Raw genomic sequence first — 72,089 nt, forward strand, 5'->3', positions numbered from 1 at the left:
GTTTTCCCGTGATCCAACAGTAACAAACTCCTAAAGTGATGGATATTTATTCACATGCCCTGTGTAAAACTCTGAGCCCACTGTGAACGCACACTGATGGTGAATATTAACTACTGGCATTATTGTGAAACCCATGTCTTGCATACACTTGTGCTTTTATTTCTCCTGTGTGATTCCCTAAAGGAGGATTTCTGAGTCCAAGAGCATTAACACATTTTCATTTATGTGCCCAATTATTATTAAAAGTTTGCAATGATTTAGTCTTCCTGTTAATGAATAAACATAGTTATCTTCCTCAAACTTTACCAACATAAGAAATTAGGCATCATCTCAGTTTATGCCAAAGGAATGGGTAGAAGTGGCTTCTTGTCATTTTAATTGGCCTTTTTCTGGTGTCTAAGATGATTGCATGTATACATGGATTATTGGCCATTTTCAGATTCTCTTCTTCTACATCTGACGAAGCCATACTAGTTAATACTACTTTAAATATTTTAATCTCTCAAGAGATTTCTGGGAATTGAGGAATATAATTTACATTCTCTCATTCTATTATTTGTCTTCTTTTGCTTTTATGATTTTTGGCTATACTGATATGTGCATTTCTCATGCAGTCCAACCTAGCCATTTTCCCTTTACATTTCCTCATGCCCTGTTACTTATCAAACACTTTAAGGGCCAAGAAGCTAGAAGCTGTGCTGGAGACTGTGCTAGGGCATGACCTGGATCTCGTTCCATCACAGCAGCGCCTCTCAAGTTTCCCATGAGACCAGAATCTCTTGTGAAACTTTTCAAAACTATGTTCACTTGGGTGCAACTGTCCAGTGTATATGCTTGTAACAGGAGGACCTCGTTTAGAAGAAGAGGCTTCTCGTGGGAGAAAGCTCTTCACTTGGCAACACATTGATAGCTGTTGAGGATAGGTGACAGATCATGAGGCTTTTCTATACTGTTGCTCCATACTTTCGGATATGTTTGAGAATGTCCATAAGCATCTCTAAACAAATTTCCTGATGGCATGGGAATCGAGTTAAGATTGCAGCCATAAGCAGAGCTGAAGAAGAAGCAAAAGTGTATGTTTAGTCCATGTGAGAGGTTAAGGAAGAAGGGATCTACTGCGGTGTTGAGCAATCAGGCAGGTTGCCCAGCACAAAATCTGGACCAGAGCCTGAACAGCCAATGGGACTGGAAGACACTGAACAACAGGACCAGTTCTCATTCTTATGGCTCCACAGACATTCTGAAGGTACCCAAATTTCTGTTCCTTCAAGGAACAAGTCCCAAAAAAGGTCAACCTTCAAGTTTCTTTCCAGCAGATGGCGGTAGTGGTGGGTTCTTTGATGGTCGAAAAATGAGAAGTGATTTCATTTTCCATATTGGCATATCTATCTCTCGTTAAAAATCTCTTATCACCTGGACTCTGATAGCTCACACCTATAATTCTAGCTACTCAGGAGAGGATCTGAGATCTGAGGATTGTGGTTCCAACCAGCCGAGTAAGGAAAGTCCATAGGACACTTACTTGTAATAAACTAGTGAAAAAAGCAGGAAGTGGAGCTGTGGCTCAAGTGGTAGAGCACTCGCCTTGAGCAAAACAAACTTAGAGACAGCATCAGGTTATGAGCTCAAAGCTCAGGACCTCCCCTCCCAAATATTTTATCAATCATTTTTGTAAACTTAGCTCAATATTTTCAAGCTCCTTTCTCCCTAGAAAGAAATAAAAATGGCATTCCCTTCCTCTAGTCATAGTAACTACACATGTAATTTGCATATTTCTGCTTCCATGCTTAACACAAATTACTAGAGTCAACCTAGGAATATTTATCAAGGCTTTTCTGATCTCTTGATCTCACCTTCCAAAGTACTACACAAGCTGCTACCTAGAACAAACTGAGCCCCTGATTGTAGATATGAAAGCATAAAGATAATCAAGCAATTAAGGACACTCATTAATGCAAAAAAGAAGTCAAACCATGATTGAGCAAAATAACCCACTCCTGGAAGAAACAGATACTACCAGGAGGTAGTTGTCTTCAGCACCCTTGTCATTATATCATTGACAGTATGTCAAGAGGACATAATGTCTTTAAGTCAAAATCAAGTTATCATTGAAAAGAATAATCAGAGATTTAATTTTTTGAGCTTTAAGTATACGTTAGGTATGAGGCCTTTGATACATAACTAGTAAAATTCTTCTCTCAGTCTGTGAACTTTCTACTTATTTTTAATTTTTTAAAGATTTCATTGTCAGGGTGATGCATCTAGGGGTTACAGTTTCATTCATCAGGCAGTGAGTACATTACTTCTTGAACATTGTTATCCTTCCCATGTTTTTCTCCCACTTTTCCTCCTTTACCCCTGCTTTCTCTTCAGTTTGATATAATTCCATTTATCTAGTCTTTCTTTGATTTATTGTGATTCTGGATCTTTAACTTAGGAAGTTTTGACCCAGGCCTAGTGTTTTCCCTTCCCCTTCCTTGTAACATTTTCATGCTATCTAGCCTTACATTGAAGTCTTTGATCCATTTAGAATTGATTCTGTTGCAGATAGATATATGAGTAGTTTCAGCATTCTGCATGTAGATAGTCCATTTTGCCAGCACTATTTGTTGAAAAGGCTGTCTTTCTCCCAACCTGTGTTTTCAGTTACCTTATCAAATATTAGGTGGCTATATGTTTGTGGCCCTATTTCTGTGTCTTCTATTCTGTTTCATTGGTCCTCAGAAGTATTCTTGTGCCAGTACCAAGCTGGCACATAGGTTTGTAATAAAGCTTGAAGTTTGGTGTTAATATTCAAAGACTTAAAGAGACTTCTCAGAGGAAAACAGAAGAATGGCTAATATGAATGGCTAATGAAGAAAATGTTCAACATTTCTGGCTGTGAAAGTAATATAAACCAAAATGACACTGAAATTCCACCTTACCCTAGTTAAAATGGTCATTATCAAGAAAACAATAACAAATGCTGGCAGAGATGTAATAGAATGCTATTACACTGTTGGCGGGAATGTAAACTTGTTCAGCACTCTCGAAAGCAGTATAGAGATTCCTCAAAAGACTAAACATAACAAGATGATAAAACGAAGGACAAAGGGTGAACCAGTGTAACTGATATTCACAAGACAATATGTTGGAAATGAATTTTACATCTTGGGAGCGGGTAGAGGAAAGAAGATAGGAGAAAAACATGGGAAGGGGTAACAGTGTTCAAGAAGTTATGTACTCACTACCTGATGAATATATGTCACTCTGATGATTAAAAAACAAACAAACAAGCAAACAAACACTAAACATAGAGCTCCCCTATGACCCAGCAATCCCCCTCCTGGGCATTTATCCAATAGAATACAAACAATGCCACAGTACATTACCAGTATCATTACAGCATTGCTTACCACCACCAAGATATGAAATCAACCCAGATGCCCCTCTGTGGACAAACAGATCAAGAAAATGTGGTATATATGCACAATGGAATTCTACTCATCTGTCAAAAAGAACAATATTGTACCATTTGTAAGGAAATGGAAAGACTTGGAAAAATTATATTAAGCAAAGTAATTCAGGTTGCATGGTTTCCCTTATTTGTGGTAACTAGAATGTGCCTATAATGTACACTGAATGATACACACATATACACTCACAGTGGGACATGATAAATTATATAGGAGTATGGACATTCATGCACTTTGAACAAAGGAGGATATGTATGAGAGTCGTTGACAAAGGCTCAATAGCTGTGAGCATATGATCATATAAAATGATATTTTATGAAATGAAATTCACAAAAAGGAAATCAGATTTTTTTAAGTTGCTGTTGTTGTTTTTGTTTTCTTCTCCTTTTGTCTTGTTAGTTTGTAACTGGGAGGGGAAGAGGGGGCACAAAAAACACGGAATAATGAGTGAACAGAATAATAGTGGTACTCACTAGATACTATATAGGAAATGACCTGTCCATCTTGTGGGATGAGAGGGAAACACTGGGAGAGAGTGAGGGAAGTGGAGGCATGGTTCAGAAAGAATTGTACTCATTACCGGATTCATGTAATTCTAACCTCTCTTTATATCAATCCTACAATAACAATAAAGGGAAATTTTGAAAAAGTATAATCAGGAAATTCTAATTCCTAGAAATAAAATCTTGACACTATAATTTTAACTTTATTTATAACTTTATTTATTTATAACTTTATTTATGTATAAATTTTATAACTTTAAAATCCCATGGAGGCCTACAATTAAGAAAGACACATGTGAGGATAGAGCTACTAATATGAAAGATAAAATTTTAAAAAAATAAGATGAAAAGACATGATAAAAAGAGAGAAGAAAAAAATGAGACAGTTCATCCACCATTAGGTGGCTGGGAAGGACAGAACACTTACTGAAAGAGGACAGAATTTCCAAATAGAGAAATGACTAAGCCTTCAGAATGAAAGGGCAAAATGTAGATAATGTTGGTGAAATTTCTGCACTGTTAGGACAAAAAGTACACATTCTAAAAGCCTTTAGAAAGAAAACATAACATCACTTATGAAAGAGCCCAGGTTGAACTTTTTTCAGACTCTCTTTAGCAACCTGATCTTAGATATTGTGTGTGTGTGTGTGTGTGTGTGTGTGTGTGTGTGTGTGTGTGTGTGTGTGTAGCTTAGTACTGGGAGTGTGAAGCCTTGGGTAAAAATGTTTCTGACACAGCAAATAATCTAAAGATTGTTTGCTGTATTCTTTTTCTAGGCATGCAGCTAAGTAATTCAAGAAGGAGAATTAAGATATCCAAGACAACAGTTGCTCTGAATGTGTCCACAACATTGAGTCCAAATTAGAACAAAATCAGAAGTCAGAAGGCACCATGGAAACACTCATCAGAGGAAAGGTGGACAGTGGCTCATCAGTCAGGAGACTGGATGTACTTACAGACTGCTGCCAGCAAGGTCGTGGCATCATGGTTCTTTTTGTTGTTGTTTTCAACAGGAAAAGTGTAACTGCTGTATATTTGGGGAACAAAATAATATATCTTCTTAAAATGTTAGGCCTAAATTTAAAGCAAGCTAGATTTTGAGCAGTTAATGTATAAGGAATATGGATGGAGCCAAGTGGTAGTATCTTATGCACATGATGCCAACTTTGAAAGAGGTGAGGTTGGAGGGTCTCAAGACTCATATAGCCACTTAACCAGAAAAAATAGCTGGAAGTGGAATCATAGCTCAATTGACACAATGCCAAGCAAGAAAATGATGAATAAGATCTCAGAGCCCTAGTACCAGCGCATGTGTGTATATGTGTGCACAGGCACACACACATGCACCAGAAATAGTGATGGATCTTCTGAATAGTCTGTTTGAATTTCTAATACACATTTCTCCTTTGCCGACTATGATTTTTAATTCCCAAAAACTGTTTGTCATTTTTCTTTTTGTCAGTCCTGAGGCTTGAACTCAGGGTTTAAGCACTATCCTTGGGCTTTCTCAAAGCTATCGATCTACCACTAGAGCCACAGCATCACTTCCAACTTTTACTGTGTATGTGTACTGAGGAATTGAAACCAGTGCTTCGTGCATGCTAGGCAAGCCCTCTACAGCTGAGAGCCAGAGTGTGGAGCCAGGCTGTCCCTTGAATCTGCACATCTGAGTAAGATAACCACACTAAGAAGTGAGCTGGTGCCATGCCTAGGAACTTCTGAGCTACATTGTCTGTATCGTGAACTTTCTGATCTCTTTGATTTATTGATTTATTGCTTTATTGTTTTATGGCCTTGTCCTACTTAACTGATCTGAGATTTACCATATGAATGTAACCCCTGGCAGTTCCCTGGTTTAGAGAAAGTACATAAGCCTTGATTTGGAAATAAAAGAGGCTGCAGTCTTGAGCTCACAGCCTTCTTGGGCTGCTGACTTGGGCTGTAGTCCTCCTGAACCCCATCTGTTTGTCTCTCTTCTGTTTTTTCCTAGTCCCTGCCCCCTATTTCAGGAATCCAGGTTCGCTGCCGGCTGGCCCCGGCACTCTACCACTAACCATGCTCCCAGCCCCCTGTTTGCCATTTTTATAGTGTATTTTTCTTTAAAGGTAAGCTCTCTCCAAATAATTGTTTGATTACCTTAGGTAAAATGCTTTGATCCCATTGTATTTTCTCAAAGAAGAAGAAGAAGAAAATTGTTTTTATTGTTACTTAATATTGTGACTTTTAATTTTGATTTGACAATTATCTAAATCCTAGTATGAGGGAAGGTTAGACTTGTGACCACTAAAAAAATGTCATTGACCACCCCAGCTTCAAAGCTCTCTATCTTTGGATTCTACTTGGAGTTTCTTGGAAACAACTGCTTCCTATTTTTAAGAAATATATTTGAAAATTCCAGCAACTCCTTCAGTTTCATTTCATTTTTTTTCTCCCTGTTAGATTCAAGAAGAAGGCGCTCGGGTGGTAGTCTTCAGCTCATTGTGGTTGCACCCTACGGGGATTGTGAGACATATTAATCTTTTTCTTTTCCAGACCTGGGGGTTGAACTCAGGGCCTGGGTACTGTCTTTAGACACTTTTTGCTCAAGACTAGCGTCCTGCCACTCGAGCCACAGCACCACTTCTGGCTTTTTCTGAGTATGTGGTCAACGTTAGCCTTTTCTCTTATAAGTTAGTAATCTTGCATATTTCATCATAGTGATGGGGAAAAAAGCTAACACACATTGGAAAAGAAAAGGAGAAAAATAGGACCAGGGAGAACCTACCTGGTCCTTGAAGAACCCGAGAATGAAACCTGAGAGGAAACAAATGTTTCCCATTGTGCTGTCGGTGGTGCAAAGAGGATTAGGACTATGCTAGGGCTCCTTCCTGTGCTCTGGGCGCCACCCATCCATGTTCTGTTTCTAGCCTCTTCCTTCAAGAGAAGCAAGGCTGTTTCAAATCTCTTCATGCTTGCTGTGTGCAAAGTAAAAACCATGATTAGCATCCACCCGCATCCCCAACTAAACAGACCTTCTTGGTTAGTATTGTAGATGAGATGTTATGTTGAATCGTGAAATTGCCATTTCTGAAGGTCAGAAATGGCCAGGTATTAGCAGTTGCATACCATTCTGCAGAATGCCTTTGCTTTCAAAATTACTTGCATTTCACAATTTGCAATGATTTCTCAGCAATCATTATGAAATTTACCTGGAATGAGAACTTATCTACAGATGTGAAGGTAGAATTGGCACTAGAAAGGAATTCAAGAGTACTACATTTAACAGTTAATGCTGTTGTAATGTGACACCTGTAGGTATTCAAGAAACATCCTGAGAAAGTCTGAATTGTCTTAGGCTGGAATCTGGGGGCATAGCTTCTGAAAGAGATTAGCATGCAGGGAGTTTCTGGGGAGCACCTGGGTTAGTATTAGGAGAGGGGAAGGTGGTCACAATGTGGGGGGGGAGGCACTGTGCTGTGGGAGGTCACCAATGCCTTCTGCAGCTCCAAGGAGAGCCGAGGGAGCCATGGCTCTTCGTTTCTCACGGGCTTTGCCTATTTCCTTATGTATACAACGTACACAATGATGTAAGACCTATAGGCCTATTGGAAGAATGAAACAAGGCATTTGTGTAGTCTTCTTTCCCCTCAGCATTTACCACATATGTTTCCTTCCTCATCCTAAAATTAAAAGATTACAGATACAATATGTTGTGGAACACAGAACCTGCGTTGAATAGGAATAAAGTAACAAAAAGATAAGGATAAAATTTTAAAAACTATGGGGAGAGTTTTTGAATAGTAATTTCTGGCAGACTACAAACAGCAAGAACTCTAACTTGCTGGAAGAGACTTAAAAATGTTTCCTATCCATAGAGCACTGGCCTTAGTCTAGCTATAATCAAGAATCCTCCAATTTATGGCTCAAACAAGACCTAAGTTGATTTTTCTCTACTCAGTGCTTTAAGAAGTATACTGCCTACAGCTTGCAAGGTGGTTCTGCTATTTCCATCTTTGGGTCCAGAGCAATTGCTTTTGATCTTAATGTCACATCCATAAGAGGAAGGGGAAAGGGGCTAGGGTCCTATGCACATTTCTTTTAAGGGCATAACTCAGAAAGGATACACCACCCACAGTCCACTGGCCAGACTCATGCTCTAAAGGAAGCTGGCAGAAATAAGCTACAGCTTAATGCAAGCATATGCTTAGCTACAACCCAGAAGCTCTGATCAAAAGACGAGAGAGATGGATGCTCTTGATAACTAGCCCTCTCAGACACAGCCTGAATTCTCTTTTCTGTAGTCTACAATCAGGGGCTTTCAAGAAGAGTGTAGCTGACATCATCTCACAAATGGAAGCTCAATTTCTTGCTTATTAATTTTTTAAATAAATGATTATAGACTACTTGTTATGTGTTAGGCACCTCTCAAAACATTGCGAATACATCAGCCTGCAAAGTAAATGAGGTTCTTGACAGCATGAAGCTACATTCAGGACAGGGAGAAGTAACGAATCACACATCAGGGAAATCATGTGGAGATGAACATGAGGTGACAGAGGAATAGGGGACTAGGTGGCTCCTTTGTATGGTTGTGATGGCTTTCATTGAGAAAATGATGTGACCATGAGATTTGAATGATTAAGCCCCTATTTTCTTCTTCTCTTCCTTCTCCCCCTCCTCCTCCAGCTTCTTCTTCTTTTTGGTCCCAGACTGGAACTCAGACTAGGTACCGGATGCTTTGACTCATTGGCTAGCACTCTATCAACTGAGCCACACCTCCAACCACTAAAAGGGGTGTTCCTTCCTCCTTCCCTCCCTCCCTCCTTCCCTTTTCCTAAAAATTTATTTATTTATTTATTTATTTATTTATTTATTTATTTATTTATTTGTCAGTGCTGGGCTTGAGCTCTGGGCCTGAGCACTGTCCTTGGACTTTCTCAAGGCTAGAGCTCTACCACTTGAGCCTCAGCACCACCCTTCTTTATTTTTTAATCATTAAGCATCTAGACATTTGAAGAGCAGGGAGCATAAAAACCAGGCAGGGAGAACCTACTGGTCTTAAGGTCTGAAGGATGATGGTTAAGGATTGTGGAGTGGGAGAGCCAGCGTGGCAGGTCTTGGTGGGAAGCAGAGAGCACCCAGACTAGAAGGGCAAGATGAGAAGGCTCACAGGTCTTTGGAAAGTAGAGCCGTTTGCTCTGTGGCATTTTCTGGCATGGAACATGTCATACACAAGGCAGGCACTCAATGAGGATTTAATGAATGAATTCAAGACCTACTAGTGTTAATGGTCATGGATATTATCTGGTTCACTTACTCTCTACTCGTCCTACACTCACGTCTCATTCTTGTTTCTCAGAACCCCAGAACCCCTTTTTCCTCGCAAGATTGCTCCCAGTGTCTTCTACAACCCAGTGCCTCTTTGTTAAAAGACGCCACTGGGGATGGAATGTATGATGTCAACAGATGCCTCAATATAATGATCATATCTCCTTTTTGGCTTTCTCTACTGTTAAACAATTTTCTCTCTCTTAATTCCCCCACTGTGGTTTTCCAGATCTGGACCTGGCCAGTCACTGTCAATTAGGGTCAGGCTTGAAGAGCCAATATAACACTGAGTGGCAGGGTGGGATGCTAGGTACAGCAGTCAGTGGCTTCACAGCCAGTCTGTTTGGATTGTAATATGTCACAAAGGATTGTAATATGTCACAAAAATGAGGTCACAGAATTCTTTGGTCCAGGGGAAGCATGGAGCATGAGACTGCAGTTACCTAGGCCATCTTGACCTAGGCTGTCTTGACAGCAAGTTTCCATGGACTCAGCACCATGAATGCCAAATAATCTCAGGCTATTAACCCTTAAGTGGATTACTAAAACTCAAACCTGTCTAAAAAGCAAGTTGAGGCAAGTTGAGCCTGTCCTGAGCAGATCTGAAGCTATTTGGCAGGAAAACTTGACACAAAACTATAATTTTACTCTTCTTGATTTTTGATTATTATGTTGTTGCAGAAATAGTAATGTGTTTGATTAGGGAATAGTCCAGACTTTGCTAGGGGAGTTAGGAAATTTGTAATACATGGGCCATACCTCCTTTTCCTCTTCCTGTCCTTTCTCTTTTTCTTTCTTACTTTTCTTTTGTGTTGTGGTCCTGGTGATTGAAAACACAGCCTGATGGCCTTGCTAGGTAGGGCTCTACCACATAAGCCACTTCACCAGCCTCTTTTTGTGTCGGTTATTTTTGAGATAGGGTCTCAATTTAGGCCTGGGCTGGCCTTGACTTCAATATTCCTGTTTGTACTTCCCTTTATTGCTAGGATGAGAAGCATGCACCGCCTTACATAACCATTGGTTGAAATGGAGTCTTTTACGTTTTTCTTTTCTTTTCTTTTTTTTGCCACAGTTCCTCCTCCCCACTCCCCATCTCTGCCTCCCAAGTAGCGAGGTGTACAGACTTGACCTACTGTCTGCCTTGGATCATAGACCAATTCAGAATAATTCTGAATTACAAAAACATTAGGCCTCAAAGTTTTCCCATATTGGATGAACAGTAAATTAGTACTGTTCTTAAAACATGGCAGAAAGAATGAATGCAAGAGTTTGGTTGTGGTTGGGTGCACAGTGCAAATTATAAAGGGGGTGAGGAAGGTATCTGAATGTCACAGACTCACCCCCCAAATTCACACTTCCCCTCATGGATGAGAAATGTCTATTTGGTATATCTGCAAGGGAAGCACACACACAGGTGTACTCCTGGGTGGGGATGGGGGTGGGAGGGAGGGAAATGCATCTCTGGCCTTCCTCGTTCCCCAGCTAATGGTTTCAGAGACCATTTCTGATAAGCAAGGATTCTTTCAGTTGCAAGAAACAGAAGTCTGTATGAGCTTGCTGAAGCCAAGGAATTCACAAGCCACCCAAAGTTTAGGAGGGAGTGGGGCTGTAGGGATGTTCTGCAATTAGTAATAAAAGCATCATGTAAATTTCAGAACTCATGAAACTCTGTCTCTCTTTTCCACTCAGATGCATCCATTTGGCTACAGAGAAGGTTTTTGTTTTTTTGTTTTGTTTTGTTTTGTAATTCACTTGTTAGAAAATGACCACGATCAGTAGGCCCCAAAACATATCCTTTATGTGTGAGCATAGCCTGAATGGGGCTGGACTTGCGAGTTCTAATTCCAAACTTCCAGGAGGGGGACACTGGCTGGTCCAAGGAGGCCAAAGGGCTATGATGGTTCTCAGAGGAAAGGTCACATTGTCCAACCATAGCTGTTACCTCAGAAACTTTGTGGATGGAGAAGAGATGGGCAGTTTTTGGCAGAATGTTTTAGGGCTAAAGAGTGTGACGGTTGGAGAATGAAAGAAAACGTGTATGTGTGTGTGTGTGTGTGTGTGTGTGTGTGTGTGTGTGTGTGAAGACATGGGTAATTATTGCTATAGTTTGGATGTTTAATGTCTCCCAAAGGCCCACGTGGTAACCAGGTCTACTAGAGATGGTGGAAACGTGAAGAGGCAGGGGGAGGAAGCTAGGGTAGTACACACAGAGAAGACTTCCTTGCTCCCTCTCTATACCCGCTGTGCCTGCTTTCCTTTCAAGGCCCTGAGTCTGAACATCTGAAGAAGGGTCTCCCCTGGTGCCCTTGCTACAGGTGGACCAAGACCCTTCCTTGCCTAGTCCAAGCTTGGGGCCATGGGTCATTTGAACAGTGAGTTGGCATTTCCTCATGCACAGAAACGTCAACAACAGTCTAGCCCATAGCTCTTTCTCTCAAAGCCTGGCCTTAACAAAACTATAAAGGTAGCCCTTCAGTAACTCCACACTTAATGCTGGCATCTCAAGTGTGAGACTTTGGCCTAGTACTACTGCAGACCCTTGTGTGTGCAGGAATGTGGTTCCCAGGAGATGGCTGTTGAGGAAAACCCACGCATGCTCAGGACGCAGAGCATACAACAGTACTTTAGATGTTTGATTTATCTTCTGCTGAAGATAAATCACCTTTCAACACATCTAGAATTTTCACTACCACTTCAATAAAGCAAAATAACTTTTACCTTGTTTTTTGGGCACCATTTGCTTTTGAGAAAGGAAATTTTTAACAAAATTAAGGGCAAGGAAACAACAGCTCAGAGAGATTTAAATACAACCGATCATAATGTGGGACGAGGGCTGTGCAATGTATGGGTATTCACAAATTTGCTTTGTGAAATGTCTTGAAAATTATAATTATTTTTTCCCTTTTTAAGGGAATTCAGAAATTTTGGTACTGGAAGGAACCTGAGATTTTTTTGGTACTGGGACTTAAACCCAGGACCTGGGTGCTATTTCTGAGATGTTTTGTGCTCAAGGCTAGCACTCTACCACTTGAGCCACAGAGCCATTTCTAGTATTTTCTGAGTAGTTTTTTGGAGATAAGAGTCTCCCAGATTTTTCTGCCCAGGCTGGTTTGGACTGTGATCTTCAGATCTCAACCTACTGAGTCACCAGCTCCTGGTTCCTCATATGTTTTCTAAGCCTGCAAATGATTTGGAGCTTCTACACAATTGTGTGCCACATGCTTGGGCCTCTCTGTATGAAGTCTCTCCTCTTCTTAGGTATGTGATGGAGACTGTAAGCACTAGCTGTATCAGTTTAGGTTGAAATCCATTTCCCTGTTTTGTTACCATGATCTCTCTGGAGCCAGGCCATTCCATCTTCATGGAAAGACCTGGAAACACCATAACAATCTACTCAGGCTCAGACTCCTGATAATATTCAAGACAGACTACAGTGATTTCACTAGTTACCGAGGCAGCTTTGGGGTTTGAAGCCACAGTGGTTGAGCAAACTTGGGAGGAAGATATACCCTCATTATATCCCAGACACTACACTATTATTATTATTATTATTATTATTATTATTATTATTATTATTGTCAGTCCTGGGGCTTGAACTCAGGGCCTGGGAATTGACCCCGAGCTTCATTTGCTCAAGGTAGTACTTTATCACTTGAGTCATAGCACCATTTCTGGCTTTTACTGTTTGTGTGTACTGAGGAATCAAACTCAGGGCTTCATGCATGTTAGGCAAGCACTCTACCACTAAGCCACCTTCCCAGCCCTACACATTACATTCTTGAGTTGAGCCATAAAAGAGTTTGGTCTCTGAATTACTCGTTTCATTTTGCTAGCCTATTAATACATAGAATAAAGATGATACCTATTCATATCTCTCTGTCTCATCAGGTTTGATTCTCTGATTCCCCCCACACACACTCCTTGCTAGTTTCCCCTATTCTTTTCTTTTCAGAGTCTCCTTCATTCCTTGTAGAATTGCCCTGAATGCAGATGGGATGGTATTAGTAAAAAGTGGTCACAGTGTCACCACTGTAACTGCTAATATAATTAAGAGACCTAGCAGGGTTGTCTTTCCAGACTTGCTTAAGACAAGAAGTGCCTTCCAACATAAAACTATCCAGCTACAACTCACCAGGAATGACTTAATAATTTCAGAAATAGTTGGGATTAGAACATAGGGAGAAACTGGGAAGGGTTATTCAAAGACTTGTCTTCCTTATCTATGACCTAAATCCTAATTTTTAGCAGCTTCTGGAGCTGCCTGGGAAGCAGCCAAGTTCAGTTCTTAGAAGATCAAATCAGGAAGAAGTGCACGTACTGTTTTAGAATAAATGAAGCGAAACCTATGGTGATGGCCATGCTTTTGACCCCCTCCCTTATTCAAACAAATCAAGGACTAGTTCAATTCTGATTTTAGAGACTAAATAACAAAGTGGACAAGCCAGGTGCCAATGTCTTACGCCTGTAATCCTAACTACACAGGAGACTGAGATCTAAGGATGGCAGCTCAAAGACAGTTCAGGCAGGAAAGTCCATGAGGATCTTACCTCCAATAAACTACTCAGAAAAAGCAGAAGTGGTACTCAAGTGGTAGAGTGGTAACCTTGAGCAAAAGAAGCTCAAGGTCAGAGCTCAGGCCCAGAGTTCAAGCCTCAGGACTGGCAAAACAACAACCTCTGAACAAACAAACAAACTGGAAGGAGTTATTTTGAATCAAATCACAGGAAAATAGAATGTTCGGGCTTATTCCTTCCTCTCAGAGGTCTCTCTCCAAGCCTTAAGTAGAACAACAGGTCAGTGTGGGTAATTTGCAGGTGAAATCACTGCAAGAGATGGGAGGGGTGGGGGTCTTCCCGGATGTGGACCTGAGGCACAAGGATCCCCAGTGCAGGTGACTAGTCAGGCTTCTTCCACGGGGCCTTCCGTCCCTCCTATCCACTTGTCCCCTGACTGACTGACAAGGTGAGTTTCTGCCCTTCCTGGGCCTGCTGTTGTCCTGGACTGGTCTAAGAGAGAGCTTGGCAGCTTGAATTCAGCCACTGCTGTGAAGGGAGAAAGCCATGTCTTTCTGGAGCCCTAGGTTCTGGCATCTGTATTTATACATGAGTGGTTTTAGTATCCAGAGATTTTCATCAGGAGCCAACCTTAAATTATCTGGGTCAGATTTCTGTTCACTCTCTTACTCAAGATAAACACAGTACAGTTCCTCTGATAATATCATTAAGCATCTTAATGAATCTCAAGATGTTTGGCTTCTTGTTTGTAATGCTAATTTTTGTTTTTGGCTCTGACCTTACTATAAAAGACCTCATACTTTCTTCCCCGGTTCTTGCTACCACCAGCTTTGTTCACCTTTAAAAGTACTTTATAGTACTGGTAAAAAAAAAAAAAAATCTGGTAGTGAAGGTATTGTCATAAAGAATAGAACAAGAGCTGTGAGGGAATTTTTTAAATTAAAAAAAAATGCCCCCAAATAAGCAAAATATAAAGTACATATAATTGGAATTTTTTGTTTGTTTTTCAGATAGTCTCACTATATAGCTTAGGCTGGTCTCCAACTTTCCTCCTGCCTCAGCCTTCTGAGTGCTGGGATTACAGGTATACACAACCACATTCAAACTTCTATGCTAGAGGAGTTGTTCTCAAGCTCTTGCTATTTGCCAGTCACCACAGGATGCCCTTGTTGTGTCCATTCAAACTCTGATTTTAATAAAGCTCCACAGGTGATTTTGATAGGCTTCCCTCCAACAGTAATTTACACTTTTCTAATTAAAACTCTACCAGCTGGGGCCCTAGCCCATCAAAATGCTACAATACTATTTGCTCTCATTAGTACTATAACTTGCCTTCATTTTACTTAGAAACCACATGCTGAACTTAATTTTGTGTGTACTTTTCCCCTCTCCTAATGGAATTTCTTTTTCAATGCATGCTTTCTATATATTCAGACTAATGAACAAAATTTTAGCTAAAATATTTTCTAATAATTTTTCTCATATCCCTTGTTCAGCTATTTTTCCTTAATCCTCAATCTCCCTAGAGTTAAAAATAACCTTCCTAGGGAATTTTTTTTTGTCTTTCACCGGCAATGTCTTCTTGTTAGTCTGAGTTCTGGAGGTTGTATTGTCAGAACCTACCTCAAACCAACTCATGCAGAAAACAAATTTATTGGTCCACATAAAGTCCACCGACACAGATTTCATTAATCATCCCAATTTTCTTTGTAACCAGAGTCCCCTTTCACCCACTGTGAATCAACTTCATCCAAAAGACTAAAAGAAATGGCTCTTCTAGGGTTGCTTCACAAACTCATAGCTAAGCAACCCCCAGAAAAAGCCTCTGCTCTAATTTTGGTGTGTCGTAGGCAAGGCTTAGCCTGTTGTCCCTGGCTAGGGTCCCTGGTTGATGTTGTACTAGGAGATTGCTGCCACCACCTAGATTAGATGGAGTAAGGAGAGCCTCTTCAGGGAAAGGTGGAATTGCCCCTTGAACAGGGTTGGTGACCTCTCCTGGAACTAGCCATCTCTGTTGCATATTCTTAGGGCTGCACTCAGGAAAAAGTGCTCAGAGTGAATGCAAAATTGTGCAGAAAAAAGACAAAAAGGTCAGAGGAAGGAGGCCATGAAGAAAGTAGGGAGGGTCCAGGGGTACATGTTTCAGGAAAGTCATATTTCTTTTTCTTTTGCCAGTCCTGGGGCTTGAACTCAGGGCCTGAGCACTGTCCTTGGGCTTTCTCAAGACTAGAACTCTACCATTTGAGCCATAGTATACCACTTCTGTGTATGTGGTACTGAGGAATTGAATTGGCTCTTCATGCATGGTAGGCAAGCACTCTACCACTAGGCCAAACTCCTGGCCCTAATCTCAGTCTTTTTGAAGTTGTTAAGACTTGTTTTGCAGGGCACATTTAGAGACACCACCAATGGGAAAAGGTGCATCCCTTAGCGGTTGAATGTTCTGTAAATGTTTGCTAGATTCACTTGATCTACAGTGTACTTTAACTGTGTTAGTGCTTTCGGTCTGTATGAACTGTCAATCTGTGTTAGTGGGGCAGTCAAGTCCTAAACCATTATTATACTGGAACCTATCTCTCTATATGGGTTTAATAAAATCTGTTTTCATCATACTGGATTCTCCACTATTACTGCATGATTTATAATTGTATATTTTCTTTATTAATTGGCCTTTCAATCAGTATATAGTAACTTACTGTGTCTTCTTACTCTTTTTTTGTCTTCTAAGTCTATTTTTGTCAGATATGACAACTCCTTCTTTTCAGAGCCCATTTGCTTAGAATATCATTTTCCATCCTTTCACTTTGTGTGTGTGTACGTGTGCATGGGGTTTGAACTCAGGACTTGGGCATTCTCCCAGAGGTTTTTTTTTTTTTTGCTTTGTCACTTGAGTCACAGCTCCAATTTTGTCTCTCCCCCCCCCCAGGTATTTAATTGCAGATAAGAGTCTTGCTCTTGTCCATGCCGTCTTTAAATGGTTATCTTCTGATTTTAGACTCCAGAGTATCTAGGATTATAGCTGTGAACCACTGGTGCCTGACCATCCTCTCCCTTGTTGGTGTGTGTCTGTCCTTATGAAGTGACTTTAGTAGAGGTAACATATTCTTGGTTCTAAATATGAAACCCATTAAACCAGTTTGTAACTGAAGTATAAAGATTGTTTATATACAGAGCTAATGAAAGGTGTGGGTTTGTGCTTGTTATTTTGTTGATACGTTTCTAGTTTTCAGTATTGTTTGTTTCTCAAAATTTGTGGTTTGATGGCTTACTATGGAGATAATACTTAGTAGTTTGATTTTTTCCCCCTGTGTATATTCTTTTCTAGTGGGAATTTGCTTTTATATGCTGTCTTGCTTATAGTTAATTTTCTTTTTTGTCTAGGAGTAGGACTCCTTGAAACATCTTTTATAAGGCTGGCCTCATGGTCTTAAGTTTTCTTACTTTTTGCTTATCTTGGGTGGTTTTTAATTTTACCTTTGTTTCTGGAAGATAGCTTTGCTGGGTATAGTCATCTTAGTTGGCAGTTAGTTTCAAAACCTGAAGAACACACACTTTCATATACGGGGTTTCTGCTGAAAAAAAATCTTTTAGTCTAGTGGGGTGCAGTGGCTCACACCTGTAATCCTAGCTACTCAGGAGGCTGAGATCTGAGGACTGGGGTTCAAAGCCAGCTTGGGCACAAAAGGACCAGAGACTATCTCCATTTAACCCCTAGGGTAGGGCTGAAGGGTAGGCTAGTAGGCTAGCTGTAGAGCTCAGGGACAACACCCAGGCCCAGGGTAGGATGGTAGCCTTAAGCTGAAGAACTCAGGGACATCGCCCAGGCCGAGTTTCAAGCCCCATGACCCACCAAAAAAAAAAAAAGAATCTTTTAGTCTAATGGAGCTGCTCTTAAATGGACTTGGTGCCAGGGACTGATTTGGGTGCTAGGTGTGTGTAGAAGCAGGGAAGGTTTTGTCATTCTCTGTGGCTCCTGTGGTTTCCTAAGAGTAGGCCTCAGCTCCCTAGATATCCATGCTTGAGGATGGTGGGAGGCTTTTCCTTCCTTGTCAGGGTGGAATAGGAGTGGTGAGTCATGGCTAGAGCCAAGTGAAATTCCTCTCAGCTGAGGTATCCCAGGAAAAAAATGTGGCTGGTGCTGGGGGAAAACACGAAACATTCTTAGACTATGTGCCCCAGGGACCTTGCTCCTATTTCGTTCACTTCTAGTGCCCACCAGGGACCAAGTGAGAAGGAGACCCAGCAGATGTGGGTAAAATTCCTGACAGCTGAGATGCTGTCTGGACTAGGGGAGAGGGAACATGACCATCCCTGGACAGAGTGCCCTGGAGTCCAGTCAGGAGAAGGGGTCACAGTGGCCTTGGCCAGTCTGCTCCAGCAGGCCTGTGTGTGTAGCAGGGCAGTAGAACTCTGAGGTCGTGGTCTGCCTTGTTAGTACACACTCCTGGGCCCTGTGCTGAGAGAGATGAAAGACACTGCTGGGGCAATCCCTTCAGTGCTCACCCCCACAGAACCCCATCAGTCAGCTCTGATCCTGTGTCCTGTGGACAGACCCTCTTTCCTTCCTCATTCACTACCTTGTTTCCCTCCCAGGATAACATCTCAGCACGGGGAAGAAGAAAAAGGCAGAGAGGCTAGTTTCTTTCTATTTCCTTGAACAGAGAAGAAAATGCTGGTTCAAAAGATTGGTGAAATCATGATTTGTTTCTGCTTTTGGTTTTTGTGCCCGTTATGGGACTTGAACACTGTCCCTGAGCATTTTTGCTCAAGGCTAGCACTGTATACTAGAACCACAGCTCCACTTCAGCTTTTTTTGGTGATTAATTGGAGATAGGCATCTCCTGGATTTCCCTGCTGGGATTGGCTTCGAACTTTGAGTCTCGAATATTAGCCTCCTGAGTAGCTAGGATTACAGACATAAACCACTGGTGCCTGGCTCCATGCTTTGTTATTTCTGACTAGTATTCCTTTGAGTAAACAGGTGCATTCATACAACTAGAAGAACTATAAAAGTCAACTGTCTTTAAAGCCTTCACAATGTGAGCTTCTTAGACTGAAGCTCTAATTACTACCTTCTTCCCCCATCTCAAAAATGGATTTATTCCATGGCACAGGCCTGCCGTGGGAAGACAGCGCTCGGACATTTTCATAGATGGGGTGGGGTTGGGTGGGCTGTGGTATACATAATGATTAGACCCAGTGAACATTATCTCAGTGGGTAGAGGGAGAGGTTCCAGAGAAGTTTCTTATTGCTTCATTACTTGGGGGTCAGAGTGGACCAAACCAGTTACTATTGTCTCATGAGTTGTCTGTCCTGAGCTTTTGACCATTCTCTCCTTGGCAGTCTCTCATTTTGACACAAGATGATCGTAAAGCATTGTCTGCCGGGAAGTTTTCCTTTTGCTTCAAGATTCTTATCCTGTTCTTCCTGTACCCAAGGTGGTTTCAGTATAACGTTAGGAGAGAATGGTTCAGACCCAAGGACGCACATATGAAGTATGTGTGTTTGGGAGTGAGGGAGGGGAACATTTATCCTATTCCCAGTTAATATGTGGCTCAAACAAAAGAAATGTTTAGGTGCCTCTTACATAACCAGTGGACTTTACTACCTCTACCTCCTCCTCACTCACTTCAACCAAAATCCACTTAGCAACCAGCTATCACCTGATGATGGATGAGGGTTTGCCTCAGCTTCTCAGTCTCTGCAAAATCACACGTCCCACCATGTCCTTGAGATCTAGGCACAGCAAGAATGCCAGGGTGTCTCACAAGAGGAGACTCTTGCAAGGTGAAAGTTTTAGCAAGGATTTATTTGGTCTAACAGGGTAAAGTAAGGAGAAATCGAGAAAAGAAGGAAATACGTCCCACTTCTGACGTAGGAAATAGGAGGTAAAAGATGCCTTGTTCACTCTATTCCCTGTATCCACAGATATTGTCTGTTTGCCTACATTCCCCGCTTCCCCCATGTATCCTGAAACTAATCCATGTTTCAAAACTTTTAAAGATGAGAGTGGGTCAGGCTATACTTGATTGGTAGCTGGTTGACCTGGAGTATTTGGTGCTGAAGATCACATTCCAACTGGGCGGTCTGCTTCCCCAAGACAATGAGTAGCATATATCCCCAGATGCATAGCACTGAATGGGACAGACACCCCAGATTCATGGTCTAAGCAAGCTTTTCCCTGTTTCATGAGGCATAAGCACACCAGAAAGCCTCCCAGAGGAAGGCCAAGGAGAAAAAGCATCTCTGGTTCTTCTCATGCCTGCAGGATATGGTTGGAAAAGTAAAAAGAACAATTATGGTCTAGAGCACTGAGGTTTTGTTTTAGTAGTTTTGACTACACTGGAGAAAAGCTATGTATTAGTTTTGGAGGCCTTAGAGGGGATGATGGAGTGTCACCTTTTCTGGTGTAGATGGAGATGACTACACTGGGATTCTCCACAAGGGTCCCTTCTTGGATGCTTTGCCAGTTGCCACTCACTGATGGTCAATGTTTACCTTAAAAAGCACCACATTGCCACGCACCCACCCATGGGTCACACCTGTAATCCTAGCTACTCAGGAGACTGAGATTTGAGGATCACAGTTTGAAGCCAGCCTGGGCAGGATCTCTAGTCAAAGAAAAATCCAGAAGAGGTGCTGGTGCTATGGCTCAAGTGGTACAGTGTGAAGACTTCTTGGAAGGGAGGCACTGTGGCCAAGGTGTCAAGAATATGCTAAGGCAGAGCAGAGCAATGGAGGAAATGGTACATTGTGAGCAAAGTATGCAAAAGTGAGGTCAGCAATGGTGGCATACAAAGCCAAGGCTAAGCAAGACAGTTATCTAGTGAGTGTGGCCAAAAATTGAAGATTGTGGGCTAGGCTGCATTCTGAGCAGCATTCTGTAAGCTGAAGGGCTTTACTAAGGAGACACTCTGTTAGACTGCTGTGGTGGAGCAGGCTTCTCCTCAGTGGAGGAGGCTGGGTTGAAAACAGGGAGACCAGGTGACGCTTGTATTTCATATTAGAAATTGTTACTTATGGTTTGATCCTAGGTCCTTTATGGCAGGCTGCCATGTTTTCTCTGTGAAAGTCCAGACTGTACATTAACTTAGGCTTCACAGGCCATACTTCATATTCTAACTACTCAATCCTGCCACAGAGGCATGAGAGCAGCCACTGACCACAACTAAATGATTAGACAAGGCTATGTTGTAATAACACTACTTATAAAGGAGGCAGATGATGATAGGCGGGACTTGGCCTATGGCTTTGGGCATGCCAACTCGTGTTTCTACCATTTCCAGTCATATCACCTCTACTGTGCTTCCAAATGAGGGGCCATACACATCGACTTATGTGTAAGGACCTGCACAGATCTTGCACCCAAGCTTCCATCACCAAACCTGTATCTCCACTGCCTACTTGTTACCAGCATGTGACATGCCAAGCTTTAGCACAGAATTGTGCTTGTCCTTTGAATCTGGTACCTTCCAGCACTCTTAGTAAGAGGTGTTACAATGCAGTGGACAGCTAACTAAAGCAGAGAATGAGTCATTCTGACACTTCTCATCGTCTCCTAATTCTTTAGAGGAAAATCTAAAACAAGGTAGATCTAGAAAAGGGCATTATTTGAAGGACACAAATTTAACATTTCACTAATAGAACTAAACTTTATTTCCATGTTTATTACATGTTTATCATTGATGCTGAATACATATTAGAACTGACAATATACAACTTGGGAGAAAAGTTTACATTCTCCATTGCATGAGTTAAAAAGGAATGTAAAACTACAAAATACTTGTTTAAGTGTGAATTCTAAATTATGGTAAGCAGAACAATAAATACTTTGCTATTTTTCTTTTTAATTTTCCAAGATGGATTTCACTATAAAAATTTTCATAACAATGTATTTCAAGGAAGGCAATAAGGGGTGATCATAAAAACCATTTTACTTTATAGTAAGTACAGGATACAAATAACTTAAATCTTAACACAGAATTCCCACCCCTATTTAAATATGAACTGAGGAGGATTAATTCACTAATGTCAACTACAAATTCAATGTTTTAAACCCATATCTGTCATTTGATTTTCTAGTCAGGAAGAGTTAGGCTGATGAAAGGTTGACACACAGCACATTTTTTATTTGCCAATCACAGTAATCATTTGGTGCTGGGAATAGGGATGGCCAAATACCAATGGCTTGGTGACAGAAATTCAGAATGAATTCATTCCAAGTGGTTCAGAGCTAACAAGTAACCATCCTACCTTTTGGTCTATGTTCAGGTACAAATGTACAGATGTTATCATTCTCTGAAAGCTGGCTGCTGAAATCCAGAGAACACAAAAAATACTGCCCGTAGTATAATTCCAATGTTTACACATGGAAAAAAAATTATTGTGGCTACTATTAATATACTTTCAATTCTCTATAAATCCCTTAATATACTTTGTGAAGGTCTTTTTAATGTTACCTTTACATAAGTACATTAAACGTCAATTCAAATCATCTTTAATTATGGATTATAGCAGGAAGATGCTTACTAAATGTGAATATTGCATATTGTTCTAAGTGTCTATACTATTTAGAATTAACTGGAAAAACCTATATTCTTTTTAATGCCACTTACAACACACTGACCAGAAAAGGCTCACCTCATTAAATCCTCATGACAGAATAATTAGATAAAAACTTGTTTCTCAGCTGGGCATGGTGGCTCATGCCTATAAACTTGGCGCTACTCAGGACACTGAGATCTGAGGACTGCAGTTCAAAGCCAGCCTAAGGGGTACTAAAGTCCATGAGACTCTTCCAATTAACCACCAGAAATCCAGAAGTGGCGTGGCACTGAGGCTCAAGGGGTAGGGCAGTAGCTTTGAGCTGAAGAGCTCAGGGACAGTGCCTAGGCCCAACAAAAAAATCCAAAACATGTTTCTCGCGTAACTTCTCAGATAACTTAGGGCCTTAAAACCTCACGTCTGTCATGTTGTTAAAGCTTTTAATTATTAACTAGCCTTCTAATTCAAGACTCTTAAACCAACATTATTCTGGCCCCTGGCAAATTTTGCTGTGATTTTGTGAAAAGGTAATATAATATACATTTCAGACTTTTGCATTAAATTTAGTCTCTGTCACAACTTCTGCCACTGTAGTGGGAAAGCATCCATAGATATGTATTTACAAATAAAGTAGCAGTCTGTGAGATTTGGATTTTGGGGCACAGCTGGCTGATCCTTGCCTTAGATGAGTCATTTGCCAATAAAATGGTCTCTAGTCAGACGTGATGACTGACTCAATCTAGCAATTAATTCCTCCTAACATTTTGGTGTTGAACGTTTCAAATTTAGCTAACTCTGTATTGAGTTTAGACATGTCTATCAAAAGTTCATGTTACCATGCTTTTCACTGGGGTAACATCCCTATTTAAAACCTGACTGTCACTAAGGAATACAATTTCAAATTAATAAATGATGTCCATACAGTTTAATATCCAATTTCATTTTTTAAAAAACCTTAATGGAAAATATAACAATCAAAACATTTAAAATGAGTACACTCACTACCCATTCCAGTAAATCATTTTAGTCATACTAACTATAGAATATGAAAAATAAATTCAGAAGTGTAATTACTTTAAAATACACTACTTCCATTTTGTTAATATTTTACATTTATGTATATATTCTGTAGTGGAAGCAGAAATTCTCTCTAAAAACATTATCTCCTTAAAATCTTGAGGTGCATATTAGAGCCACAGGCAATACCTGACATATAAAACTGCAGTACAGGCCTTTCAAATTTGGCATTTCACTGATACATTACAATGACCAAGGTAAATAATTGTACAGTGCCTAGACATTCCAGTGAGAACCATTATTTCTTTAACGTAGAATGATTAGTACATCTTCTACAAGGGGCAGTGAGGTTAGTAATTCTATAGGGTATGTCTTGACATAATTTCCAAATTGTACAATGACATAAACAACTTTGTTAAGGCCATGTTTTATTTGCTGATTAATGGACAAAAGGCAATGTAATTTATTTTCAAGTATTTTCTTGAAAGTCTGTGCTCATAAAAATCATGAAAAGTTGGAAAGACTGTTAAATCACTGAAACTTTAAATATATCTTACACAATCTTGTTTGTACAAAAATACAAGTTAAATATAAACATAAAGCAATCATGGTAATTTTATGCAAATCTGTTATGTGATCTTTAGTTACATATAAAAGTTTCTCAGTTCTGTTGTTTGTGAAAAGATCAATACCAGATTGAGTTACTATCTATTGGCAAAGGGCCCTAAAAAGCTCACTGTAGCATTAATCTTTTACATGGTTATGTGTATTTCCTAATCTGAGATCACTTAGACACTGGGGGGAAAAAAAAGGGCAGTATGTCCATAAACCAACAAATAATTTGGCTGTAATGTATCATAAAACACAAAGAACTCCCACATAGCTGTACAATAACATTACGCATTACATACACACAGGTGTATACGCGCACGCGCACACGCACACACACACACACACACACACACAGACACACACACACACGCACACCCGGGTCTAAGGCAAAGCCTAATGAGGTGCTGCTTCCAGTTCCATCTTCAGCTGTGCATTTTTTCGGACTTCATCAAATGAGTAGCTTTTTGTCACTTTCCCATTCTTGAAAACAGTATGGAGAAGATCCTGCAGACATGTAAATTTTAGTAACTATTAGGAATATTAAGCAGGAAACTGAAACCACACTTTGATGAATTTGTCTTACTACTGAAATATATATAACATGGTGGTGGTGTTTGATAGTTTGGTAAGGTTATTACAATGTGACAATTCTCAGGTCACTTTTCTTAAAGGAAAACCAAAATAGTTGGTAGCTGTGGCTGCTGCTCATCACTGCTGACAGAGGCCAAGGATAGCCGGCCAGCACCAAAGCTCTCCACACAGGCCAAAGTCAGCACCTGGTTCTATCTAAAACTTTAGTAAATTTGCTGGCCTTTAAAGTTTGACCTGAAAGAAACAACAAAAAATTCACACTCCAAAAATAAGTATTGACTTCTTGTCCCAATAATAGGGATTGATTTGTCCCAATAATAGGGGAAAGAATAAACTAGGCGAAGACTCCATATATTCTAAAATTACTTAAACACGTAAGCCCTTCAGCCTGGACCAAGGTAACATAGATAAGAAAATGAAGGCTTAACCCTCTGGATTCAGAGCACCGGCTTCTCTCTCAGTAATTAATTACTTGTTTCTAGATTTTTAAAAAAGAAATGCACAGATAAAAAATCTTTTCTGTCTAGTCTGACAGTACATAGGACTATAATACCTTTGTATTGCTTTAAATAACACTGCTCTAGCTGTACTATTATCTTTCATTAATGTAAACTACCAGTGAATGCTGGTTTCTGTCTCTTAGGCATTCACAGAATTAGACTTTTATTTGGAATTAGTGTCATGTGACTAGGTCATGAAAGATAAGATAATGTGGCAAAGTCTTGGCCACCCCAACAGTTAAGTGAAACCTATTTAAACATTGTCTGATATAGTTTATAAAAGGATCTAATTCTAAATGTTTGATTTCTTAATGTATTTTTCCTCGAACATAGTAACTTCACTAATTCTAGCCAAAATCTTATAAAAATGTTACAGATATAAACAACAGATAAAAGAAATGAAGTATATTTACACTTAGTGTAAACTTTTTAGGGAATATGAATTCAAGAATTTTCCCCTCTATACGGGAAAAAAGTTAAATCTATTTTTGGTGCTGGTTGTTGGGGCTTGAACTCAATTGTAGGCCTTGTGTTGTTTGGCTTTTTTGCTCTACCACTTGAGCATCAGCTCCACTTCCAGCTTTTTTCTGGGTAGAGATAGTCTCACACACTCTTCTGCACAAGTTGACTTTGAACTGTGATACTCAGATTTCAGCACTGAGTAGTTAGAATGACAGACATGAGCTTTACGAGTGTCAAGCTAACCCAATGCTTTTGAAACCAGAAAATTTCTAACATTTGAATATATGAATTTAAATGCACTTTTGTATGTTAAAAAAAAACAAACATCTGATTATATTGACTACCTCAGCATAGTGTACATTAAAAATCATTTGATTAGCCAGGCACAGTGGCTCACACCTTAATTCTAGCTACATAGGAGGCTCTGAGGATCAAGGTTCAAAGCCAGCCCAGGCACAAAACAAACAAACCATCTGATTTATATAGGTTACTTCAGCTTATATTTTTAGTTTGGTTGACTTTCATCAGAAACCTTAGGTTTCATTTATTAGTTATATAATCAGAATCAACTCATCCTGTTTTCATAATTTGCATTTTTTGATCAGAGTGCTGTGAAAAAATTACATGACACCAATGAAAAATGATCTGGACATTAAATATGGAATTTATCCAAAATCATTTTTTTTTGGCCAGTCCTGGGTCTTGAACTCAGGGCCTGAGCACTGTCCTACTACTTCTGGCTTTTATTTATGTGGTACGAGACACTGAACCCAGATCTTCATACATGCTAGGCAAATGCTCTACCACTAGGCCAAATTTTTAAAACTTACCCAAAATCTGAAATGTTTTTGAAGATAAGTTCTTTATTTAATGTATTACAATTAACAGTACTTTAATATCCATCTAAGTATTCCTCACAGTGCTTCCTGGGGAATGAGTCACTGCTAGTTGAGAGATTTAAGACTAAATATACACAAGCTAGTCATCACTCACTACCATGCTGGCCATTACAGCAAAAAATAACAATTATCACTATGTAGACATAAAAACCTATGACTCTATAGACATGTTTTATTTCATAAATTAATATGTTTCTATGACATATAAACCCTTAGCCTAATTTTGACTAAGTTCTAAATACTAAGTCCCAGTGATTGTAATTAGAGATTCCTTCCTTGAACACTTGTTTGTTAAACTTGTCATTTAAAATATGATGTAAACATAAGCCATATAATGAATGATTGCTGTTCTTAATGTACTATGTTATCTCTCATCACTTTTACTGCCCCTTGGTTATCTCACATTGTTACACTATCTCACTTTGTTACCTGATATATTGGATATATTTGTATTTGGTTATTTGAAATTGGATAGGGAAGGGGGAAAACAAGATGAGGGGTGGGGATGGGGGGGAGGGAAATGGGGACCAAGACATGTGAAAGGGTATCAATGTATGGGAATTAATGCACCATCTATCTGGCAAATATCATGTAACCCTTCTATTAATTACAATAAAAATATATGAAAAAAATAACAATTACCACAAAGCCACTCTGAAAAAAATTAAAAATGCAAAATAAAAACCTTATTAATTTGGAGAGCAAATCCAATTCTGTTAAAAAAAAAAAAACGCACAACTAATTAGTAGATACATACGTGACCATATTCCTCAAGGTCTCCTTTTCCTTCCTCTAGAGTAACAAAATTCCCAGCTGGTGTCCTATGTAAAGACAATCGGCCCTTTTTGGACCTTTTGTTGGGATCAGCAACTGGGTCCTTGAAGACATTAATCTGAAAATCAGGTAAGCGATAAAAACATTCAGAAAATCTCACTAAACTCTGTGATAGAACACTAGCCCAAAACTGATTCCATTTGAGAATTGTAATCTGTGACCCTTCTGATATAAACTGCATATAAACTAGTGACTAAAAAGAGAATTATATTACAATTATATATGTACACATATACTGTATCTATAAGACTTCATAGGACATTATCTTAATATTTAATATTATTTTATAATATTTTTCTTCTGTTAAGTTTGAAAACCTGAAGAGAACACAAGGTTTGCTTCAGAATCAGAAAGGTAGCAAAGCATAACAGATGCTACCTGCAATCACAGTGAGGAGCAACAAATGAGGCAACCCCAAAACTTTCCAAAGGGAAAATCTGTACATAAAGGCAGGGTTCTGGTAACAGATGCCTATATTCCTAGCTACTGAAGAGGCAGCTAGAGCTGAGGATTGCAATTGGAAGCCAGGTTGGGCAGGAATGTCCATTAGACTCTAATCTCCAATAACCACTAAAAAGTAGGAAATAGAGCTGTGGCCTAAGTAGCACAATGCTAACCTTGAACAAAAAACTGAAGAGACAATGCCCAGACTACCAAGTTCAGACGCATGTGTGCATATACATGAACACACACGGAACCAACATAGGTCTTCCTGAGGGTCTTAGCAGCTTCCCCATCCACTGCTCCACTTAAACTTGCCATCCCTCAAGAAAGTTGAAAGACTTGGGACTGTGCTTAGTGACTGAATATGATTCTGTTGTCACAACTGGAACTTCCTACTTTTACTCAAAGCATTGTTGATGACTGTGTACTATTTCTGCTGTTTTTTCTTTTATGTTTTAAATAAAATGCTGTAGTTAATACATCAAGGAAAAGTGAGTCTTAAAACAGTGCTGGTGTGCTTTTAATCAGGCTACTCATTAATATAGTGTCTGTCTGAACTCCTGGCTCTGGCTTTCTAGGCCTTGTTTCCTGGCTTCAATGATGCTTTTTATGCCCTCTTCATACAAACATATATTGGTATTATTTACCTTCCATTATCTCTTCCTTTTCCTTTACTTCCCCAGTCTCATAATTATCCTAAAGTTCCGTTCCTATCTCTATCCAACCATCCATTTATCCATCATCGGTATTATCTTTAACAAATCATGGGCAGATTAGCATACATTGGTATTCAAATGTGGGCAACTTTTTGACCCAAAAGTATTTTACTAAAGCTATGGGAAATGCCTAACCTACATGATCTCTCTTATACCATGTTTTACTTCACTGGTTCTCCTTTTTTCAAGTTTCTTCCTCATTCGTCATGTTATTACCAAATTTCTTCTTTCCTTGTTTCTAAGTTAAGGTCAGTAGTATCCATAACAGTAGATTCACAGTGCAGGACTGCACTGTCCCTGTACTACTACTGCACTCAGGAACTCAGGAACTAGAAGAAGCTAACACAGAGGAATAAAAGCTGAAGGACATACCCCAAGGCCATTGGTTACGACATAGCTACACTTAAAGGAACAATTCAAAAGATCTCTTGTCAACTTCTGTAGCAAAGCTCCACCAGAACCAAAAGAAACATTTTCAATACTCCACTTCTTTTGTTTCATGCCTTCAACAATCTAGAAGATTAAAAACAGACCTAAATAATTTGGAAGCGAGTGAAGATTATTTTCAAGGAACAATATTAAAGCATTCTAGAGTAGTTCAGTAGTCCATAATAAGGCTTATTTAATAATCCACATTTCCTTTTTATAGACCCACCCCTACCCTGAAATCAGGATATATGTGGAGGGGATTTCTTTCACAGCTCTAAATTTGACTTGACATCACTGTGGTTAGGCTGGGAGAGTGAAGGGAATGAGAGGGAGTGTGAAAGCTGCTATAAATATCAAGGTTACTTGAATAAGATGTCTTTTGTTCACCTTTATAAGTTACTACTACCCAGATGCCAACAGCAACAGATATGGACCAAAATATTTGCCACAAATTACAAGCCTTCAGAGATGACTCTAATTATCAGTGACAAGTAACAATACATCATGCATAACAGAATCATATAATATGGCATGGATAATAGACATGGAAGTCAGTGGTTAGAGGAAGCAAAGATAATGATATTCCTTTCACATAAACAGTTTTATTAGGGTCATTTTACAGTGGCTCCAGAGCCACAGTAAAAATGCTTTTAATTTTTTAAAAAATTACAAGTGGATCATTTTAGGGTGAATGATCATTGACAAGCCAAAGAGACTTGTATAACACAGTTTGGGTAGTTAAAATAGTTCTTTCAAGGGACAGAAGATTTAAAAACTGCATTGAAAATTGTTTTTATCAATGCCATTCATATTTCTTTCTTCTAAGTATGACTTAGTTACCTAGAATTTGCCTCTTTAACAAATCCCAAATTCTATCTGAGACTAGCATATATCAAAATGACAAGAGGTTTATGACAGATCATGTTAGGATATTAGTGGTATTTTTAATTTCTAATGAAGTATTTAAGGTAATTAAGTTCCTAAAAAACTTAAAAACTTGCCCTCTGTGTTTCTGAAATTGACACTATATTATGTTATTTAGCTAGGTCTAACGACACTGACAAGTCAATACTAATTCTGAAGAGCTAACAAAAGGATTTTATAGTTTCTGAAAAAGTACACAATATAATTCAAATTTTATACTGTTAAGAGTATGTGAAGCTCTACTTAATTAAAACTCAGACTGATGAGAACAGTTAAAGACTTTTCTGTTTTGTATTACAAGGAATATTCTGTGACTTTTGTTTCTTAGTGGTATGTCTTTCCATTCCAGCTTGGCAAATGAGGCCTAGATGAAAGTGCTTTGGTACTTCTATATTTTAAGGTATTACTTCTAAGCTATTATTTCTAAATATTAAAGTAATGCACAGGAAAGATATAACTTATATTCACAACTACTTTCAAATTAGTTAAAACTAGCTAAGCTATAAGAATTTTCTCATAATTAAGAATTTTCTTATTGGAACTTTCAATATAAAATATTGGAAAGTTCAATATAAAACTTACCTCTTGTAAGGTATTAATATCGACTCCATCCCCTTGAATAACTCTAAGGTAAGGTGGCAACAACTTGTAGCCTTTGGAGTTCTCAATGACAGGAAACTTCTTACCTAAAATATCCAAAACCTGTATGAAAAAAAACAAAATAACTGAAACTAGAAAAAAAATACAAAATCTAAAAATTAACACTTTGTAAAACTTAGATCCAATCCTTTTAAATCACATTAGAAACAAGTATGCAATCCTTTTAAATCATATTAGAAATAAGTATGCTATTTCCTACTAAAGCTTCACATGAGAACAGGTTTTTTCCTTCATATCGTAGTTTTTCTCCCACCCCCCTTTTTTTTTGGTGGGTTGTGGGGCTTGAACACTGGGCCTGGGCACTGTCCCTGAGCTCTTCAGCTCAAGGCTAGCCAAAGGCTAGCACTCCAGCACTTGAGTCAGCTCCACTTCTGGTTTTCTGGTGTTAAGAGTCTCATGGACTTTTGTGCCTGGGCTGGTTTTGAATCACAATCCTCAGATCTCAGCCTCCTGAGAAGCTAGGGTTACAGCTGTGAGCCATCGGCACTCGGCTTCCTTCATGTCTTTCAAATCACAGATTCAAGGGAAAATTTCATTAGATTTAAAATAAACTCATAAATGAACTTCTCATTTGGGTTTATGCGTGTCTGTGCTCAACAGTTTTGTTTTTGTCTGATATAAATACAAATACATTTGAGTCACAAATGCATTTGTATTTATATCAGAGAAACTGTGACAGACTAAATTGGAAAAGAATCATCTAATAAGGTATAGTTTCCCTAAGGTTCTCCTATTAAAGTCAAGTTGCAAAAACATGTAAAACACCCTACTCAGCCATTTAGTAAAAATTCTATAGCAGCTAAAACACTAAAACATGGATTTAAAAGTTGGCCAGATACAGAAATCTACGCACATTTCCTTCCACCAGTCAACTACTTCCTTCTTCTCAATAAACTGTGTAAAGAACCTAACAGTGTGAAAACTACATGGTGATGACTCAGGTTATTCTTTTCTTTTAACTGCTCATTGACAATGATAAAAGCATAAATCCTATTAACTTTGCTAAACAAAGGTTTCAGGTTAAGATGTTCAGAGTGGCATATCATTCAATAGACACAATGAGGTCTTTATAAATGCTATGTCATCCCACTCCATCTGCTCATTAGCTGAGAAAAAAGTGGAATAGAAGCTGCAGCTGAAAGACCTACACAGGATACCTGGGCTCCATATTTCATATGTTGGGTGACAAGTAACAAGTTACTCTAACCTAGTCTCTAAGCTTTTTCTTTGTTAAAACAGTGTTTATACCATAATATATTTTTAAATGAACACGTAACACAAAATATTGTGGTAAGTAGAAAAAATTTAAAGGTAAACTTAATCCTAAAGACCAAAAAATAATACTACATCAACAATCAATGCTACATTACTATATTAATGCTATCTTTTTATGCAAAACATTTTGTATTTTAATAGCATGGAAAACAATAGATGAACAGGTTACAGTATTTTACCTTGCTATCTGATATATTGTATATATGTTTATTTGGTAATTTGAAATAGGGTAGGGAAGGGGGGAAAACAAAATGCTATCTTTTTTTAAAGAATGACTACTTGAGAGAAGTTGGGGCTTGAACTCAGCACTTGGGTGCTATCCCTTAGCTTTTCTGCTCAAGGCTGGGGAATGTTACCCCTTAAGCCACCACTCTACTTCTGGCAGTGAAGTGGAGCCTCATGGACTTTTCTGCTTGGACTGGCTTTGAACTGTGATCCTCAGATCTCAAAATTCTTGAGTAGCTAGGATTATAGGCACGAGCCACTAACACTCACTTGAAAAGCACTTTTCTAATATGTTTCTTCTGTACTGACTTCAAGCTGTTTACAATGACATGTAATAAAATAAGCTCCAATTTGGTGGTCAAATCAAGGACTGATTAAAATGGCAATGGTATTAATTTGGAAGACACATAAATAATCTATTCAGCAGTACCTAATTGTCTAGTTGACAGTATATAAATAACTCCTGGTATTCTTTTTCTTATTAATGCATCACCTTGGGCAAATCGATTACTCTGATTTGTGACTCTAAAAATAAGACTGGTCTAGAAAGCTTGTAGATGACAAGCAGTATTGATGCAGCTGGTTTACAGGCAATTTCATAATCAAGATATTGAAATTTACCTTTAATACAGTGTCAAGAGGATTTCCAGAATCTGGTCTGATTATTAGTGGTGCCTCTGTACTTCTTGATACTATTAAATGTCTTAGATCTTCACCCCATATTTTCTCACACGCATTATAAATGTCATAGCTATCACTGACCACAGATACAGGCACTGATGAAAACTGTGTCACTATATGTTCAAAAGCATCTTTTTCATGATCTTTTCCCCAAGCTGTTATGGTACTAGAAAACAAAATAAAAATACAAGGTTACTTAGGTAGGACATATTATGTACTAAGATTAGTATTATATACTCCTGAAACACCATTAACCATTATGTTTGCTATATTACATCAGGAATAGATTAGGGTCTTAGTTTAACAAATGTACATGAGAAGGCAAAACTTCTATTTGAGTTATACCATCCTTTGGCCAATTTGTTTTTAAATCACAAATAACCATATTCTGCTTCAGTATGACATGAAAGCCTTAAAGAAGATAGTGGTCTGAAACAACTAGGGAAGAGTCTTAACATGTGACTGCCACCTATTTTTTTTTTTTTTTTGCCAATCTTAGGCTTGAGCTCAGGGCCTGAGCACTGTCCTTGGACTTTCTCAAGGCTAGAACTCTACTACTTGAGCCTCAAAACCATTTCTGGCTTTTTTCCATGTATGTGGTGCCGAGGAATCAAATCCGGGTCTTCGTGCATGCTAGGCAAGCACTCTACCACTAGGCCAAACTCACAGCCAAATGCCACATATTTTTGAAAGACATAGACATATTTATCTTCACCCTCATACTAAATTACTCCAAATCTAAAACTCATGTGAAAGTTTCTGAACAAGTCATACCAACACAGCGATGCTCACAAATCTTATCCTAATTCAAATCATCAAGTTTTAAGCAATTTTACCCACTAAACTACTCATGCTTATCTACCTTCCATTTATTTAGTTACTTGGTTCTGGATCTTAATCTCTTAAGACTGCTTTAAATTTCCAAGCTTGTTTTTTCTTTAGCTGTAGTGGGATTTGTACTCAAAGCACGTACTCTAACCTCTTGAGCCATGCATGCCTTTAGCCTGGCTCTTCTTTTTTAGTCCACAGGATATCCTACAATCAAAATATTGTAAAATGTCTGATAACTTTTTTCTCAAAAACATTAGAACCTGCTTCCACCTGAAAATGCCTAGGTAAGAACAAGCTAGTATGTGTGTGCACTCTAGTATGATGTGCACTGTTAACTTTGACATAAAAAACGAACACTCTTATTATCATCAATCTACTCTATCTTCTCTACAAAGTCTTATTTCCTGAATACAACACTGTTACCAACATGTCTGACATGGCAAACAAACAAAAACATTGCTCAGACACACAAAAACAATGTTCAGAAAATAATCACCTAATGTCTGCTTTACATTTCATTTGTTTAAGGAGTCAGTATTTCACATACTATCTCTAGAAAGCTTTCTTGATTCTGCCTGGGAAATATACTATATACCACTACAGACAACCTATGATACCTCTTTGAAAGTACTTAGTCAACAGTGCACACTGTTACTAGTATATATACTGCCTTTATCTTAAGGATAAGGTCAGTTCTTTGTATCTATTTTTACAAAAATCTGCCTTGCATACAAGAGCTGTTTAAACAATATGTATCAAATAGCAATAATAATAAAGCTTAGCTTTCTTCCAGACTCAGTGCTAGTTGCAGGGCCCTATAATTTCCAAGTAGGAATAAAGCTTATATTCCTGATTATAGTAAATAATTCTGTCATAAGAATCAGAAATAAGGTTTGATATACACATTTAATGAAGTTAACTCTAAGGACAGAGCAGCTGTAAGCTCAATTTTATCTGACGAGGTTAGAAAGAGGAAATGGAAGAAGAATCTGAATTCCTTTTTCATTGGAACAGTTTACTTGCTAATTTCCAGGGCAAAGACAGATGCAGTCATGAAAAAAGGTAAGAGAAAAGATGTACAGTACTGAAAATCTTCTACACTTTAATGAAGGCACTTTAATGAAGAAAAGCTATATGGCAATACAGAAAAAAAAAAATCACCTAAAATCAATTTGGCAGTGCTTGAAAAAAGACCCTAAAGGGCAAGGAGTTTGGCCTAGTGGTAGAGTGCTTGCCTAGCATGCATGAAAACCCGGGTTCAATTCCTCGGTAGCACACCCATAGAAAAAAGCTGGAAGTGGTGCTGAGGCTCAAATGATAGAGCTCTTGCCTTGAGAAAATCTAAGGACAGTGCTCAGGCCCTGAGTTCAAGGCCCAGGACTGGCAAAAAAAAAAAAAAAAGACCCTAAATTTAAATTGTTTTATTAAAAGTTCTGTATTTTCAGGCTGGGAGTTTGGCCTAGTGGTAGAGTGCTTGCTGAGCATGTACATAAACAAAAACCCGGGTTCCATTCCTTGGTACCACATACATAGAAAAAAAGTCATAAGTGGCTCAAGTGGTAAAGCAGTCGCCTTGAGAAAACCCAAGGACAGTACTCAGGCCCTGAGTTTAATTCCCAGGACTGGCAAAAAAAAAAGTTCTGTATTTTCCTAAAAGTTCTGTATCTTCCAAATAGTGATCCTTATACAGAGAATAAACACTAAGTTTACCAAGGTTTATTATAGTACCTGCCTCCGCAAAGCAAAATTGCTGAGTGACAAACACCAAATAGGGGGTAAAATAGGTTCAACATTTAACAGTGGTATAAGAAGTAAGAATTTTACCTGTGTTCTGCTGCTGGTACAGAATAGCCTGGAACAGGATCTTTTGTTCCATAATATTTTTTAATTAGAGCAATTCCTGCTACTGTATCTGTTCCTTTGAAGTTAACCAAATGAGCAGATGCCCCAATGCCAGCAGTCTAGAAAATTACCATAAACCAGCATTAACAAAAGAAAATTCCAGATTTGTCCCACCCCCATTTCCCTCTTTTCTCTTATACCTTGTCTGTGCCTCTCTATAACATAGCTAATATCACCATTATATAAAGGCCTGAGACATGTGCTAAAGGTATATATCCCATGTACCTTGAATAAAGTCTGACATGTAGCAGATATTCTATATGTATCTGTTGACTGAATCTTTTTTTAAGTAGGCCACCTTTGAAATTCCAATGTCAATTCCAATAAATGTCTTATAAAGTTAGTTACTATTAACTGGTAATCTATATTTTATTAAGTGAGATTCACTTCAAGTTCTTACCTCTTGGGAAGAGATTCACTTCAAGTTCTTACCTCTTGGGAAGAGACTCCTCTGTAGCCAAAATCATGTAACTTGTATTCCAGACCATCTAAGTTTCCAGAAGTTTCTAATAAATATTTGGCCAATATTTTCTTCTGTTCTCTAGAATTTGTGGCCACTGTGATTGGATACCAGGACTGAACAAGAATAGTCTGTAATAAAGAAATTTAACCACAAATATTAACATAAAAAATCCTGGGTTCTTTCAGGGGAAAAGCTTTCTCTCCAGGTACACCTTAGACTTTTTTTTTTTTTTTTGCCAGTCCTGGGCTTGAGCTCAGGGCCTGAGTACTGTCCTTGAGTTTTTTCAAGGCTAGAGCTCTACCACTTGAGCCTCAGCACCACTTCCAGCTTTTTTCTATGTATGTAGTACCGAGGAATCAAACCAGGGTCTTTGTGCATGTTAGGCAAGCACTCTACCACTAGGCCAAACTACCAGCCCACACTTGGACTTTTGTGCTATTAGAAATAGCAGTTTTACATTCCAGCCAAACAGTAGGATGCCTGTGTGCATTTCAGATCAAGTCAACAGCAAAGAAGAATACTAAGCCCTTAACAGTTTAAATTTCTATACAAAGCACAAAGAAACTAATCAAGTCTGTGATAAAGCACCAGTTAAAAAAATTCCATCTGTTATGACTTAAAGACTTAAAAGTACTTATTCTGAATTTTTGTACTTAATGTGAACCTGCATCAAACAGATAATGGACTAGATCTTGAATAATACTGTTTTTTTTTTTTTTCCAGCCCCTTCCCTCATTTTTTGCTTTTTCAGTACTGGGGTTTTTGAATGCAGGGCCACTTTTATTGTATCTTTAGTCCTTTATGGTGCTCACTACTTTTGAGACAGGATTTCATTTCTTGCCTGGGTCTATGTCTAGGCTATTATCCATCTATTTTAGGTTTCCTGCCATAGCTAGGATAACAGGCTTGTGCCACCATGTCCAGCTCTTCTTCTTTGAGAAGGGTTCCATGAACTTTTCTGTCTCAGCTGGCCTCAAACTGCAATCTTTCCAATCTCAGCTTATCTCAAGTAGTTAGAATTATGGGCACAAGACACTGAAGCCTGGCTTGAATAACTAGTTACTTGAAAACCTAGTTTACTCTTTTAGGTAGCTCTAGGTAGACATGAATCCAACTTTTCTTGCATTTAATATGACATGTGACTAAGTCATGTATTTGAGTCACTTTAGCTTGGTAGCAAAGAATCCTTATTCACTGAGCGCTTTATATCCTTAGCTTTTATCCAAGTTTATTATAATAAAGTCTCATCAAACATTTCTTAATTTTACCAAGGTGGTATTTCTGTAGTTACCTGTAGGGTATTATCTTTCACACATGAAAGCCATATTAATTGTTCAGAAGTAGATTATTACAGTCTAGGCCTCAGTGCATGGAAAATGTAAAAAAAAATTGTAATATAAACCAGAGGCCCATTATGTGCTCCCCTTTCAGATTTAGAAAATAAAACAGTAAGAATAGTAGAGTCAGGAGTTTGGCCTAGTGGTAGAGTACTTGCCTAGCATGCACAAAGACCTGGGTTGATTCCTCGGTACCACTTACATGGAAAACAGCTGCAAGTGGTGCCGTGGCTCAAGTGGTAGAGCTCTAGCCTTGAGAAAGGACAGTGCTCAGGCCCTGAGCTCAAAGGCCAGGACTGGCAAAAAAAAAATACACACACATATGTATACACACACACACACATGTACATATACATATATATGAATTTATACATATATGGATATACATTCATTTTTATATATGAATATATATGAATAATGTCTCTCGTTTATTTTTAGGTGAGAAGCTGAAAAGCATCAATTCGTAGAGCCTAGGACTGAATTGATTTGATAACGAAGAATGAAGATAATTTGGTGTAACAAAACCTCCACCAACTGGAAACTGAGGCCTGGAAAAGTTATCAGTACATCAAAGCCAGTCCAATCACTTTTGTTTACTAGTAAGAATTTTACAAATTCACCTCAATCCAGTTTGTAAGCCAGTAACACTCTGGATCTGTGTTTTCCACTGTGAAGAGAACATTTCCTCTGGGAATGACAAACCCTTCAGGAACTGCCTTCACTTCTATTGGAAGATGACCATCGTATTTCTGGTAGAGACAACAATGAATTCATTCATTCAATAGATAATACATGGCCTTTTATTTTTTTTTAAGGTTCTTTATAGTTTGTAGAAGTGAAATCTACAATTTAGAAATGGCAACTATACACATTACATTGTGTAACTATCTAGTTAGAATGTCCCTAAAAGAAAACTATTAAAAATCTAGGCAATGATACTAATTTTTACACAATGCTATCAAGTATCTTTGCTGCCTATTACTAGAAGTAGATCACTACAAGAGATAGGTTACTCAAAAATGATCAAAAACAGCATTTTCTCTATTATATAAATTTGTACAACATAGTCTAAAAATATTCTAAGAAAACAAAGTTTTGTCTTTACCAGTAGACCTGAAAGCAGACAAGACAATCACCGAAACTTAGCATTCAACACCCAAGTTTGACTTGACTTCTTACTAATGTTTAATGCTTAACAGTTCCCTCCAAAATTAGGCAGGGGTTATTATGTTATATAATATGCTACTAGGTATTTAATGGTAGCCATACTTTTACAGCCTCCTCCCCCCACCACTCCAGCTAAAAGCTCTGTGTGTTTGTTTTCATTTCCTTCTGGTGCTAGGGTTGAACCTAGAGGGTCTTAGGCACACTACTACTGAGCTACAACCCCAGCCTTTATGTGGCCAATTTGGATAGGAGACAAATTGTTTCAGAATTCCTAGCAATTTATGGAAGCTGGACAAGGCAATTAAATAGAACTTTGCACACTATGATAAGGGTGGAAATGAACTCTGCTTTACAAGGCTTGGTTTTACACTCAACTGATTAGCCCAAGGTCACCCAATGATTTTAACAGCTTTAGGTCTTAGATTCTATAAAATGGGGCTAGATAAAACTATCTCTGGAAAATCTTATGTACTGTTTACAATCCTGGAAACAGTACATGTAATACCTAACATCATTATATTTATCCTCATAACAAAATGGGGTTGGAGGGGAGATGCAGGAGTTAATCCAGAATGCCTACAGCAATAAGGTATGGAGTTGTGTGTGCTTACCTGACTTTGGTAAACATGAGTTTTACAAAAAGTATAAAACTGTATTTTTGAAAAAGTATTTTTGATCAGTGTGTTTGCTATTGTCTGTACCATGTAACATTTTTACTTGTGAGACAGAAATTAACAATTAACATTGTGAACTGCCAGATTCCATTTGGTTGTTCATAATACAGAAACCACTAGAGAACTTTAGCCTCTCTAATTCAATTCCCATGACTTTGAATACTCTGAATAAACATCTGAGTATGAATATAACAATGCATATGAGTATGAATGTAACACATCAACTGAATATAAAAAATTATCTTCCCTGATCTATACAAATCATCTTAACAATTCAGTGAGAGAAATTTCTCAGCATTGCTAAGGAGTTTTCTAGCATCTTTTTTACAGTGAAAGAAGTAGAACTTTTGAAATGTGAAAGAACTTTAATAATTAATGTTTTTCCTAATAATAACCACATGTTCATGTGTATTTTTAAGAATTAGTTACTTTATTCACTTGTAAAAACATTTTAGATGGGGGACAGGAATGGAGGGAGAAATAATATTCAATACATTTTATAAAAATGAATTATGTAACTTGAGGGTAGATATGGACGAGAGAAAAATAGAGGAGAACAAAGGAAGGGGTGACACTGACCAAGCAAGCATTGTACACATAACCTAATTTGTAAAATTGTAATCCCTTTGTACAACTACTTAATAATAAAAATGCAATAAAAAAATCCTATGTTAGACATAATGGCTTACACTAGGGGAAAATGTCATCTTTTTTATAAGAATGCCCCAAACAGCCCTACATAGCTAAAACATTTATCATGTATAGAAAAGGTCTGTAATTATAGACAAGAACTGGTGAATTAAATAGAAAACCCAAACAGGTCAAAACATGACATGATTTTTTACCTCAAGAATGTAGTTCCATCCCTTTTCATTAAAGACATCATCTTGGAAATGTTCTTTGTACACCTCTTTGGCTTCCTGGATTTTTTCTTTGGTCACTACTTTACCTAAAAGGATATACATGTCCTGTTTACATTTCTAAAGGCATTCTGTGAGTTGCTGAATTGTCACTCATTCTATGGATTTAAAAAGTAATAATGAGAGGTTAAATAAGTCACCCCAGTAAACAGCAGTCAGAAAAGGAATTTGTTCTAGTCACCACTTTAAACATGTTAAATATTACTTACATATTCTTTACATTCAAGATGATTAAAAGCGTATGTATGTATGTATGTATATTTTTGCCAGTCCTGGAACTTGAACATGGGGCCTGGGCATTGTTCTTCGACACTTTTTGCTCAAGGATCGTGCCCTGTCATGTGAGCCACAGTGCTACTTCCACCTTCTGTGTATCCGGTACTGAGGAATTGAAACTGAGTACTCTACCATTAGGCCACGCTCCTGGCCTGCTGCTTTATATTTCTTAAATGAATCTTCCATGTATTCATTCATAAGGAATGTGATATCTCAGGGCTAATAAACCAGTCATTTTCACAATTACCAAATTATTGCCCTCACCCCAAATATATTTTAACTTTTCTGTAAAACAAGGACAACAGTAAAGTACCTACTTAGAGGATAGTGTGAGGAATAAATGAGTCCCAGTACAGATTCATTTATAATGAAATGCATTATCTTTGGAAGCTATACAAGGTTTAATAGTTGATCACTTAAAATATCTTGGACAGTCCAGTCTGGGCACAGAGGTACTTTCTGTTTCTAGCACTGGGGCTTAAACTCAGGATCTCACATTCTCCAAAGGCTTGCAGCTTGGCTAGTGCTCTACTACTTGAGCCAAAGCTGTATCGTGGCTTTTTGCTTGACAATTGAAGATAGAGTTGCATGGACTTTCTGACTATACTGGTTTGAACTGTGATCCATTAGGTGTATGCCTCCTGAGAAGCTAGGATTAGAGGCATGAGCCACTGGCGCCTGGCTACAACAAGATACTTTTGTTATCTAGCTATGTTTTCAATAATATAGCATATCTTTTAGGCCAAGATTATAGAAAAGTTAGCACTTGAGGGCCAGGAGTTTGGCCTAGTGGTTAAAGTGCTTGCCTAGCATGCATGAAGACCCGGGTTCGATTCCTCGGTACCACATATATAGAAAAAAGCCAGAAGTGGTGCTGAGGCTCACGTGGTAGAGCTCTAGCCTTGAGAAAGTCCAAGGACAGTGCTCAGGCCCTGAGCTCAAGCCCAGGACTGGCAAAAAAAAAAAAAAAAAAAAAAAAAAAGTTAGCATTTGAACAAAATTATACTTAATCTGTTTTAATTTACAAGATAATTTAAAAGTTTCTAATATACTTACACAGACTAGAAACAGCCAAGAAATTTTCCTGTTTTCTTTAAAATACATTTGAAATTTAAGTCCAGTTATAAAATTTTTAAAAATGAGTCTTTACGGTAAGCATAAAACTATTCTACTTGTAACTGCTACCATAATTCGAAATGTTTCCCAGTCAATAATTGAAAGTAATGGTATTTAGCAAACCAGATTAGCCTCTAAGATTACTAACCTTCCTACATTTATTCTAAAAGTTACTAGTTTCAAGAAAACCTTTCTCAAATTTAAAGCATACCAAGTACAATGCCAATTCTAAAATTTAAGGAATTAAAGATGAGAAATTAAACAGGTTACAAATTTCCTAAAAGAACCACTACAATTGGTTTAAGTAATTATCATACACTGCTAAAAAATGTTACTTCAAATAGAATAGAGAAAAATATGAAGTTACATAAAAGCAAGAGATTTAAATGTACTAGGAAAAGTTATACCTTTTAAGTACTTATTAAGAATGTACTGCAACCCATAAAATACTGTTTCCTCGTATTTCACTTTCCTTACTTTGGAGTTTTCTGTCTTCTTTTCACGGCATTCAAAGTAGGAATAAACTTTGCTTGTATTGGGTGGGTACTGTTTATAGTGAGTAACCTATAAGAGAGAAATACTTTAGAAAACACCAAAAAGAGAATATAAATTATAAGCCAAATGCTTGAAATTATTTTAAAACTAGGAAAACTATACTTCATACTTGTTATTCATCAACTCCCCCACCCCTCTTATATAAATAAAAAAGTCAATTACTTATGGATGCATCATCTTAAAATATCAAGAGACCTAACTTAGGTCAGTTCCAAGCCTCAGAGTTGGAAAAGGAAGCCATTTGGATTTGGGAGTAGCCACTTTTCATTCAGATGAGAATTAACTCCATAGGGTGCACAGACTACATTAAAGAATGAACCAAGTCAGCAGACCTGGACATGTTAAGTATTTGTATTCCCTTATCTAAAATGTTTGGGACCAGTGGCATTTTGGATTTAGGATTTTAGACTATTTGTATATACTTATGAGGTATCTTAGGGTCAGGACTCGTTTAATCACAAAATTTGTTAGTTCACTATATACCTTGTATACATGAATTAAAAGTAATTTTATGCATTATTTTTAACATATCTAAGTTTTGACCATGACCTGTCACATGAAATGTGTGTCACATGAAATGAATGTCCTTGTGACATCATGTCCATTAACAAAATGTTTTGAATTTTAGAGCAATTTAGATTAGGAATGTTCAATTTGTAACTGTAGTGTTACTACCTAAATGTGTATGCTTGGTATTGATGGATCATGATTTATTTTTGAACTACATATAAGGAAATATTGAGGATGTTCCCTCATGACTGTCAGTGACACTATAAAAGCCTGCAATAAAAACAACAGCAGCAGCCAAAATAAATATATGAAAATCATGTCTCACAATCTTTTCAAATAAATCCTAACTGGAAAACAAATTCCTGTACAGCACATAATCAATTCTTTGTCTTGAAGATTTCTTAGCAGAAATTTCTCCTTTTTGAATGTTAAAGCCACTGTTAAAACATATATATGCATATATATAAAAAATATATATATAAAGAATTTGCTTAAAGGAGAAGTAATGTTCAACAGAATTTTTGTTTCAGTGTCTTTACCACAATAAAACATTTTAGTAGAACAAAACGACAGAAGAATAATAATGTATTTTTGCCTGGTAGTAAGAATAAAAATATAGCTTTAAGTGATTATGGTATAGGGTCAATCATAGCAATGATGCAAGTTTCTGTTTAGCTGCAAACTTCAATGTCAGCACAATCTGACTTTATCCTAAAGAATTTTTAGCATGACAATGCTAAAAAAAAAATGCATCTATTTCCACCAACACTGGTGAACAATCCTCCTTTTCCCTCTCCAATGAGGGAAAATGTAGCTTCTCTTCTGTTACACATGGGCAATGCTAGGGGTCAATCTTGATAGTAACATGTGATGGGCATCTAAGTCCTACAGAAGCCCTGAAGCTCTGCTTTGCTCAGCTACAACAAATGTTTACATACTGAAAAACACTGGGAGGCCTCAGACAAATCCAGATGTATGTCAGGACTTTTTTCAAGGTTAGAATTCAGGGGCTAATCTCACTTTTTAAGATGGAAGAAGCAGCTTAAGTGAAGGGTAACACAGAACAATTAAAACTTTTTTTGTGTGTGTGGGTCATGGAGCTTGAATTTGGTCTGGGCACTGTCCCTGAGTTCTTCAGTTCAAGGCTACCACCCTACCCTTGAGCCAAGCCCCACTTCCCGTTTTCTAGAGATTAATTGGAGATTAGAATTTGAGTCTCAGGTCCTACTGTGCCTGGGCACAGGACCTCAGTTCTCAGCCTCCTGAGGAGCTAGGATTACAGCCATGAGCCACCACGCCAGCAACAATTAAACAAGCATATTTGTGATAGTTTCATTTAAACTAAGCTGATTAGACACACTTTCACATAAAAATGGATGTAAACACAAGCATCTCCACTTTATAATGTAATAAAGTCCAATTCCTGCAGTAGGACTAATTAGTGAGAAGAGCCACCTGATGATGTGAAATATGAAAGACCATGGTCATATCTCACAGCAAAGGTTGTGCAAGGGGGTTACAATTGAACATGTCTAAGTATCCAGTGCTTCTTCATCAGTCACCCCTTCTACCATTTTCAGTCATCTTGTCAATTCCCTCCAGATTACTTTCATGATTCCCAATTCAATTATTTCATCACTGGACGGGGGAACTGGAGGAAAGTCAAAGAAGGGGTAGCATCCAGGAATTGTTCTCATTATGTGACTTATGGAATTGTAACCCCCCTGGACAACACTTTAATAATAATAGTTAGAGGAGGCATAGGAGCCACTTACAATGGATGCCCAAGAAGCCCTATGTCACAAGACAGAAATGCTTTGGCACAAGGGATAGAACAGAAGGAGGCCTCTGTGGTTGGTGCTCAGACTACATAAGGTCAGAGAAAAGCTGGATAAGATCTCAAGGCTTTCAGGCTACCTTAAGAGCTTTGATTTTCTACCAAATGCAAAGGGAAGCCAACTGTGCTTTAGGCTAGGGTGAATATGACCTGATTCACATTCTTTTAAAAAATTTTTGATGGAGATTAATAAAGGGTATTGCATATGCTAAGCACATGATTTAACTCTAAATTACATGCTCCTGCTCCCATTCTAAGAGTCAGGCTGGTAGTGAGTAGAAGTATGGATTAGAAAGTGCTCAAAGAAGAAGCAGGAGTTAAGAGGCTACTATCCAAAACCAGCAAAAGAAAGAATAGGCCCTGTACTTTAGAAGAAAAGGAAAACAAAGCTGAGAAGTAAAGGGAAATAATAATGGAGAGGCATTAACGCCTTCTTTCTGGGAACTGGTGGCCCACACATATAATCCTAGCTACTCAGAGGATCATAAGTTTGAGGCAGACTGGGTAGAAAAGGCCCAAAATTCATCTGCAAAATAACCAGCAAAAAAGCTGGTTTGGAGGCATAGCTAAAGTGGCAAAGTGCCAGCCAAATAGGACAGTGACTCACACCTGTAATCCTAGCTACTCAGGAAGGTGAGCTCTGAGGACCATGGTTCAAAAGTAGCCTGGGCATGAAAGTCCCTGTGACTCTTATCTTTAATCACCAGAAAACTGAAAGTGGCATTGTGACTCAAAGAGTAGAGCACTAGCCTTGGGCAGAAGAGCTCAGAGATAGCACCTAGGCCCAAAACTCAAGTACCAAAATAAAACAACCCTAACCCTGTTAAAAAATGCCTCCTAAAGTTTTGGCTTGAGCAACAGTGTTAATATTGGCACCATTTATTGATATGAGGAAGACAATGGAGATTCTAGAAGGAATGAGTACAGAAATCAAGGTTGTAAGGAAATCAACTCAATCTTGAATGTTAATACTTGTAAGAAGTTTCACAGAATTTAGAAGTAAATACAAAAAGGATGCTGTTATGGGCCGGGAGTTTGGCCTCGTGGTAGAGTGCTTGCCTAGCATGCATGAAGACCCGGGTTCGATTCTTCGGTACCCCACATACATAGCAAAAAGCCGGAAGTGGTGCTGAGGCTCAAGTGGTAGAGTGCTAGCCTGAGAAAGTCCAAGGACAGTGCTCAAGCCCTGAGCTCAAGCCCAGGACTGGCAAAAAAAAAAAAAAGGATGCTGTTAAATCACACTCACTTTTTAGCACTGCTCTGACTTCTCTGACTTGAAGAGAATATGATTCTACTATAAATATAAAATTTTTCATTATTTTTCATTAGGGCAGGGTCTCAGTTGAAAGCCAGCCTGGGCAATTAAGTCCATGAGACTCTTATCTCCAAATAACTACCAGAAAACCAGATGTGGAGCTGTGGCTTAAAGTGGCAGAATGCTAGCCTTGAGCAAAAGTGCTCAGAGACAGCACTCAGGCCTGAGTTCAAGCCCTACAATCACTACCGCTGAAAAATCTTCATTAGGTATAGAGAAAGTTCTGATTTAATTTCATCCAACTTTACTACTAGAAATGTTTCCTAAACTGGAACAGATCTCCCATAGCTAAGAGCACCACCTATACATTAATAGATGCATGGTAAATAACACAGACGCTCTAACAGAACTTGGTGTCTTACTGTGATTGATTTGCCAAGGGGAAAAAAATATGCTTCTCAGATATACTGGGTAACAAGTGGTTTTGTTTCAATGTCTAAAACAAGGGGCAACCTTTTCCACTGTGTAGTATTTGCTGGTAAGCAAACTGTATCAAAATTTTGTATTGCCATGATCCAAAATTCTTGTTTGTAGCATGTTAATAGGGGAAAAAGCACAAGGCATATTTGAGTAGAATCTTCCTGGGAGAGTAAGGTATAATGTTCTTTAACTGCTTCTCTAGATCTCCCTAAAATGATGTGATATCATTCCAAGATATTTCCTCTCTCATATGGCCAAAGGCAACTACTATAAACCACTTTTTCCAGTTACACTTTTTGTTTCAACTGCTAACATTTAAAAAACAAATAATATATTCAAGATCACTGAGCAAGTCATGTTGTCTATATAGTATCTAGGGGCACCGGAAGAGGATCCACTAGCCCTACAAGACTTTATTTCTTTTTATCTTTTTTTGGTGGGTCATGGGTTTTGAACTTGGCCTGGGTGCTATCCCTGAGCTCTTCAGCTCAAAGCTACCGTCCTACCCTTGAGCCAAGCCCCACTTCCGTTTTCTACAGGTTAAATTAAAGAGTCTCAGGTTCTTTTGTGCCCAGGCTGGCTCTGAACCTTAATCCTCAGATCTCAGCCTTCAGAGTAGTTAGGCGTAAGCGCTTGCAATGCCTGGCTTACAACTTTATTTCTATTGTCCAAGTTTTTCCTGTAACATAAAGCCTACCAAGTTTATCTTTATGATTGTTGTTCTTAATGAATGTACTATGTGAAGTTATTTCTCTTTATTGTATCTGCTTTGGTACCTGGTATATTGTATATATGTTTATTCAAAATAGGAAAGGAAAAAAGAAGATAATGGGGGGGATAGAGAGAGGGGAAGTGGGGGAAAAACATGGGATGGGATATCAAGATTCAAGAAGTAATGTACTCACCAGCCAGGCAAAGCTCACTCCTGTAATCCTAGCTAATCAGAAAGCTGAGATATGAGGATCTTGGTTCAAAGCCAGCCCAGGCACTAAAGACCATGAGACAGTTATCTCCAATTACCACTAAGAAATCAGAAGTGGCGCTGTAGCTCAAGAGATGGGACGGTAGCCTTGAGGTGAAGAGGCTACCGTCCTATCCTTTGAGCTGAAGAGGTCAGGGGTACCGCCCAGGCCCAGAGTTCAGGTCCCAAGGCCCCTTACCCCACAAAAAGAAAAAAAAAAAATGTACCCGCTACCTGATGAATGTTAACTGTAACCCCTCTATACAGTACCCTGATCAAAAAAAGAAAAAAAAAATACCACCACACATAAAATCTACCAGGAAAATTAAAATATAGACAAAATGTCATATGGATGAAACATCATTAAACCGACAGGCAGTCTCCCAGGTACAAACTTCAGCAGTACCCCTCTTCATGAGTGAGCCATTTCTTCAGTGTCCATTCAGGAGCAGTGACAAAGAGGCAACTATGAGAAATAGGAACACCCCAGAGGAAGACATAGGGAGCTAAGGTTCCAGGCAGAACTAACTGGCCCATATGATGATTCTCATCTCAAAACTTTTTTCCTCAAAAACCTCAAAACTTGGGCCTGGAGTGTGGCCTCTCGCACAAAGCCCTGGGTTTGATTCCTTGGTACCACATACTCAGAAAAGCCAGAACTGGTACTATGGCTCGAGTGGTAGAGTGCTACCACTTGAGAAAGCTCAAGGACAGTGCCCAAGCCCTGAGTTCAAGCCCCAGGACTGGCAAAAACAAAAACCCTCAAAACTGCTAAGTTTTCTATTCAGACATTTGATAAAACAAAAATCTCCACTGCTTCACCACTGGCAATTAAGTTACACAGCTCTCTGAAATATTCCGAAATCAACCTTCCTACATCCTGAGTTGTAAGCACTGCTCATCATTGTCTTCATTTCTTCATTTACAATGCCAGATAGGTCTTTACTATATATAAAATAAACTGAAATGATTGAAAACATGGAAGTTCTAGATAGCAAGCTTATAAAAGGCCATTTGAAAAGCAAGGTATACTAGACAGCTTAGTTCATAATTAATGGGATGTGATTTAAACTACATATCACTTTCATTATTATGTTGGCTATAGTACAATAATGTCTTCTATTCACTATTGTAGATAAATATTCAGATATTTTGAAACCATTCTCTACTCTGGTTTGTTACAAACAATGTATACACGCTAGGGGGAAACTAGGGAAATAGTTTCCCCTAGAGTAAAGTGAAGAAAACCTGTCTTTTTTACAAATGTTATTGAGGCACTGTGGTAGTTACGATTGGCCCAAAGGGCACCTTCATTCCTAGCTGAGTCAGCACATGGTAAATACACCTACTGCAGAATAAAAGCTATTCTGAAAATATAATTATCAACATAGTATTAAATAATTAAGATTAGGTCCTTGCTCATGTTGTTTTTTTGTTTTGTTTTGTTTGCCAGTCCTGGGCTTGAGCTCAGGGTCTGAGCACTGTCCTTGGACTTTCTCAAGCTAGAGCTCTATGATTTGAGCCACAGAACCACTTCTGGCTTTTTTCTATGTATGTGGTATGGAGGAATTGAACCCTGCTTTTTATGCATGCTAGGTAAGCACTCTACCATTAGGCCAAACTCCCGGCCTGCTCATGTTCTTATGTACAGCTTCAATACATCAGTTTATCACTATGAATTCCATTTTATGAACAAAGCCTTGATTTTTTTATCTACTTTTCTGTAAAGGATCATTTAGGGTATTTCCATTTATTTTGTTATTACCACTGTGAGCATTCTGGAACACATGGAATTCCCTAAGATTTAGAAGATGTGTAGGTCCTTTATACTTACGAAAAGGCACTTGTCATAAAAACTGAAGAACCACATTCATGATTTTAGTTACATATTAGATTTAGTGAAGCAGGAGACTTCAGAAACAAATATGAATTTCAAATGTTCCACCTTTAGCAGAAATTGTTCTGTATTACCTTGTTACATGTTGCCATGTGCATGCATGTCCACACTATGTACTGACAAAACTCTTTATGTAGTACTTAGGCAAGCAATGATTCTTCCTCCATGTTTAGAAGAAATAATCATATTTCACTTTTTAAAATAATATATAGATATGTTTGCTTAGGATTTCTGAGAACTGATGTGACTGGGTAACATTTTATACCAGTTTCCAAATAAAAATGGCATCACTTTTAATCTCAAGATTAACATTGTTCTTTTATGCCCAAGATAAAAAAAACAAAACAAAACTAGAAACTGCAAACTGCAAGGACCATTCAAAAGGCAAAGAAAAAGATTAGAAAACTTGACAGTAGTAAGTACAGAGTTCAAAAAGCCAGTCTTAGCATGAAAGTTCTCAAGACTCCATGTCATTCACTGGAGGGAAAGCACAAGTTACAAGATTCCAGCCCAGGCCAACCCAGGGGTAAACCAGACCCTACCTTGATTGAACACAAGGCAAAAAAGGGCTGAAGGTGAGGCCTTAGAACTAGTCATGCACTTACCTAGTACCCCAGTATCATGAAAACAAGACCCCAAAACCAAAATAAAAATTTAAGGTAATTCATTATTTTAGCTAAAAGCTCCCCCCCTACAAGTTAAACAAATTTGACAAAACAAGCACCAGTGACTCATGCCTGAAATCCTAACTACTCAGGAGGCAGTGGAGTGTTCTGAAGCCAATCTATGAGAATCTTATCTCCCAAAAAGCCAGAAATGGAGCCGTGGCTCAAGTAATAAAGTGCTAGCCGTGAGCACAAAAGCTCAGGTCTGGGACTCAGACACCAGTTCAAGCCCCAGGACCAGCTCAAAATAAAAACACTACATTCCTTATATGTAATAGCTAGAGGATCTGCATTCTCTTTTGCTTTTGAAAGTTGGACTTCTGTCTACATTTCCCACTTACAATTCAGTAATTAATTCTACAGCTAAGAATCTGCAAAGTATTTTAAAGTTTTAGTTAAGAGGAAAAGAATAATAGATGAAACATCCTAAAACTACTAAAGATACCAAAACTGTACAAATGAACTAAGAAAACTCAAGCAGAGGTGTTTTATAGGGTCAGGAGAAGAACCATACTTAGAATGATCATGACTTCACAAGCACAGATTTCTTTAAATGCCATTCCAGAGATCACATGTTGACAAATCTTGACTCTCAACGGAAGCTCATCTACATATAACAGAATGCTAATCTGACTGCAAAGAAACAAAACTAGTACTGAAATAAAATGGAATTCTTTCTTCAGTATTGGAGGTTAAAAATAAATAAAAAAGTAAGCCCAGTGTCAATGGCTCAGGCCTGTAATCCCAGTTACTCAGGAGGTGGAAGAGGATCTGGATTTCAAAGCCAGCCCAGGTAGACCTCTCAGAGACTCATCTCCAATTAAAAGTGGGGGGAGTAGCTCAAGTGAGAGTGCCGGTCGTGTGAGTAAAAGCCAGACATCTGCACTAGGCCCTAAGTTCAAACCCCAGTACAGAAAAATAATGAATAAACAATAAACAGAATCTAGACAAAAGAATACTAAGGTAATCACTATCCTAAAAATTACCATGTTGCTCTAGTAAGCCCTGAAACTTCTAAAAATTTATTTTCTACAATTAGCAAGACTGTTGGCTAATTAAAGTTAGTCAAAGTATAAAAGTTTCCTTTATGTAACCTGGAAACGTTTGCTAGGCGTTCCCTCCTTAATGATTCCCCCCTTTTCTGTCTTTGTGAGTGTGAATGAATTTCAAGCGAAATTAATGGGGCGGCTAAAGATGCAAGCATCCAAGAGGCATATTAAAACGTGTGCTGGTTCCCCTCTACAAGTTGTGCAGGGTGAAAACTCCAATTCCTTTAACCTCCTCGAGTTTCAGTTTCCTTTTCACAACACTCCCGACGTGACCCTCCAGGAGCGGCGGCCCCGTGGCCTCTGCACCCCGGGGTCAGGAGCACGGCCGGCCCGGGGAGGTGGCCGGGAGAATCCAACCTGGCTACTGGGGACGTGCGTCCTACGCGCCGTTCCCCAGCCCGGGCCAGGGAACGCGCCGTGCGGGCGCCACCATCACCTTCCCTCCTGGGAAGGGACGTACCTGCCCGGCCAGGGGCGAGCGAGCGCGTGGGACCCCCCGCTCTGCTCCGGAGCCCGCACCGCCCTCCCAGGCCGTGACCCGGGGCCGTTACCTCACCCGTCACCGCGGCCCGGGCCAGTCCGGGACGCCGAGGCCGAGTCCCGGGGCGCCGAGGCCGTGTCCCGGACAGGCGTGCGCCCCGGCACGCCGGCGAGCCCCCGCGGCGCAGCGCGCAGCGCAGGCCCCGCCTCCAGCCTCGGCGAGCCTCCATCCCTCCTCCGCCGGCCGCCTCCACTGCGGCGCCGGCTCCACCTGCCCCATCCCGCCGCCGCCGCCGCCGCCCCGCGCCCCGGGCCCGCCGGCCGCAGCCTCGCGCTGCCCCGGGACGCCCCGCGCCCGCCGCAGCCGCTACCTTGTAGGAGTCGGTGGCCAGGAGAATGTTGAACTCGGCTTCAGCCGCCGCGTTCATCTCGAGCCGGAGCGGAGGGGGCCGCTTGCCGCGAGCTCCCCGGCGCGGCTACGAGGAAGGAGGAAAAATACGGGGCTCACCGCGCTCCGTGGCTTAAGTCACCACTCGGCCGGAGGAGGCGGGAGACCCGGGAGAAACCGAGCGTGGGGAGGGGCTCCGGGAGGGCGGGGCGGGAGCCGTGACGCGGCGGCGGCGGCGGCGGCGGCTGGCGCGCGCTCCCCGCGGCCTCCCGGCCCCGCCCCGCCTCCGGCCGAGGCCAGGGGCGGGGCGCGGCCGCGCGTGCGCAGCGTGGGGGGCGGGGCCTCGGCGAGGACGTGAGGCACGCGCTCTTCCTCAGCTGCTCGCGGGCCCGCGGAGGCCGGGACTGCGGGCGGCCGCGGCGCGTGACCCCGGCACCCGCCTCCGTTTCTGGCCCAGGCCGAGGGGCGGAGCCGGGGAGGAGGGGGGCGTTCCCGGCCTCGCCCCTCCTGCAGGCAGAGGGGTCGCCCGCCTGGGTTGGCCAGGCCTTTCCTCTGCTGCTCCCGCGTCCCCTGTCGTTGTACCTCAGGTTCTGCAGGAATCACGCCACACGGCGGGGCCCAGGAGCTTCCCGGGCCACTGCCCGGCCCCGCGCGCGCCCCGAGTTACCTTTGTCTGCACATCCTAGGCCCCCGGAGCCTCCCGGCTCAGTGGAAATCGTGGGGTCCCCGCGCATCGGACGCCTGGGTCTGCGTTCCTGCCTCCCGGGCTCTTCCATCCCTTCCAGGATGAGTTGAAAAGAGCCTGCGAGGAAAGGCGAGGTTAGATCCGGCCCTCGCCCACCACGAGCGGACGGTTCCCGGGTTGTCAGTTAGCTGAGGGCCGAGAGCCCAGTCTTGAGTAGCTTCTTTTAATCATTGTAATTGTTACTCCTGGGAAGCGAGCTGGCAATCTCATCAAGAAGTGAAGGAACATCTGGTGGTCTCACCGCCCCCCATAGTTGCATTTTTGCTTAGAAGTGAGGATCCCCTGGGCTCATACATAAAATTTGCCTTTTTACTCTGTTTTTTTTCGGAGGGGGGGGTCATGGGGCTTTAGACTCTGGGCCTGGGTGCTGCCCCTGAGCTCTTCACCTCAAGGCTACCTTGAGCCAAGCCCCATTTCCAATTTTCAAGAGGTTAACTGGAGATAAGAATCTCAGATCCGGGCCAGGAGTTTGGCCTAGTGGTTAAAGTGCTTGCCTAGCATGCACAAAGAACCGGGTTCGATTCCTCGGTACCACATACATAGAAAAAAGCCAGAAGTGGTGCTGAGGCTCAAGTGGTAGAGCTCTAGCCTTGAGAAAGTCCAAGGACAGTGCTCAGGCCCTGAGCTCAAGCCCAGGACTGGCAAAAAAAAAAAAAAAAAAAAGAATCTCAGATCCTTTTGTGCCTATGCTGGCTTTGAACCTTGATCCTCAAATCTCAGCCTCTGAGTAGATAGGATTACAGGCCACCGCGCCAGGCCATTTAACTGCTCAGATTGGTGGTGGTATTATGTGCGTCCACATTGCTACACCACCATCTATGTCTAGAACATATTCATCTTTCTAAACTAAAATCAGTACCCATGAAACAATAACTGCATCCTTTATCCTTTGACAACGTTTAGCCATTGTTTTTTTTTAATTACTTTTCCTAATTACCTTATAGAGTTAGATTACACGCCCACCCCCCGGAAGGGGTCAATGGTGTGGGATTTGTGAATCTAGAGATATTTGACTCAAGAGAAGAGCACAACTAGGACTTCTTCAAATAAGATGCCTGGGTCCAGAACTTAGTTTGGGAAGTTCAGCATACCTCAATCATCACTAAACAAGGTAGTAACCACTGCTAACTTGTTTAGAATGATTTTCTGCCTGTAGGGACACTAGAAGGCTCTTTTTGTTATTTTGTTAACTCTGTTGCGTACTGGAGAAAGACACTTTGTTGAAAATGAATTACACAATTTGTGGGATGGGAGGGAAAAGCTGGGAGAGAGTGAGGGAAGGAGTGGTGTTGCAAAAGATACGTATTCTTTATCTAACTTAGGTAACTGTAACCCCTCTGTACTTCATCTTTACAACAACAAATGTTTATAAAATGAAATTCTGAGAGATTTTGTTACATTAATTCATATATGGCAATAAAGACAGAAAAAATATTTTTGCCACTCTTGATTTGGTGCCTTTTCCCTTCATTTTAAATCTATGTAACCTACTTTACTTGCACTACAAATTCTTATTTGTTCAACTTTCTGGAATCTACATTATCTACAACTGAGCATTGTTCTATGCTATTTTATACAGAAAAAAATGGAGTATTCTGATTACAAAGTAGGCTTTGTTTATCGTAGCATTTTTTAACAGCAAATTTTTATCTTGCAGTATTTAAATGTAATTTGTGTTTTGTGAATGAAAAACCTTAATATCAGTGCAAGTAAAAAATGTTAATCTTCCACAGGTACTACCATTGCTTGTTAAAAGCTGAAGTAAGGCCTATATAAGTTATTTATGTCAGTCTCCTCAGCAATCTCCCAGGAAAAGATGACCATGAAGTCGCTGCACTTTGTATCTCCTCTCCCCGCCTCTTTTCTTTCTCTCCCTCTCCCTCTCTCCCTTTCTCCCTCTCTCTCCTTCACTCCCTCCCTTTTCTGGTCTCTCACCCTGTCGCCCTTCTCCCCCTCTTCCTCTATCTTTCCCTCCCTCTCTCCCTGTCTCCCTTCTTCCTCTTTCCCTTCCTCTCTCCCTCTGCCCTCTACTCTTTCTACTTTTTTTCCCCTCCCTCCATCTCTCTCTCTCCCTTTCTCCCTTTGTTATAGCGGGGGAAGGTGGATTACACAGAAGTCACATTACCAACAGAAAACAATAATGCTAAAGATAGAATTAGGTACCTTCTCATATAGTAAGTCCACACATTTTTTAAATGTCAGACCAACTTTGAGCTAGTTTAGAATTATGAAATTACCATGACACACAAAGAAAAAAATTCCAGATTTACCAATTAGAAACAATTATTATGAAAATAAGCATTTTAAAGATTAAACTTAGGTTTTTTTTCCTTAAATTTCCAAGATACTCTCTGAGTATCTCTCAGCATCCCAATTTCCTACAAAAACTCATCTACAGGGAGACAGAAATCTTCACAGACCCAGTTATTTTTCAGAGTAGTACTTCTTTAAAGACTAAGTTGGCTGAGTCCTCTACTACTGCCCAGAGACAAACGGAGAACTATTGAGTCTCAGTGTAGAAGTACAAATCTGGTAGAATAATGGTAATCTGTACAGAGTAAGTCTAAAATTGCCTGTCGCTTTAGTTATGTTTTTGCTTTAGAGTGTATCTAAACAATTTCTACTTTTACTTCTAACCAAATAAAATGGGATATAAAGGTAGAAAACAAAAACAAAATAATTTAAAAAAAAATAAGGCAAATATGGGCAAGATTCATGTCTCCAGTGGCAGAGCATTTGCCTTAACAAGCAGATGCTCCTGAGTTCAATAGTCTAGTACCATCAATAAAAGAAAGAGCACGAAAAAAAAAAAAAAGGAAAGGAAAGAAATGAAGGATTAGCTAGGTGCTGGGGGAATCATACCTGTAATCCTAGCTAGTCAGAAGGCTGAAATGTGAGGATAACAGTATGAATCAACCCAGATAGGAAAGTCTGTTAGACTCTCTCCAATTTACTACCAAAAAGTCAGAAGTGGAACTGTGGCTTAAGCAGTAAAACACCAGCCTTGAGTAAAAAAGTTAAGGGACAATGCCTAGACCCTGAATTCAAGCCCCATGTCAGTGCACACACATATAATCAATCAAGTGACAAATGTGAACTTGTTTTGATGCTATGTATAGTGATTCAGATGTCATTGTTTCTTACCCATGTTTCTGATGACCACTTCCTTGTTTAACTGACTGAGATAATGAGACTTAAAACTATACAAGAGTCTCTGGGAGTATGTCCTAGTGGTAGAATGATTACCTAGCATGCATGAAACCCTGGATTCGATTCCTTTGTCCCACATACACAAAACAAGCTGGAAGTGGTGTTGTGACTCAAGTGGTAAAGTGATAGCCTTGAGAAAGCTCAAGGACAGTGTCCAGGCCCTGTGCGTAAGCTCCAGGACTGGCAACAACAACAACCAAAAGCTGTACACAAGTATCAAGATGTATTAAATTGGTGTTTCACATCTGGAGTGTGCATTGGTAAGATGCTTCAGATGCTTGAGGAGTCCTACTCTATGGCTTGGACATTTGCTTCTCATTTGGCCTTTCTGTTGAACTGGCTCTGCTCTCTTGTGGAACCTAGCTTTCCCTAGCAGATGTCCCATGTTTCTGGCATCTCCAACTTCTGTGGATTTTCACTGCATGTTCAGCTCTTCTCTCATAGTTTAGCACATTGCCCTTCCAGTTGTTATCTGCAGGTATCCCAGTCACTGCTGGTCTTGCATGCTTTCCTTTGAAACCTGTGTGGAAGTCTCCAGGACTTTAAGAACTCTTTCATTCTGCAGACTTGCAAACACATACATCACATAAATGATGCTGTCTGCCACCAGCTCAAGCAGTAGCTGAGTCTAATCTAACCATGGCTCCAGCAGCCTTTTAGTGTGTGGGTAGCTAATTATGGTGAAATTAATCCTGTGGAAACATTCTTTCTTTTCTTTTCTTCTCTTTCTTTTCTTTTTTCTTTTTGTCAATTGTGGGCTTGAACTCAGGGCATTATGTCTAGCTTTTGTGTTCAAAACTGTTTTGTAAGTGATTAGTGGAGACAAGAGGTTCACAAGGGACTTTTCAGCCTAGGACGCCTTTGAACCATGATCCTCAGATCTCAGCCTCCTGAGTATCTAGGATTACAGGCGTGAGCCACCAGAACCCAGCTTGGAAACATATTCTTAGTAGCTCTATGCCAGCAGGGTTTCCTAGGGGTGACCATGCTCCTTTCTCTCTGGAAAGTTCTTTTTTTTTCTTTCTAGATGCTAGCCGGGGGTTTAGACTCTGTCCCTGAGCTTTTGTACTCAAAGCTAATGCCCTACCACTTGAGCCACAGCTCCACTTTTGGCTTTTTGGTGGTTAATTGGAGGCAAGAGTCACCCAGACTTTCCTGCCTGGGCTGAGTTTGAACTGTGATCCTCAGATCTCAGTTTCCAAAATAGCTACAATTATTGTACAGGCCTGAGTCACCAGGTACCCAGATAACTGAAAGCCTTTTAAATATTTTTTGATGTTTATACCTGGAGCTTGTGATAGGTGAGATGTGGCATTTCTGAGATGATCTAAAAGTATCTTTCTATTATGAAGGACTAAGTCCTCTCTCTCTCTCTCTCTGTCTCTCTGTCTCTGTCTCTGTCTCTCTGTGTGTGTGTGTGTGTGTGTGTGTGTGTGTGTGTGTATGAGTGTGTATTCTTGGCTTGAACACAGGGCCTAGGCGCAGCCCATTAGCTTTTTCATTCATGGCTGGCGCTCTACTACTTGAGTCCCAGCTCCACTTCCAGCTTTTTGGCAGTTAGTTGGAGACATATGCTCATGGACTTTGCCCCTCAGATTGACTATACACTAGGAACTCAGAGGAGCTCACCTGCCTGAGCTCCCTTTTGTTTTGTTTTGCTTTCTTTTTTCTGGAGCTTGAATTCTGGGCCTGGGCACTGTCCCTGAGCCATTTCCCATTTTTTTTACTGGTTAATTAAGAGACTTGTGAACTTTCATGGCCAGGTTGGTTCTGAACCTCAGTCTTCAGATATCAGTCTCCTAAGTAGTTAGGATTACAGCCATGAGTCACTGGCCCCCAGCTTCTGAGCTAGTTGTGTGTGGAGGTGAGGGGTCTTGGGGCTTGAACAGGGCCTGGGCACTGTCCCTGAGCTCTTCAGCTCAAGGCTACCGCCATACCCTTGAGCCAAGCCCCACTTCCCGTTTGCTAGAGGTTAATTGGAGATAATAGTCTCAGGTCCTTTTGTGCCCGAGCTGGTTTTGAACCTTGATCCTCAGATCTCAGCTTCCTGAATAGCTACAATTACAGGCACCCAGACTGAACTACTTTTTAATAGTGCTAATCTCTTTAGATAGTTTGCGTCCTTTAACGCTCTTTTTGTCAAAACACAGGATTTTCAAACCTTTCTACTGGGCTTTGTTGTCCCATTTCGAATCAAATTGCTGACTAAAAGCAGCTAGCAGTAACCATGCCAAAGCCTGAGTTCTCTTCATGGGGCATTACCTTTGCCCTCCTATCCCCTAGTCTAACTTTTGGCACATACTAGGTGATAAGTAACAAGTCAGAAATCGTTTCACCCTGTAAGGCAGCCTATGAAAGAAAAGGAAAGGTATTAATTCTGTGCCACAGGCAAAAAATTTGAAGTGACTCAGAGAACATAATCAATATGAATGAAATTTCAAGTGACATATTTATAAGCCTTTTAGGAACTAGACCAAAAGGTGGTTAGAAACTATGCTATGTCCTCTATAGTGCTGTTAGATTTATTCCAAGAGGTAAAAGTAAAATACTATAAGAGAATTGGAGGGGAAGACAGAAATGAAAGGAGTTTGTGTTTTGTGTATATATGTCTGTGTTTTACTAAACTGATCTGTGATCTCTTAGAAAAACAGATCCAGCTCTTCTCTTTTCTAAAATAATTAGAAAAACTGCATCTAAAAATGATGAATCACAAAAGAAAAAGCATATGTAAGTGGACTGAGTGAACCAAATAGAGAAAGCTATGGTTTGTAACATGCTCTAAAATTTATATATATATATATACATATATATATGCTCTCTCTGTATATATTTTGGACATACAAACAATTTCAGAGATACTTTAAGCTAGGTACCAGGGAAAATTTTCTGTTAAGGGAGACAGTAAATATTTTGGCAGAGTAGGGACCCTGGTGAGATTAGGGGATTGGTTAGTGGGTGAAATTTAAGGCATGACACACATACAGGGACATTGAAGGTAAGGCCAATCTTAAGGTTAAGCCTAAACAGCATGGGCCTCTTTCCTCCCTAGTACTACTCTTGATTTTAAGGTTTGCAAGCTGCCTTGCCTTTGTAGCCATAAATATGTGAATGAACAAACATGGCTGTGTTCCCACCAACTTTTATTTATTTAAATGACATTAGAGTAGATTTGGTGCCTAGGCTTATTGCTTGCTGGACCCCTGCTCCATATTCAGGATCCCCAAATCCAAAAAGTATGATTAGTCAAGAATATGAAACATTGTGGTACCGAGCAGGAGCTGATGATCCATCTCCCCGTGCTTCGTGGCATTTCCACTCAAGACAAGCCTTATATTTCTGACGTCCTGTGGAACCCCTCTGTGCTCATGCTTGAAAATGTCCTTTTTCCAGCAACTTTGGCTGTGTATTGAAGTTTAATTTAAAAATAATTTGTCCTCCAAACTAGAGATACTGTTATTCTCCTTTGTAATGTACTGTATTGTCAAAGCAAAGTCCATTGACAATGAGGATTCTTATTCTTTTGTAAGCAGCCTACATCTTTGTCCTGGGAACTTTAAAGATTTTTCTCTTGATTTTCAGATTAAAGAAGAACATCAACAAAGAACAAATAATAGGAAATAGAAAACAAAAATGTCAGGATATGAGCCAATGATATGAATACTTTCACCCTAGCAATAGATCTTTTTTAAAAAAGACATGTTTTGGGGAGGAATGTGGTACCGGGGTTTGAACTGAGTATCTTGTGTTTTCTCCATTTAGTTGCTCTGTTGGTGCTCTAAGACTTGAACCTTTCTTCTAGGCCTGCTTTTTTCTAGTTATATTAGAGGTGGATCCTGGATACTTTTCTGCCTAGACTGGCTTCAAACTACCATCCCTTGGATTACAAGCCCATGCAGATATGTCTAAAATAAAATGGCCTGGAATGAATGAAATAAAGTTTCTTAAAACAGACAGTCAGGGTAAATGATAATAAAAATAAAAGCAAATATGGCAATATTAATTCCACATAGACTAGAATGCAAGATGTAAATTAAATGGAAAAAAGAATATTTTTGTTTTGATGAAAGAAACAATGTATGGATAATGAAAAATTAAAAGCATTAAACTTCTGGGCACTATTTACCAGTACCTTTGAAGTATTTACAAAAGCTGAGACTAAAACTGAAATCAAATAAAAAAAGAAATATCTGAAATTCTGAGATATGCTTGAAAGCAGGAACCATAGAGTCTTGATTCTCTTTCAGTTAAGTAAAATTTAAAAATAGCAAGACAATATAAAATTTTGTTTCTAAATAACAAGTGGTTCAAAAATTAACATTAATGTTATAAAATTAACATTAACATTATAAACTTTTAAAATAAGCTGAAAATAAGAAATTTCATCTTTAAAATTTGAGTATTAAAGCCAGTGTAGTACTGAGGGTATTGTGTACTAAAAGAATATGTTTTGTAAGTGTGTGCGTGCACTGGTCCTGAGGCTTGAACACAGGACTTAGGCATTGTCCCTGAGCTTTTTTTGCTCAAGACCAGCACTCTACCACTTGAAATACAGCCAACTTCTGGAATTTTGGTGGTTAATTAGAAATAAAAGTCTCATGGACTTGCCTGCTTCAGCTGGCTTTGAACCCAATCGTCAGACCTCAGACTCCTGAATAGCTAGGATTATAGTTTACGATTTACTGGCTCCCAGCATAAATAATATATTTTAAAATAAAAAACATTAAAGGGACCAGAAGTTTGGCTTAGTGGTAGAGTGCTTGCCTAGCATGCACGAAGCCCAGGGTTCGATTCCTCGGTACCACATACATAGAAAAAAGCTAGAAGTGGTGCTGAGGCTCAAGTGGTAGAGCTCTAGCCTTGAGAAAAATCCAAGGATAGTGCTCAGGCCCTGAGCTCAAGCCCAGGACTGGTTAAAAAATAAAAAAGAAAAAAAGAAAGAAAAAAAAGAAACATTATAAAAGCAAATTAACTCAAGAATCTAGACAGAAAAAATTATCTGAAGAGAGTAATTGTTATAAAGAATAATATTTTAAAACAGACTATTTGACTTACTGAGCACTATATTAAAAGTTCTTTCTGTGGAAAGAGCTTAGAACTAAAGAGAGCTTTCACAAATCTCATATGCCAGAGAGAAACAACAATGCCCCAGCACCAGCCCAAAGTAGCTAGAGCAGTCTTCGTGTCTTTTTTCTAAGAGCAAGTGGGTTACCTCTTCACAGTGGGGAAAGGCAAGCTGTCAGGGAATCAGGGCCTATATGTCTTGCAGATGGCAAAAAGCTGATAAACCAAAACCTGCCCCACACATGAGGGCAGGAGGTTGCAAAAGAAGAAGGAAATAAGGACAGTGAGCTCTCAGAAGGAGGAGGGACCCACGTACTGTAAGTGTCAGGGAAGTCCAGAGAGTGGGTAGGCAAAGCCATATTTGGAACTGCGGTTCAGAAAGTGGGAAACATTTCAGAGTCGATGACTTCTACCTCCTACAATGTCATGTGTTAAGAGTGGGAAAAGAATAGACTTGGGGAGAAAGAAAATTTGAAATCATTGTTGCAGAACATAGATGGGGAGGAAGGTGGTGGAAGGGTCATGTTGGATTTGGGGTATTAATGAAGACCCAGGGAAAGTCACAATTATAAATTCGTACTAGAAGTATTAATGTCCTCACTGAATGATTTTCTCCAGCAGCCTGCTGATGGCTGATTGTCTTTTGAAAGGGGATAACAGTGATACATCACAGAGTTCCTACTGCAATGCTGTGCCTGAAGTAGAAACCACTATTTGTTAATTAGCTCTTTCTAATGCTTATGACAAAGACCTGGTTAAAACTTTCCAGCACTTTGTATTCCTCCTTCAAAGTCTCTTGACTTCTTCATGTCTGTTCAGTAAAGTCAGGTCTTCGGAAACCTCATCCAGATGGATGCCTTTGGATGACAGCTTTGGTTGATGGCTCTTGGCTCAGTGAATGAAAATGAAATGGAGCAGAATCATTTAGGTCATTAGCTCCTGACATCATTACATGAGCATTATGCACACAGCCTTTTTCTTTTGAAAATACATTTGTGGAATGTGCTTTTTAGGGGATGACATCCTTCCAGTCCTGGACTCGGTGCCAGTGTTGTTTTATGTCTCCCCTAGCTGTCTTTGTGGGATTCAGTGGTTGGCTTAAGTATGCTTCAGATTATAGGTAGGTAGGAAAGAAGAGGTACAGGTGGTCCCACTTTCATCACTGATACGGGCCCATCTGGCACTAGCAGTACTTGCTGGTATCTTGCCAGTATCCTTGGTGGCTGCAGTAGCTTCTGCATAGGCTCCAACAGCAAAAACCAGCAGCACAGCAGAGTTGCAATAATACTGATAGCAGCTGGGTTCTCTTACTTCAAGGCATTAATGATTGGGTTTCAGAATATATTACTTTTAAAGATGAGCTAATTTGCAATCAAAGATTTGTTGTCCATCTTTTATCAGTTTGTAAGAAATATATATCTCCACATTAGTCAGATAAGATATTCTAGAGTTAGGTAGAAAAAAAAGTTCACACATAGAGAAAGATGTCATTGTTGTATTATTTTGTGGGTTACTTGGTGATATCATTCAGCTAAACAAGGAGGATTGGAAACCAAAGGGAAAAAGACAAAGATGGATAAAAGAAAGGATTGAACTAACTCAGAAATGTAATTGCTTAGTATTCTTATGATCACTTTTTACAAAAGAAATGTTAGAATGACATTTATTCAGCAACCCAGAAGGCAATAAATCCAAGTTAAAAGAAAAAGTCCATGTTCTTCCAGAAGAAAAATGGAATGGTTTTCTTGTAATAGGCAGCATGAGTGAGAAGACAGAATCCATTTATAATGTGGACACAAAGGCAGGTACTTCTTCTCATAAGAAAAAGTAGACCAATCAGAAACACTGGGAAAAACAAAAAACTAAACAAAAAATCAAAAATCCAAATAAGCAAACTAAAGGAGGATGAACGAACAATCCATTTAGCTTTAATGTCAAAATATTCTTCCTTGAGAGGCACAAGGGCTGAGATATTTTGCACTACATAGAAGAAAGACACATTTGACCATGATTGTTTGTTGTTGTTGCTTTTTCTCTACCAAATGCCACCATCCCTGAGGGAGTAGCTTGTCTCTTCAGCCACAGTTCTCCACAGAAATTCTGTTAACAACTGTTTTTGTTATCACGTCCTGCCCAGGGGTTGACAGTCATGTGGAGAATTGCAATACTCCATCTAAAACTGCCCATTTGCCTCAATCCTACTCACACTTTTGCAAACAGTGTTTCATAATTTCTCTTCAATGATGTCTTCTGTCAGCATCCCCTAAGTACCTTGAGATGGAGGGAAAGAGAATGAGATAATACTTCCAGTTGTGTGCACTGACTATTGACTGCTCTTGCATGAGGTCATATGATAAGAGATGAGGGACATGAATCTCTGCTTTACTCAATCAGTATCCACCTATATATTTCTGTGCTTCTCACGGAGAGCTCTTCTGTGTGTCAAGTATCATTGCAGGTTTGTTTGTTAAGGTACAATTGGCCCCACAATACAATATATTACCTTGGACTTAAGTGAACTCGTAAATAAATAGAAATCAATTCCCATAGCCATAATCAACTCAGTAGAACTGAAGTATGAATCACTGTGTCGTTCCTCATTAGTACTGTGACACACAGAATAGACTAAATCCATTCCCACTCACCCCCATCCTGGAGCTACTAGCTGGGAACAAATTTTAGCCTCCATGTCATTACAATGGTTCTACCTCACTATACTGGAAGAAACACAATGTATGTTGAGCTTTCTTTTTTTTTTTTTTTTTTTTTTTTGCCAGTCCTGGGCTTGAGCTCAGGGCCTGAGCACTGTCCTTGGACTTTCTCAAGGCTAGAACTCTACCACTTGAGGCTCAGCACCACTTCCGGCTTTTTTTTCTATGTATGTGGTACCGAGGAATCGAACCCGGGTCTTCATGCATGCGAGGCAAGCACTTTAACCACTAGGCCAAACTCCTGGCCCCATGTTGGGCTTTCTTTGAGAGAGTATTCAGACTTGAGATTTATGGACTGATAAATATAAAATATTAAGCTTTTAATAGTTCCCTCATAGCTCAGACTTCTAAGTAAGCCTTTCCCCCCCCATGTTGGGTTATTTGCTCTTTCTTTTGGTATCTCTTTCCCCCAAGTTTTTTTTTTCTCTTCCCAGTTCCTTAAGTTTGTGTCTTAGTTCTTCTTTCCTGCTTTTTCTCAAATCTTTGTTCATTTCTTCAAAAATGAAACTGGAACTATTTCCCAAGGGTCTTTCCCCAATCCTGCACCTGTAATTGCATCTTAGTCATCCATCTCTTACGTAAGTTCCCATATCTGGACTCTGACTTCCTAGAACAAACTTATTATATTTTCCTCTCTCTTTCTACCTTTCTTAATATTTTTCATGTCATCAACTGTTGTTCATTATGTGCTCATTTCTCCCCAACCTTTTTTTGTTCCACTCTTCTGTTCCTTTAATCACTTCTGCCCACTTGGTTGAAGAGACTAAGTAGCTCATTTCTGCTTCTCATTTTCTGTGAAAATCAAATTGAAGCATTGATTTTTAAGTCTGATTCTCTTTCCATCTTTCATCTTTCTCCTCCTAAAGTTGGAGACATGGCTCCTTGCTTTTTTTTTTTAATCTATGTGCTTGTAGAACAATAACTCACCTAGGAAATTTTCTCAAATGGATGTGTCTGATTATCCTAACACTTCTGTTTCCATTTTGATGTTGGAGATGGGATGGTATGAGGGCAGAGGGTAGGCACACATGTTTTGACAAAGTTTTGCTTGTTATTGTCCTGTAGCTTGTCTCTTTCAGCCTTATCACTGATTTAAGATCCTCTGCTCTAGAAGCTTCCGCTTCCTGAGTCAGACATAGATCATTGGTCTAAGGCAACACCTACCATCTGAAGAGAACTTCTGTGGGGTAATACGTGAGTGACATACAGAGAGTGGCAGAGTAATTCCCACCTGGAACCAGCCAAGGTTTACTGTACTACACACCACGGTAATTCCACACACTGTAATGCAATTTGCTCAAGTTTTGGTGAAAAGCTTTAAAATTTTTTTGAGTTTACATAAACTAATCCTTGGTTCACACACTTCTAGTATTGGTCCCAAATGTTCCAAGAACTCAAAAGTTTACAAAATACAAAGAAAAACACAGAAACAAATCATCTTCAAGTGATTCTTAAAGGTCTGACTTCCAGTTTTCCTGACTTGGACTCAGATCTTTAACATTATGAAAGAGGTATTCTCCACCTCTAGTGAATTGAACTCCTCCGGAAGAATAAAGAGAGCTTGGTTTTTATTTGATGAAGTGATGTAGCACTTCAAATACATCCAAATTCATTCAAAGTCATCAAAATACATCCACGGATTGGTCTGAAAATAATCCTCATTATAACCTTCATTATCAAGTCTTAAACATGAATTTGTATCTCAAATACCATACTGCCAGAGATCAAAACTGTGACCCTAAATCATAGGCAAAGATTACATCAGAACTTGCTAAAGCCTTTTGCTGTTAGAGGAACACATGCCTGGGCAATCTTTGAAAACACAACTGGCTACATGCTATGAGGGCTATGAGGCATTTATTATATAAAGGTTAATAGAGAAATTTGTCAAAGGATTATACTACAAAAACATGATTTAGAACTAAAGACCTGAATAGGCAAAGGGAGCTACATCTAGAACTAGAAATGTGAACTATAAGTCATTCCCTAGTTCTGCCAGAGAAAATAATTTCCCACATCTATCATGTTAAGCTTTAAGAGAATACCCCCCAAATTTGATAAACAACATGCAAAATTCACATTTATGTTATGAATCTGCTGTTCTTCCTGATATGTTAGTGTTCCAATTATAATTATGTAATTTTTTTTCAGTCATGCTTGAGTAGGAAAAAGAAGGCAAAAATGGCTCCAGAGTCTTCTCTTGGTTCAAAAGTTCTGTTTGCAATTTACTCTTAAACCTATAAACAGAGAAGACTACTGGCACCATTTGCTACATCTTTTTTTTTATTGTATTTTATTGTTGGGGTAATGTATAGGGGAGTTACAGTTACATTCATCATGTAATGAGTACATTACTTCTTGAACACTGAAACCTTCTATAAGAATAAGACAAAATAGGTTATAAGGATAAGAATGGGATTAGTTACTGGTTTCATTAAAGTTAAACTATAGTAGCTATGTTAATGTCACATAAAGTAGATTTCCAAAGAAAAAATAATAATTAGAAGTAGAGTCATTTCATAGAGAACACATAACAATTGTAAATACTTACATACCCAAATATTGAGCTTCAAAAACAACCATATAAAGTAAACCCTATAGACAGTCCAGAATCTAGCTGTCCTTTTGAATTGAAGACTTGGAGTTAGGAGAATGGTGAGGCCAAAGTAACTAGGATTTTAGGGCAGAGTATCAGAGAGGAAAGAGCAGCACATAGAGAGAACTCAGTGTATCTTTGAATGTTCAGCTGGACATTAATAAGTCCATATGTCTGATGATATCATCCAAAGTTGTAAATGAAACTGCCCAAAGGATTATAGGACACAATACTTGGCTCTCACAGAGGGCTTGGAAAAGTTCCTGAACTTAATGGACAAAGTGTGAAACCTAGCTACTTGTGAAGAATCAGGTAACATATTCAGAAGGCCTTTGCCTCAATTGTCATGGGAAAAAACAACAACAACAAAAAAACTTATCCTAGGCTAAACACTACTCTGATCCTACCTAAGCAAGCTTAAAAGCAATCCATGAAAGGATTGAACGGTTGCCAAGTAACCTCACTATGCCAGGGACAAAGGTCAAGGGTATTTTTCACAAGCAAGTGAAACTTGACAATACCTGGCAAACAGCCAACATTACCAGGTGTGTTCATTGCCTAGTATAGCTTCATTGAATAATTACTACTACCAATATAAATTGAATATGTCTGCCTTTCCCCCACCAAAATCCACATGTTGAAATCATAACTCCAGGGGCTGGGAGTTTGGTCTAGTGGTAGAATGCTTGCCTACTATGCATCAAGACCGGGTTCAATTCCTCAGTACCACATACATAGAAAAAGCTGGACGTGGTGCTGTGGCTCAAGTGGTAGAGGTCTAGCCTTGAGAAAAAAAAGCCCAAGGACAGTGCTCCAGCCCTGAATTCAAGTCCCACAACCGACAAAAAAAATCATAACTCCAGGGGGTGGGGGGTGGGGGGGGGGAGGGTGGTGGGCACCAAGACATGTGAAAGGGTATCAATGTATGTGAATTAATGCACCTTCTATCTGGCAAATATCATGTAACCCTTTTACTAATTACAATAAAAAAATGATAAAAAAATAAAAAAATCATAACTCCAATGTAGCCATATTAGTACCTTTACAAAAGGTACTCCCAGAGTTTTCTTTTTTTAATTGTAATTAATAGAAGGGTTACATTATATTCACCAGATAGAAGGTGCATTACTTCACTAACATTGCTACCTTTTCTCATGTTTTCCCAGAGTTTTCTTTTCTCATTTTCTCATTCTTTTCTCATTACCCTCACATGGAAAAAAAAAATGAGATGTTGGCAGTCTGTAATCAGGAAGATGGTCTCATCAAAACCCAACCATGATCTCAAACAGCCAGCTCCAAAACTGTGAGAAAGGAAGTCTTATTGTTTATAAGTCATTCAGCCTTTGGTACTTTTTATAGAAATCCAAATTGACTAATGTGTTATCATTTTTTTTATTGTCCAAGACAGGGACCTGAACCTCTATCCGACACTTGCTTTTGCTCATTGGCCAGTGTGCTATCACCTGAGCCATTCCTCCAACCCAAAGCAGTGTCTTGAAACAACACTTTTTTTGTTTGTTTATGTGTTTGTTTTATCAACTCACAGTTCTTTAAGTTAGGAGTCTGGACAAAGCTCTATTTGCTTCCCTTCTCAAAGACTCAGAAGGTAATCAAGGTGTCACAGGGGCTGTATTCTCTTCTGAAGCCTAGGGTCCTTTTACAAAGCTATGAGATTTTGGGCAGGATTCACTTCTTTTCAGTTGTGGAACTGTGGACATTATATCTTTTGTGACACCACTGGAACACATTTTTCTGAATCCTTCTGTCTTCATTCTCTAGCTTCCTTGTTAAGAAATCACACTGGAAGTAGGGTGGCTCAAGTAGTAGAGCTCTAGGCCAAGCAGTAGAGCTCTAGCTTTGAGCATAAAGCCAAGTGATTGCACAAGGACCCGTGTTCAAGCCCCAGTACCCATAATCACCTGATTATGTCATTTTACCAAAGATAACGTCTGTCTTAATCCAATTGATTTGGCATTTGAATTTTATTTTTCCCTTTTGACATATAATGTAATCTAATGGTACGTTTATAGCCTTTCATTGAGGCTCAGGAATGATAAAAGAGCATCTGCCATCAAGACTGCACAGAATTTCTCAGCCACATTGGACATGTAAAAAAGCAGAGGTATATGACCCACATTTCTGAGATGTAATAAAAAAACTGATGAACTAAATAGAATAACTCAGATGATCGAATTGGTAAACAGGATTGTTATGACTATTACTTAATTTTTACCCTATGAATTCTAGAAGCTACAGAAAAAATTGATAAAGATTGAAAAGACATATAAAATACAAATGTTGAGTAATGAGATGGAAATGGTAGCTTCCATGATAAAAAGTGCAATGGATAGGATTAACAGCAAATTGTGTATTGCAGAAGAAAATAGTAATACACTTGGTGACAGACCTAAATAAATTATCCAAAGTAAGCAGGGGGGGGGGAAGAACATTGATATAGGAAACTCTAAGAGACCTGAAATCAAATTTGGAACACCAAATTTGGTGGGTATAGAGAATAGAAAAAATATGCAAGGACACAAAACTACATATTTTCAACATTTGATTAAAAGCTACACACTAATGACTCATACCTATAATCATAGGCATGGAGGCTGAAAACAGAGAGTCATGGTTCAAGGGCTGCCCAGCAGAAAAATACCTCTTCTTCTTTTTTTTTTTTTTTTTTGCCAGTCCTGGGCTTGAGCTCAGGGCCTGAGCACTGTCCTTGGACTTTCTCAAGGCTAGAGCTCTACCACTTGAGCCTCAGCACCACTTCTGGCTTTTTTCTATGTATGTGGTACCGAGGAATCGAACCTGGGTCTTCATGCATGCTAGGCAAGCACTGTAACCACTAGGCCAAACTCCCGGTCAAAATATCTCTTCTTAATACATAACAAGACACAGTAGTAGACACCAGTCATCCCAAAGGATGTAGGAGGCTGAGATTGAAGGATCATGATTTCAGCCCGACCCAGCCAGTAAAGTGTGTGAGATTCCATCTCTGCGTTGGGAAGTTGGATTTAGTGACTCAAAGTCTGTGATCCTAGACAAGAAGTGAAGCCTAAAGTAGATAGATCTCAGCTCAGGAGGCACACGGCTATTTAGAAAGTTATTTCTTATCTAAAAAAAAAACCCCAAAAACAAAAAGCAACAACCCCCCCAAACAAAAACAAAAACAAAAACAAAAAACAGTGAAAAACAGGGCTGGCAACACGATTCAAAAAGAACACTAGCCTAACAAATATGAGGACCTAAGTCTACACATCAATACCACCAAGAAAAAAACTAAATTAAAAACATAAACTCATAGAGAGAAGTTATCTCAAGCTTAAGAGACATAAAGAAATTTATACCAAATCACTTCAAAACTAAACTGTAAGATTCAAAGAGGAAATCTTCAAAGCTCTCAGAACAAAAGGCATCTACATCCCAAAGACATACAAAGAAGAACAAAGACAAGAATAACATCAGACTTATGGGGAATAATAAGGGAGAAGACAGCGGAGTAAAAACAACTTAAGTAATGAAAAAAAAATAACCCAATAAGCTAAACTCCTATACTCAGGAAAAATAGCTTTAAAATACAGCCAAAATAAAGACACAGACAAGCTTCAGACATAGAAAAGCTGAAAGAATTTATCTTCAGCATAATTTCACTGGAAGATCTTTTAAGGAAGTCCCTCAGGCAGAAAAAATGAAATACCAAATGGAGATCTGGCCCTCCACTAACGAATTGTAAATACCAGAAAAATCACATTAGTGCTATAAACCCTTAAATAATACAACAAAAATTAATATAACAAGTAATTAAAGTCAGTCAACAAAAAAAGATAAATGGATTCATAAAATTTTGCACCAAGGGAATTCAGAAAAAGTAGAAAAAAATAACAAATAAAAGATGGCAAAACTACAGTTTTGTATGCATTTCTGCAGGACACATTTTAGAAGATGAATTTTAGAAGTAGAAAATAAATATTGGAACACTTGATTTCAAATCAAACATCAATAATCAAGTTCAATGAAACTGTCTAAAAATTAAAAGGCTGAGATGGACAGGTTGGATTAAACAAAAGACCAAGACATAGCTATATACTTCATAAGGAAACTTCTTTAAACATAAGACAAAATAGGTTTTATAAGAATGAGATTTGACATATCACTAATTAATGGTAAAATTAATAAAAATTAAGCGTCAGTAGCTATAAAGTAGATGAAGTAGATTTCCAAATAAAGTAACATTTAGACATAGAGAAGGTCATTTTTTATAATAAGAAAGATATAATACACGGGGAATACATAACAGTTGTGAATACAAATATTCATGATGTACCCAAACATTGAGCTTCAAAATATGTAAGGCAAAATTTACAGAACTGTAATTTCAATAGACAAAGTTACAAACATGGTAAGGGATTTCAAAGTTACCATTAAAAAAAAATCCCACAACACTTATTTGAAATTGGATAGGGAAGGGGGAAATCAAGATAAGCCGGGGGGGGGGAGGAATGGGGACCATGTCATGAGAAAGGGTATCAATGTTTGTGAAGTTATGCACCTTCTATCTGGTGAATATAATGTAACACTTCTATTAATCAGAATAAAAAATTATTAAAAAAAACTTTAATAACATACACTGAAAAAAAAATCCCACAACACGAACACCCTATTGACTTCAATTATATAACATGTTACCCAATGACAACAGATTACACATCATGTTCATGTGCACAGAGGACATTTACCAAAATAGAACATATTCTAGACAACAGAAAGATCCTCGTATCTACAGCTAGTCTAATAAGCAGGACCGTTACAACTTAGTGAATAGGATGATTCACCCCTCTGGTGAGATAGAGCAAGATGGACTGAGGTTTCATCATGCTGCTCAGAAGAGTGTACCATTTCACATTTGTTGATTCCAAGAAATTTTTCCATTGGTAGGTCACATTTGACTATGGCTAGGTGAAACTATGGAAAGTCAAGCTATGGAGAAAAAAGGTGAAGGATCTAATGTGTTTCCAGCTGCAAAAACAGTGCCTAGAGTAAAGATAATCTTTCTCTTTCTCTTTTCTCTCTCTATAATGTGTGTGTGTGTGTGTGTGTGTGTGTGTGTGTGTGTGTGTGTGTGTACAATTTATTTGTTTATTTGGTGCTAGACCTGGGGCTTGAACTCAAGGCTTGGGTGCTGTCCTTGAGCTTCTTTTGAACAAAGTTAGTGCTCTACCACTTAAGCCACAGTTCCATTTCTGGCTTTTTTGGTTAGTTAATTGGAGGTAAGAACCTCATGGACTGTCTTGCCCAAGCTTAGCCTTCTGAGTAGCTAGGACTATAGTGGTAAGCCACCAATATCTGGTTGATAACTGTATTTTTGAATGAATGAATGAATGGAAGAGGCCTGGGCTACAATATAGCAGGGTAAAAATGTATTGATCTTCAGCTCTTTATCCAACACCTGCCTTCCCATCACTTCCCTGTATGCCTCACAAGAAAAATCTCTTCCTGTTCTACGAATGCTGTTCAAAGCTTGCCTCTGATCTGGGAATGGGGCTGGTGGAAATGAGAACAGGACTTTGATTTAATATCATTGAGAATGATTAAGCTTATACTTGGAAATGATTCCAAACACCACTCATATTTATTGTAAGAGTTCAAACATAATAAAACCACATGAACTAGGAGGTGAAGGGTTGTGATGTCTTAAGATTCTCTTTTGAAATGATTGTGAAAGTAGTATATACTTGTAAGCAATAAGGGAAAGGTTCTTTATCCCTTTGTAAGATTGCTCCCCTGAAAAATAGCTGTGATTGGCTTGGAATGTTCTGTAGGTTTTTCATGGCAGAATATACACACTGATTGCTTTATTTTACTGGCTAGTGGGTAACCTATCATATAGTCTGTAATTTATACAAAACATCTCTGTAGGTGGCATTTGGACAATTTTTCCTTTTTTCCTATTATTAATTATGTCCAATGGTACATTCTACATTTATTTTTAAATAGGTACTTTTGGGGGGTGAATTTCTGTAGAATAAACTTTAGAAGTAGAATTGTTAGTTTATTTAGAAACAACGTAAAGGTGAGTTCATAAAACAGAAGGCTGGCCTCCCCTTGGGCCATTTTCCAGAGGTGGTCTGTTCTTTGTAGCAGCTGTAGCAAAGCAGAAAACACAACTATTTATATACTTCACTGTGTTCCCACAGGGGAGATCTCTGAGCAACACCAGTGGAATGAGTGCTAAAGAGAGGCAGAACTCAGTCAGTGCCTTTGAGAGCTGGCCTGTGATAAAGAGATTTGGTTGCTTTCCTACCTTTTAGAGGCATTGATTGTGGTTTTCTGAAAAGAATCAGAGCAAAGTACTGAAGAGCAGAGATTTATGCTGTCCCCCAGCCCAGTGGCATATGTTGTTGAAA

General features: G+C 39.2%; 1 protein-coding gene across 3 annotated transcripts; it reads right to left on the minus strand.

The window, feature by feature from the left end:
- Positions 1-24,301: 24,301 nt before the first annotated feature.
- Nampt (nicotinamide phosphoribosyltransferase) lies at positions 24,302-51,536 on the minus strand. 3 transcript variants are annotated; one of them, XM_090332973.1, is made up of 11 exons: positions 51,340-51,536; positions 41,687-41,843; positions 39,813-39,916; positions 37,747-37,875; positions 35,759-35,917; positions 35,249-35,385; positions 32,534-32,759; positions 30,335-30,454; positions 28,772-28,912; positions 27,163-27,297; positions 24,302-24,457 (listed from the first exon to the last, which is right to left on the minus strand). In XM_090332973.1, exons 1-11 carry the CDS (start codon positions 51,394-51,396, stop codon positions 24,347-24,349), a joined length of 1,476 nt encoding a protein of 491 aa, XP_090189099.1. In that variant the 5' UTR covers positions 51,397-51,536; the 3' UTR covers positions 24,302-24,346. The 3 variants fall into 3 exon arrangements, with proteins under 3 accessions (XP_090189099.1, XP_090189102.1, XP_090189101.1); XM_090332976.1 differs by lacking the exon at positions 51,340-51,536 and having other exon boundaries at positions 39,813-39,985; positions 41,757-41,843; XM_090332975.1 differs by lacking the exon at positions 51,340-51,536 and having other exon boundaries at positions 39,813-39,985; positions 41,687-41,776.
- Positions 51,537-72,089: the final 20,553 nt, after the last annotated feature.

The sequence above is a fragment of the Megascapheus bottae genome, chromosome 5, assembly GCF_031878675.1.
Source record: "Megascapheus bottae isolate mThoBot1 chromosome 5, mThoBot2.hap1, whole genome shotgun sequence".
NCBI lineage: Eukaryota > Metazoa > Chordata > Mammalia > Rodentia > Geomyidae > Megascapheus > Megascapheus bottae.

What these genes read in the sequence shown, in the direction of transcription:
- Nampt (XM_090332973.1), bottom strand. Translation starts at nt 51,396, where the DNA reads ATGAACGCGGCGGCTGAAGCCGAGTTCAACATTCTCCTGGCCACCGAC. An exon ending in TGGCCACCGACTCCTACAAG is followed by an intron (nt 41,844 to 51,339) that starts GTAGCGGCTGCG and finishes TCTCTCTTATAG; the next exon opens with GTTACTCACTATAAACAGTA. An exon ending in GGCTTACAAACTGGATTGAG is followed by an intron (nt 35,918 to 37,746) that starts GTGAATTTGTAA and finishes TCTTTATTACAG; the next exon opens with ACTATTCTTGTTCAGTCCTG.